A 71,415-nucleotide genomic window follows, 5' to 3' on the forward strand; every position below is an offset into this window, starting at 1 on the left:
TGGGAGTCCCATGGACTGCAAGACGATCAAACCTATCCATTCTTAAGGAAATCAGCCCTGAGTGCTCACTGGAAGGATAGATCGTGAAGCTGAGGCTCCAATACTTTGGCCACCTCATGAGAAGAAAAGAATCCTTGGAAAAGACCCTGATGTTGGGAAAGATGGAGGGCACTAGGAGAAGGGGACGACAGAGGACGAGATGGTTGGACAGCGTTCTCGAAGCTACGAACATGAGTTTGACCAAACTGCGGGAGGCAGTGAAAGACAGGAATGCCTGGCGTGCTCTGGTCCATGGGGTCACGAAGAGTCGGACACGACTAAATGACTAAAAAAACAACACTCATATTAAAATTCTGCCCCTCAATGAGGCCAAACTTTCACCAGTAAAAACACCACACATCCACATTCCACACGGCTTCACACATTAAATGCTCGCTTCCGTCTGAGACTCAGGAAACACCATGATAGGAAATGAGGCTGCCATCGGGGGTAGCAACGGACAATTCACCATGCTAGAGAAGAAACTAACAATTTTAGTTTAGTTTAGTTTCTTCTCCCATTAGATTCACAAAATGTTTAGGGGTACGTGTACCCCTGCATCCCCCCCAGAAAAAAAGCACTGTTTGAATCCATTGTTTCGGGTCCTACCTTCTGGAGCAGCAGAAAGCAATTTTAGCTTACCTGTATATCAGCTAAACCTCCGCATCCCTGAGATCCTTCAGGCTCTCAGAAGACCACCCATTCTGTTGGCTACACTGACTTTTATCCAAGGGAAATCGGAGGATCCCCTGGGCTGTATACAGTATTGACCTAGACCAGAGCTTTCCAAACTGTGTGTTGTGACACGTTAGTGTGTCGGCTGCAGTGTGTATGTAGGTTTTCTGCACAAATGCTCCCCGCGCTCTTCCCGGGACTGAAAAGGGGCCGGTTAAAACTTCCGGTTTGCTAAGTAGTAAAACTGAATTGCTGTGTCGTGAAATGTTGCAAGTCTAAAAAGTCCGCCGCCAACATGAAAAGTTTGGAAAGCTCTGACCCAGACCAATGGTTCTCAAAGGGTGTGGTGGGGCAGGAGAAGGCAGCAACTGTGGGGAGGAGATTCAAGGACAATCAAAGAAACATTTAAACATTTCATAGAATCATAGAGTTGGAAGAGACCACAAGGGCCATCCAGTCCAACCCCCTGCCGAGCAGGAAACACCATTAAAGCATTCCTGACATATGCCTGTCAAGCCTCTGCTTAAAGACCTCCAAAGAAGGAGAGTCCACCACACTCCTTGGCAGCAAATTCCACTGCCGAACAGCTCTTACTCTCAGGAAGTTCTTCCTAATGTTTAGGTGGAATCTTCTTTCTTGTAGCTTGAATCCATTGCTCCGTGTCCGCTTCTCTGGAGCAGCAGAAAACAACCTTTCTCCCTCCTCTATATGACATCCTTTTATATATTTGAACATGGCTATCACATCACCCCTTAACCTTCTCTTCTCCAGGCTAAACATACCCAGCTCCCTAAGCCGTTCCTCATAAGGCATCGTTTCCAGGCCTTTGACCATTTTGGTTGCCCTCTTCTGGACACGTTCCAGCTTGTCAGTATCCTTCCTGAACTGTGGTGCCCAGAACTGGACACAGTACTCCAGGTGAGGTCTGACCAGAGCAGAATACAGTGGTACTTTTACTTCCCTTGATCTAGATCAGGCATCCCCAAACTTTAGCCCTCCAGATGTTTTGGCCTACAACTCCCATGATCCCTAGCTAGTAGGACCAGTGGTCAGGGAAGATGGGAATTATAGTCCAAAACATCTGGAGGGCCGAAGTTTGGGGATGCCTGATCTAGATGCTATACTCCTATTGATGCAGCCCAGAATTGCATTGTCTTTTTGAGCTGCTGCATCACACTGTTGACTCATGTCTCCTAGATCCTTTTCACATGTACTGCTCTCAAGCCAGGTGTCACCCATCCTGTATTTGTGCCTTTCATTTTTTTTATTTTTTATTTTTTGCCCGTGTAGTACTTTACATTTCTCCCTGTTAAAATTCATCTTGTTTGCTTTTCAGTGCAGCGTAGTATAGCATCTAAATTTTTATTATTTGCAGAATATGGATCAATACCTTTTCAAAATACCTTTTCAAAATGAGAGCGAGAGCCTCCAGTGATATCCAATCCTAGCTGCGTTTTCTGATGTATTTCTTATTGGTAGAAAATTCGGTGTGGTGCAAGGAAATTTTTATTCTGAAAGTTTTATACCTACAGAACACACCCTCTATCCTCCAGGCAAGCCGGAGACACTTCTGCATTTTGTGGGGGTTTTCCAACCAGGACAGGAGGAGGGTCTGGGGCAGGGAGGGCTGTGATATGTAGGGAGAGCCCCAAGGGCCCAGTAGATGGGTCAGGGGGACAGACACACAGTTTGTCCCTAGGCGTGAGGTCACTGACCTGATATAATAGAACACAGCCAAGGGAATCCATAGTTTGGATGTTAACGGATCATTATTATTCCTTGATGAGTTCCCTTGCTGAAGAAGCCCATCTTCCCTGCTCCTGTTTTAGCTTGGAGACCAGTTAAAGGTTCGTTTGCAGAAGGCCTTTGGGGCTTGCGGTCTGAGAAGCAGCTCCCAGGCTCAGTTTTTGACTGCAGAAATGCACATTAGCGAAACTAATGGTTGCTGCAAATGGGAAGAAGTGAAGGATTTTGAGTGCTTTGTTTGTTTGGAGGGCTCTGCATGGTGATTAGCAGCCATAAGGATTGGTTCTGCCCTAATCCTGCACACCTTTCCCTCCCCAATAAGCGGAGAATCAAGGATATATTCCTCTGTAATACTAAAACGAAGACGCATCCCTACCTTGGGGAAAGGGCAATTGGTGAGGGAAGTCTCGATAGAGGTGTGTAAAATTGTGCACGATGTAGAGGAGGTGGAGGAACAAAGGTTTTTCTCCCCCATAGAATTGTAGAGTTGGAAGGGACCCCAATGGTCATCTAGTCCAACCCCCTGCAATGCAGGAATCTCCGGTAAAGCATCCATGACAGATGGCCACCTAACCTCTGCTTTAAAACCTCCAAGGAAGGAGAGTCACAACATTAGATCCCATGGACATTCAAGAATGCTGCTGAGTGCCAGGAGAGTTAGGACAGATATAAGGACGTTCTTCTTCAGGCAGCGCACAGTTAAACTATGGAACTCCCTGCCACAGGAAGCAGCGATGGACACCAACTTGGGTGGCTTTCAAAGAGGACTAGACAAATTCATGGCGGAGGAGAGGGCTGTTGATGGCTACTAGCCATGTCTATGCTCTGCCTCCACGGTGGGAGCAGCAATGCTTCTCAACACCAGTTGCTGGAAGCCACAGGAGGGGAGAAGGCTGCTCTTGTGTTCGAATCCTGCTTGCCGGTCTTCAATAGGCATCTGGTTGGCCACTGTGAGAACAGGATACTAGACCACTGGCCTGATCCAGTGGGTCTTCTTGTGTTCTTATGTTCGTACTGCCCTCCCGGCTGAGGTCACACAGTGTTTTTTTGTCAAGTACGTTGTACCCAGGAATTTGCTCTTTTTGCTAACATTGTTAGATCTCTTGGCATCTCTGTAGCTCTTGCTGATATGTCCAACAAGCTGCAGTGCTCAGAATTAAAGTGTTGCTCCAAATTTTGTCAAAACCACCCGCCCTTGGTCTCTACAACACATGTGTAGGTTGGTTGTAGTTTTACCTAACTACAGGATACAACATCCTGATTTTTTGCATTCATTTATATAAGCTACACTCCTGCCAACCTAGCAGTTCGAAAGCACGTCAAAATGCAAGTAAATAAATAGGAACCGCTACAGCGGGAAGGTAAACGGTGTTTCCATGTGCTGCTCTGGTTTGCCAGAAGCGGCTTTGTCATGCTGGCCACATGACCTGGAAGCTGTACGCCGGCTCCCTCGGCCAATAATGCGAGATGAGCGTGCAACCCCAGAGTCGGTCATGACTGGACCTAATGGTCAGGGGTCCCTTTACCTTTACCTTTACCTTATATAAGCTACACTGCAGGACTTGCTGGTTATATCCTGATGGATGTAATATTGGTAGCTGGAATTTTCTTGGCTTTCCTTGGGGTTTTATGGGTTGTTTTCCGTCCTAAAATGGAGCTGTTCTTTTTAAAGTCCAATAAATAGATCACTTAATTTACAACAGACCTTTTGCAGTTCTTCGCTTCTTTAACTATCAACGGCTCAAAGCTTGCGGGTGGGAAGATCTTGTAGCGTGATTAAAACGGTAGTTAAACATTGAAATAGAGGGTGACAGAGTTGCCTGTTTTGCTTTTCTTTTTCTTTTTAAAGGAAAGCAAACCCGTGAAAGGCATATTTCAGGAAGCCAGTTTGAAAACCTGACTAGGTTGTGGATAAAATAAGGGAAACAAGGGTGGAATTTTTCAAATAAAGCCAGGTTTGTGCTTCAATCCACCTTGCAAGATCGAGAGAGGAATGAAATGCAAATGGTTTTCATTGATCCGGGGCCTGTCAACAGGAGAGCTATGGGCAGGGCAGAGCAGGGATCAGCAGTTTGTTGCCCCGGTCATGATGAATTGCACTCAGGGCTAGGCTGAGCTTTGTGGTGGGGGTGAGACAGGGGGACTCCATTGCACTGTGGGGCTGAAGCTCAGCCTACACACCCCACATAGCTGCCAAGTCTCCCGTATTCCCTGGGAAACCCCCGTTTTTCCAGCTGTTCCCAGCCAAAAAAAAAATGGATTTTTTTTGTTTTTTCCCCACCCCAGTTTATTCTGGCGCGGCGGCCATTTTGGAACTGGCCGGAGCATGCTCAGAAGCGACTTTTGATGTTGCTCTGCCCAGTTCCAAAATGGATGCAGCGTCACTTCTGGTGCGGCGGCCCTTTTGGAACTGGGCACAGCAGCATCAAAAGTCGCTTCTGAGCATGCTCCGCCCAGTTCCAAAATGGCGGCAGCACTACTTCCGGTCTGCTACTTCCGGTCCGATCCCTTATTTTTCAGGCAGGAACTTGGCAGGTATGACACCCCACGACCTGCGACAGGATTCCTGAATGTTGGAAGATTCGGGACAGATAAAAGGAAGTGCGGCGCAGCTGAACTACGGAACTCGCTGCTGCAAGATGGCCACCAACCTAGATGGCTTGGACTAGACAAATTCATAGAATCATAGAATCGTAGAGTTGGAAGAGACCACAAGGGCCATCCAGTCCAACCCCCTGCCAAGCAGGAAACACCATCAAAGCATTCTTGACATATGCCTGTCAAGCCTCTGCTTAAAGACCTCCAAAGAAGGAGACTCCACCACACTCCTGCCCTGCCCATTCCACAGCCGAACAGCTCTTACTGCAGGAAGTTCTTTCTAATGTTTAGGTGGAATCTTCTTTCTTGTAGTTTGAATCCATTGCTCTGTGTCCGCTTCTCTGGAGCAGCAGAAAACAATCTCTCCCCCTCCTCTATATGACATCCTTTTATATATTTGAACATGGCTATCATATCACCCCTTAACCTTCTCTTCTCCAGGCTAAACATACCCAGCTCCCTAAGCCGTTCCTCATAAGGCATTGTTTCCAGGCCTTTGACCATTTTGGTTGCCCTCTTCTGGACACGTTCCAGCTTGTCAGTATCCTTCTTGAACTGTGGTGCCCAGAACTGGACACAGTACTCCAGGTGAGGTCTGACCAGAGCAGAATACAGTGGTACTATTACTTCCCTAGATCTAGATGCTATACTCCTATTGATGCAGCCCAGAATTGCATTGGCTTTTTTAGCTGCTGCATCACACTGCTGACTCATGGGGGCTATTGATGGCTACTAGCCGGGGTGACTCTGCTCTGCTTCTCAATCCCAGCTGCTGGAAACCCCAGGAGGGGAGAGATGCTCTTGTGCTTTTTTTCGGACTTGCAGCTTTCCCCTAATGGGCGTCTGGGCAGCCACTGCGAGATCAGGATGCTGGACTAGATGGGCCACTGGCCTGATCCAGCAGGCTCTTCTTACGCCCAGTGGAGCTTGCCTGCTATTTCCAGGGATATTTAAAAACAAACAGGCAGGAATAATGATTGATCTGCGCTGTATGCTTGACATGCCTACCTTGCGACGGAGGCCAGCTCAGCTGTCTGTGGTCTGGGAAGGAAAGAGCTTGCAGCTTCCACTTGGCCTCCTTCCCTCATCCCTCGCGGTGCCTCTTTGCCATTCCCGTCAGGTTCCTCAGCTCACAGGTCAGCGCTGATAATCCTGCTTACTTTGACAGCAACAGGGAGAAGATCTGGCCTCACTGTACACTACTTGGGAGGGGCAAGCTCTTCTGTTTACTGCTTTGGCTTTGCAGTAATTGCATTGTATTTTTAAGCAGGGGGCTCTTTCCATTCTGCTTTTCCCAGTTAAGGATGGAGGAGAAATTGGCTTCAGTTCAGGTTTTCATGGGGACCTGCCTCATTCTCACATTGGGAAGCGATATGCAAACCGACACACAGGCATTCTTTCAAAAGAGCACTTCCCTGAATTTTGTAACGCTGCTCTCCAACCAAATGCAAAAAATTTTTTTTTAAAAAAATGAATGCATTTGTGAAAACATCATATAATGCATGTTATATGTGGAAAAAGCATGGCAAAAATGTGAGGGTTAGGCAAACTGGCATATGAAAATGTGTAGATTAGGTGAAATTTGCACTAGAACGCAGGCGAATGTTCATAAGGCCTTAAAAGTAATTCGCAAGAACTGAACAGAAGATTGGGAAGACCAGAAAGGGAGGAAAAAAAGAAACTTCCAGATTTGTCCAGCTAGCCAGTTCCAGAGTTAAACTACGGAACTCCCTTCTACAAGAGGCAGAGATGGCCACTAACCTAGATGGCTTCAAAGAGAATTAGACACATTCGTGGAAGTAGAGAAGGCTATTGATGCCTACTAGTCAGGAGGGATACGCCCTGCCAACGCTGTCGGAGGCAGCAATATTTCTGGAAACCTCAGGGCGGGAGAGTGTTTCTCATGTTCTCAGGTCCTGTTTGAGGGACTAGGTGGGCCATTGGCTAGGGTTGCCATATTTCAAAAAGCAAAAAAAGCCAAAATCTGCACTTCCAACATGGGTTGCCATACACCCAGATTTTTCCAGACATTTCAGCAATTTCTGCCCGGGCACTGTATCTGATGGTCAAATCCTGGCTATGTCTGGGAAATTCCAGACGTATGGCATGGCAACCCTACCACGGGCCTCATCTAGCAGACTCCCCTGATCTTCCGAGGATCCACCATTGTCAGGCATGGAGAGTCCTCCCCTCCCTTCGGTAACAGACAGATAAGAATTAACAAGAGGTTGATAGATTTCTAGTCCTTTTATTACAGCATCATGTTGTGAGCACAAATACACAGCTCTCCACACGGAGGGCCGTTGGCTACTCTAAATCCTCCTTCTGGCTTCCACAACCTTTTTCGGCACCAATGGGAAGTTCCTCCCTCCCTATGTAGGAATCCTTTGCTCTCTGATATGTTCAGAGCACCGGGTCCAAGAGGAGAGGGGGGTCCCCCATGCTCTCAACTAGCTGCTCCCTCCCATCTGGTTCTGTTGTTATTATCTCATAACTGGGTAACTCCTCCTTAAGCTGTTCAGCATCTCTCTCTCCTTCTGAACATGCTGTGGACAAGGGGGAGTGCGACTCTTCTCCCTCCAGCTCTCCATTGGAGAGAAACTGGTCTGCTATAGAATGGATTCCCCAGTCCTCGTCTTCAGACCATTCCCTGAGAACCATAGATTCACAGGCGGGTGGGGAGAGGGTAGTCTCAGGAGAGTCAGGGGAATAAGGACCCTGATTCCCAGGAAATGCTGACTTTCTTCTCTCTTCCAGTGCTGCCCGCTGTGCCCGATGCTGACCAGACCTCCTGCGGCCTCTCTGGGTCACCCACTGGGATTCTCGCCCTCCACACCTTTGCCAGCCTGCCCCTAACCAGCAATGACCTTGTGGAACTGGCCCACCGCCCCACCACGCCCCCTTCCCTACTGCTACTCCTGCCCCGCTCCTCCTGCTGCCTGCATGCCTGCACCATGACAGGGGCCAGGCAGCTGGATTCCTGCGGAGGAGGGCTGCGTGGCCAGGAGCGTGGCTCGGGCTGAGGGATGGCCTCGCTGGACCTGCCTTACCGCTGTCCGCGTTGCGGGGAACACAAGCGATTCCGGAGCCTGTCCTCCTTGCGGGCTCACCTGGAGTACAACCACACCTACGAGACCCTCTATGTCCTCTCCAAAACCAACAGCATCTGCGATGCCACCGTTTTCCCCCTGGCGTCCGACACCACCCTCCTGACGCCCACCGCCCGCCGGGACATCTTTGAGAGCACCTCCTTCCAGGGCAAGGAGCAGCGCTTCACCTGCGACCTCATCGCCACTGCCACCACCGAGGAGCTGGACCCGTCGTCCTCGCCCATCGCGTCTCGCTACGTCCACGAGATCGAGATCCCCCTGACCGAGATCTTCACCCGCAAGGCTATGACCTCGGCCACCACGCCTCCCGCCGCTGCGGCCGCCGCAGTGGCTGCCGTCGACGCGGCCTACGAGGAAGGACTGACCCGCCTCAAGATCCGGGCCTTTGAGAAGCTGGAGGTGGACAAGCGGCTGGAGAAGCTGACCGAGGAAGTGGAGCAGAAGATCGCCTCCCAAGTCGGCCGGCTCCAGGTGGAGCTGGACCGCAAGAGCTCAGAGCTGGAGAAGGCCAAGCAGGAGAGCATCCGGCTCAGCCGGGAGAAGCAGGAGCTGGAGGAGAGGGCCGTGGAGCTGTCCCGCCAGGTGGACGTCAGCGTGGAGATGCTGGCGTCCCTCAAGCAAGACCTGGTGCAGAAGGAGCAGGAGCTGAGCCGCAAACAACAGTGAGTCATGGTTTCTGTGGGGTCGGGGGGGTCTGCTAAAGCGGGGGGGAGGTGTGAACCTGAGGCCCACGGGTCTGATCCGTCTTCCTTCACACCGTCTTCTGATTTTGCCAATAGTGGCAGAGAAAAATGGAAGTAGCATTGAGGAAGGCAGAGAGGTATAAACACAGGAAGGGAGGGAGGAGTCATGGACTGGTTGAATGCAGAATAGTGGTGGAAAGAAAGAGTTGGGAGACCACCGAGGGAAGAAGGCTCAAAGCCTGGGGAAAGGTGGTGGGATGACAGTGAGTGGTCAGAGGGAGAGGACTGGGAAGAGGAGGTGTCAGAAGCTGAAGAGGTAACAGGGCTTAGTGAGCGGGGAGAGTCTGTGGCAGAGAGAAGTCTGGAATCAGAGGTAGAAGCTGAAGCAGGAGAGGAGGAGGAGACAGGTCAAGAAGCAGAAATGAGTCAGGCTGATGAAGAGTTGCAGGTATTTCCCCCTCCTGCTTTGTCCAGATCCTCTCCCCACCCCACACCGGTCTCCCAGAACCAGAAGAGGCATGGAAACACTGGAAAGGGCAGAGGAGAGATTGGCTGCGCACAGGCACAGTCTCAGATTGCTTGGGGAAAACCCTGGAGCAGAGGAGACTTAGATGGCTGTGGGGAGGTGAGGACCTTCAGTCTCAGCAACTGACTAATGGGTGCAAGACTTTCTGAAGATGAGTTGCTGCGCTCATTATCCTGACACTCGTGTGTAGATCCTGAGGGTACTAGGTAAAAAAAGAGTTAACTCCAACTGGCATGGTGTAATTTACTGCTGGCTCTCTCCCAACAGAAGGAAGGAAGGAAGGAAGGAAGGAAGGAAGGAAGGAAGGAAGGAAGGAAGGAAGGAAGGAAGGAAGGAAGGAGGGAGGGAGGGAGGGAGGGAGGGAGGGAGTAAGGAGGGAGGGAGGGAGGGAAGGAGGGAGGGAGGGAGGGAGGGAGGGAGGGAGGGAGGGGGTGTGTGGACACAGAGTAATAGCAGAAGTTGCTTTGCACCATATTTGTCCAGTCAGCCCAAGATTGTCCCTTCCAGCCTTTCCCAGCCCAGGTGATATGCCCTCCAGATGTTGTTGGACTACTCAAAGGAAACAGAAGAAGCATGGACTAATGGTATAATCCTGCTTCCTAGGCTCTCTCTGAATGTAGAGCCTCGAGCCAATATAAAGGGTTAGCCACCCCTGTGTTAAAGGATGCTGCAAGGCAGAAATGTAACGTTTGACACCACTTTTCAAAATTAATCTGTGTAGCATAAAAGCATGCTTATGGAAGGAAAACCTGTTCAATAGAAGAGTAATACACAATCAATATTAGAATCAGTCAAGCAGAGGGAGGTTTTTTTAATAAAAAATTTTTACATCAAGCAATACAAATATTTGAGAGACACAGATATGAACCAATGGATTGCCTGTTTGGCATCCTGTGGTCCGCAACTTAGAAAATTATGCAGAGCAGAGAAATGGGTTTTTGCAGAGAGAGATAAATCACGCAGCTAGTCAGTCAATAAGTTCATGGCTGGTGCTGAGAGATCTGCCTTGGTTGCCAATCTGCTACCGGGTCAAGTTCAAGGTGTTAGTATTAGTATATCAAGTACTTAATAAGTTGGGGCGAGTTTACCTACGAGTTTCACCTTCAACTGGCGAAATGCCACGTAATACCTGTCCCACATTTGTAAGAAACTAGTCACTTAGCGTGGTAGCTAAGGCACTTTGGAACTCCCTGGCTGTTGATATCAAGCTGGTGTCTTCACTGGATTCTTTTCAGCTGCATTTGCAGAACCAAAATGACTTCTCCAGGGCGTGTCTCTGGCATAGCTGCCAAGTTTTCCCTTTTCTCGCGAGGAAGCCTATTCAGCATAAGGGAATTTCCCTTTAAAAAAGGGAGAACTTGACAGCTATGGTCTCTGGGGGTCCTGGGCTGCCCAGATGGCAAGACCCCTCTCTCGGCCATGCTGATGGGGTCCAAACGAAAGCAGAGCAAGATGTTTGGTTCCAGCTTGGCTGCAGGAGTCGTTGGAGGGAGGCATACAAGGCACCATCCAACTGCCTTAGGGACTCCGCTCCAGATTTATGGAGGGCTTAGCCTTTTTTTTCTCCTGAAGACGTCCCTCAAGGCAGTGGGCACAGATTTCTTGCTCGGGGTTTACTCCCAAAGCCTTTCCCACAAATATTTATAGCCTCGAGGTTGACAAGCCCTCATTTTTACCCCCCTTTTCATCACCTGCTAAAACCATTCTTGTTTTGACAATCCTACCCAGATGCTTAGAAAGTTAATTTGTTTTAGTATGTTGACTTTTCGTATAGTTGTAATTTTTTCATAGTTTTTATATATTTTTTGTAATCCGCTTTGAGGGCTCCTCTTTTTTTTTACAGTCAAGTGGAGTATACATTTTATGAAATAAATAAAATAAATAAATAATGATGTAACAGAAAGAGGTCAATAATAAGTCCTGGCAGTGGCGGAGCTTCATGCTCCGGCACCGGGGGGCGGGGGCGGGGGCGGGGCTGGCGTCCGTTCTGGGGGTGGGGCGTGCATTCCGGGGGTGGGGCATGCCTCCCAGAGGGGCGGGGCACATGTTCCAGGGCCGTGACACACCTCCCGGAGGGGCGTGACATTCGTTCTGGGGGCGGGGCACGTGTTTTGGGGGCGGGGTGGGCACCCGCGATGGCGCCCCTTGGAGCCCGCCGCTCGGGCCGGCCCGCCCCCACTGCCCCTATCTTCCTACACCCCTGAGTCCTGCAATACAATCAGTTCCAGCTAAAAACCATACTTTGCAGAAAATTGCCATCCACAAATTTGTCTTTTGACATAAGTCATGAATGACCGCCATGTAGCCTCACAGTCTATAGGATTGGCTCCACTCACTACATAGAATCATAGAATCATAGAGTTGGAAGAGACCACAAGGGCCATCTAGTCCAACCCCCTGCCAAGCAGGAAACACCATTAAAGCATTCCTGACATATGCCTGTCAAGCCTCTGCTTAAAGACCTCCAAAGAAGGAGACTCCACCACACTTCTTAGCAGCAAATTCCACTGTCGAACAGCTCTTACTGTCAGGAAGTTCTTCCTAATGTTTAGGTGGAATCTTCTTTCTTGTAGTTTGAATCCATTGCTCCGTGTCCGCTTCTCTGGAGCAGCAGAAAACAATCTCTCTCCCTCCTCTATATGACATCCTTTTATACATTTGAACATGGCTATCATATCACCCCTTAACCTTCTCTTCTCCAGGCTAAACATACCAAGCTCCCTAAGTCGTTCCTCATAAGGCATCGTTTCCAGGCCTTTTACCATTTTGGTTGCTCTCCTCTGGACATGATCCAGCTTGTCAGTATCCTTCTTGAACTGTGGTGCCCAGAACTGGACACAATACTCCAGGTGAGGTCTGACCAGAGCAGAATACAGTGGTACTATTACTTCCCTTGATCTAGATGCTATACTCCTATTGATGCAGCCCAGAATTGCATTGTCTTTTTGAGCTGCTGCGTCACACTGTTGACTCATGTCTCCTAGATCCTTTTCACATGTACTGCTCTCAAGCCAGGTGTCACCCATCCTGTATTTGTGCCTTTCATTTTTTATTTTTTATTTGCCCAAGTGTAGTACTTTACATTTCTCCTTGTTGAAATTCATCTTGTTTGCTTTGTTTACTTGTATAGGATGAGTGAGTTTTCTAGATATCACGAGAAACAAGACCTTCTTAAACCAGGTATCAAGGGGGAAAGCCCAGTTAGTCCTCCATCCCTGGGCAATGGTTAGTTGAGTGGTGACAGGCAGCAGTTTTGCTTTTTAAGAAAAGTTTAAAGCAGTCACCAGGGCTGGATTGAGCTTTGATGAGGCCCTAAGCTACTGAAGGTAATGGGGCCCTGTATATGTCCAGCTGTCCTTTGTCAACAACAAATTGCCACTGTTTTTTGAGTTGAATAGATGCTATATGGTAATTTATGGACCTAATAGGTATCTAAAGCCATTTGCACATAACAAAATATGTATTTTATCAAAGTAATTGATATAGCAATGAGCAAACCAGAGATATTTGAAGGAGCAGGCTAGCAGGCGGGGCCCATGACTTACATCATAGGAGCCTACACAACACAAAACAGTTGCTGTATGTGGGTTTTATTCTACTTGTTTTTTATCTTATATTTTGGAAATGTAAATCCAGGTTGTTGTTTTCCTTAGAATTTTTTTTGGGGCCCCAAGAGATTGGGGAACTAAACTATAGCTTGTTTAGCTTATACGTAAATCCGGCACTGGCTGGCCCAGAGGCTAAATGAGGGATTTTGATTTTGATTTCTTCATTTTACTTATTTCATAAAATTTATACACTGCTTGATTGTTGGGGGAGGGAAAGGTCTCCAACAGCTAAAACAGTTTGTAAAAAAAATCTACAAACCTACTTTAAATCAAAGCAGAATATTGAATCATATTGCCATTTTCCCGTGGTGTCAGAATACAGGATGGGGCCAGATTCATAGTCTTCGGAGAGAAATATCTTAGCATCACAAAGCCTGTGCGACGAACCCCCTCGCCGACGCTGCCAATAGATTATGAGACGAAAGGGTACAGGGGTAAAGCAATCCCCACTCAATTCCTTACGCCTTAAAATAAACCCCTCAATTCTGGGCTTCTCAGTAAAGAGAGTCTAATTCCTGCTTTCGTGGCCTGATCTCACAAACACTCAGGGCTATTTGAATGAACAACCTCTTGCCTACAGAACAGGGACTCCCTCAACTCAGATCCCCACTGTATCAGTCTGCCATATCACCCTGGCAAACCTGTGGCACTGCCCTTCCTGTGTGACTCTAGGACACAAACTATCCCCTTTTCCTTAGGTAAGTTTTGCCCTTTTCTGAGTCTCCACCTCGGTGAGTTTTAATACACTGCTGGAATAACCAAGACGATACTCTTTGGCACAAAAAGAAGATGAATTTTATTTTCTTGAGAACATAGGTTTTCCTTTTCTTAACGATGCATAAGTTTACAAGCTTAGTTACAGTTATACCTTAACTCTGTCCGACTTTGACTTCAAGTTATCCTAAGCCTAACCTAAACCACCACTATCCTGCCCCCACAACCTTCTTCTTCCCTCTTCGTCACCACACTCCCCCTTTTCCAACTGCCAAAAATGGTTATTCCCTCCCTTTTAAACCGGACACCATCCTGCCTCCTAAAGATGCGCTGTCAGTTAAACTGGAGGTGGATTAACTCTTTCTAATCCAGGGTGTAATAAATCTTCCATCCTGGGGCTAATCCATTACAGCCTGCACGAAACTCTCTTCCGCTTTCCCTGCCCAGCAAAAGACTGCTCATTCTTTTCAGCTAGCGCCTGCAGTACACCTGCATCAGAGTCCAGAAGGCAACCAGCTTTTCCTGGGGAAATCCTTTCAGGTGGCCGCTCTCTCAGAAATAGGCTGCTTCACGAAGAAAGCAGATAATGTGGGAAGGCACACGGGGGGGGGGGGTGGAATTAATATTTGCATGACCTTAAATAGAAAGATATCTGAGGAAATGGAGAATCAGAGGCAATAATCCCATCTAAGAAAATATGGACTGAAGTGTAATGATCCCAATGCGCTCTGAGTATTGCTCCTCTCTTGGGAATCAGCCAAAACAAACAGTCATTCCACATTCTCTTAGATGGGATTATTGCACCTCGCTCTGAATTTTCTCCGATATTTCCAGTTTGAGATTACTACTCAGATATTCATTCTGGCCCTGTTTGCTTTTTCAGACTTTCTTCTCTTTGTGTGTGTGTGTGTGATTGGCATTGCAAAACTCGTTTTTCTTTCGATCTGCAAAGGGTGAAGTCATTCTCAGATGTGTGCAAAAGACACACACACACACACAAAAATCCTCTGAACAATTCCTTCTGCAATCTTCCTTTGTCTTCATGTCTGTGAGTGTAAACACCCTGACATTTGTGCCTTTTTCTGCCTTCTTTGAAAGCAGGCATTAAATAAGACCAGACATTTCCCAGCCCCTCCCTAACTTTACCATTCCCCCATTCCGGATCTCTTCCTTTGTGGTCTATCAGCCAATATTTCCTCCAAGCAACAGCATGCGCACCCCCAGAGGCTTAAATTAATTTTTCAAGTTGGATTCCATGCGCCGTTTTGCTGCGATCAGAACAGATTAGATCCCCTTTCTTCCCAACCTCCCCATGGATGCGATTGATGCCAGATAGCGAGTCATGCTTAGATAAGCAAGTCCTCCCACCACAGTCACTGGAGCGCAAGAGTTACATAATTGTGTCTATGGCAAAATCCATATTGCCATTTAGCCAACGAAACGGGGGTGGGGTGGGTGGACGGACGACGACCCAAAGTTAGCCCATGCTTATTTAGTGGCAGGTGGTTGGCTGTAGAAAAAGAATTCTGACCCATGGCGGAGGGGTCGATGGGATTTATCTAAAGTCTTTTTTCTTTTTTTGAAATCATTTTTATTTGATTTTACAATACTGTATATTTTTTTTATTAAAAAAAATTCAAATACAGAGATTCCTCTGAATCTCAGGACTTCCCCCGCACCCCCTCCCAGAACTCCTATTTGGAACATTTAAAACTGCATCTTCTTCCAAACTCTAACTGTTATATCAATCCATATTTTCCCTGATAATTGTTACACTACAAGTGAAATCAAAATCCTGGCAATGTTTCCATCTGCTTGCAGTGGTCTCTTAAGTAACTTCTAAATTTCCCCCATTCTTTTGTAAAGTTTTTGTCCTCTTGGTCCCTGAGTTTCCCAGTCATCTTTGCCATTTCGGCATAGTTCATCAGCTTGGTTTTCCATTCTTCTCTGGTAGGGATTTACCTAAAGTCTCGCAACAATGTTGTGTCTCTTGGCATCTTCTTCCAAGCCACGAGCAACAAAATCGAGGCAGCTTGTGGCAAAACGCGGCTTTCTTTATTTCCACTGTGTTTTATGATGTGTTCTTTTTCTGCGAGGGCAGAGGATAAGGCTGTGAATGGCAATTGGCCCCAAATGGCCATGTTCTCCCTCCACTCTTGCAGGCAGAATGTCTCAGAATAGCCATTGCTGGAAACCGCAGGAGGAGAGAGGGCTCTTGGGCTCGGGTCCGGCTTGCGGGCTTCCCAGATCGTAGAATCGTAGAATTGTAGAGTTAGAAGGGACCCCATGTGTCATCTAGTCCAGCCCCCTGCAATGCAGGAATCTCAGCTAAAGCATCCATGACAGATGGCTATTCAAAATCTCCTTAGAAACCTCCAAGGAAGGGGAGTCCGCCACCTCCTGAGGGAGACCATTCCATGGTTAAACAGCTCTTATTGTCAAAAAGGCAGCCATGTGAAGTGTTTCTTCGTGCAACGCAGAGTGAAACTGTGGAACTCTCTGCCACAGGAGGCTATGATGGCCACCAACTTGGACGGCTTTAAAGGAGGACTGAAAAAATACCTGGAGGAGCAGAGGGCTATCAATGGCTACCAGCCATGATGAAGCCTATGCTTTGCCCCTGCAGTTGGAGGCAGTGATTTTTCTGAATGCCAGTATTGCTTGGCTCCTCCTTGCTGGCTTCCCACAGGCATCTGGTTGGCCTCTGTGAGAAAGTGATGGGGAAATTATTGCTGTTTCCCAGTATGTTTCCGAGCACAATTAAAGCCCTCAACGGCCTTGGCCCAGAATACCTGAAGGAGTGTCTCCAACCCCATCGTTCAGCCCGGACACGGAGGTCCAGCTCCGAAGACCTTCTGGTGGTTCCCTCACTGTGAGAAGTGAGGTTACAGGGAACCAGGCAGAGGGCCTTCTCGGTGGTGGCGCCCGCCCTCCCATCAGATGTCAAGGAAACAAACAACTACCTGACTTTTAGAAGACATCTGAAGGCAGCCCTGTTTAGGGAAGTTTTTAATGTTTGATGTTTTATTGTGCTTTTAATATTCTGTTGGGAGCCATCCCGAGTGGCTGGGGAAACCCAGCCAGATGGGCAGGGTGTAAATAAACATTATTATTATTATTATTATTATTATTATTATTATTATTATGTCCTGGAATATGCATATATCTGTAAGATCATCACAGTGAGGCCTTCTTTGGAGAGCGAGATCCCGCAACCATCTTGCCTCATATGCTGTCCTCTACAAGGTTTGCATTTCCTGCTATCTTTTGTGCCACCTGCAAAACTTGTGAAGAACACCCTCCCCAGCTTTCAGGATGGTGAACTCAGGCCCTCCAAGTGCCCCTATTTTCCAGGGACAGTCACAAATTTACAGAAGATGACCCAGTTTCTAATTTGATCCTGGAATGCCCCGTTTTTTCCTTGCGGCATCTCTATTTTCATCGGAGAAATGTTGGAGAGTATGGAGTTATCTGACCCCAGAGGCATCTGAAAGCAGCCCTATATAGTGAAGGGTTTTTTTAAAAAATGTTTTATGTTTTAATGTTTTAGTATATTTTTATATCTGCTGGAAGCCACCCAGAGTGGCTGGGGCAACCCAGTCAGGTGGGTGGAGTAATAATAATAATAATAATAATAATAATAATAATGGAATTGTTGTCGTTACTACCCATATGGTAGTAACTAAGATAAGAACTGGATGTTAATACACAGGAAGATAACTTATCAGTAGTTATAAATGTGACTTGGTTTAGGGTAATTTATATAGAAATAGCTTTGAAATGGTTGGTCGTCAACTAAGTTTAGACCTACATAAATCAATGGACCCTGCTTAGTCCTGTTTGTTATTTTCAGTGGTTGCAAGGCACGGGCATACATTTTGCTCAAAAGGTTTACTAACCCAACCAATTGTGCAGGAAGGAATGAAAACGCCTCTCGGTTTGGGAAGATCTCTAAATGCTCCCTGTGTGAATGCGAGCGATAATACCGGCCCTGCCATCTCCTCTCTGCGCCCTGGTTTCTCAGTGACCCCCTGGCTCTAGCTGACCCACATTCGGTGCCAAAGATCCCCTGACCTTTTCAGAACCCCCTGCAGGCCTGGCAACTGCTGGGATGCCCTAGGGAGGCTGGTCTGTTCTGTGTGTTGGAGAAAGGAAGGAAGGGAGGGAGGGAGGGAGGGAGGGAGGGAGGGAGGAAACTTGGAAACTTGGAAACTTCAGCTGGTGCAGTCTGAGTATATTACACTGATCCTGGTCCGACTGCACTGGCTACCAATTTGTTTCCGGGCCCAATTCAAAGTGCTAGTTTGGACCTATAGAGCCTTAAAAGGCTCAGGACCGCAATACCTCAAGGACCGCCTCTTTCCAAATGAACCTACCCAGACCCTGAGATCATCTTCTGAGGCCCTTCTTCGTGTGCGTCCTGCTCAAGAGGTCCGGAGGGTTGCAACAGGAGAACGAGGCCTTCTCTGCAGTGGCTCCCTGTCTATGGAATGCTCTCTCCCCAGGGAAGTTTGCCTGGCTCCCTTCATTATACACCTTTAGGGCCCAGCAGAAACGTTCCTTTTTAGCCAGGCCTTTGGTTGACTTAGGGACCCAGGTGGCGCTGTGGTTAAACCACTGAGCCTAGGGCTTGCTGATCAGAAGGTCGGCGGTTCGAATCCCTGTGACGGGGTGAGCTCCTGTTGCTTGGTCCCAGCTCCTGCCAACCTAGCAGTTTGAAAGCACGTCAAAGTGCAAGTAGATAAATAGGTACCGCTACAGCGGGATGGTAAACGGTGTTTCCATGTGCTGCTCTGGTTTGCCAGAAGCGGCTTTGTCATGCTGGCCACATGACCTGGAAGCTATACGCCGGCTCCCTCGGCCAATAATGTGAGATGAGCGCGCAACCCCAGAGTCGGTCACGACTGGACCTAATGGTCAGGGGTCCCTTTACCTTTACCTTGGTTGACTTAATCAACATTCCACACCCTTTTAAAATGTGGCTCTTTTTGAGCGGGTATAATTGGGTGATTGCTTTTATTTTTATTTGATATACTGTGATTCTTTTCTGTGAACCGCCCTAAGACTTCCAGCTATAGGGCGGTGTATAAATTCAATAAATAAATAAATAATATTAATGAGAGTATCAGGCTAGGACCAGGGAGACCAGAGTTTGAAGCCCCGCTCGGCCATGAAGCTCACTGGGTTTGACTTCAGGCCAGTCGCTGCCTCTCAGCCTAACCTACCTCACAGGGTTGTTGTAAGGATTCAATGATAAACCGGGGGGGGGGGCGGGAGAGAGAGACCATGTATGCCACCTTGCTCCCCATGGAATGAAAGGTGGGATAGAAATAGAATAAAGAAATACTTGTTGGCATCAATCTGTTCCGAAAGACAATGGAGTGCGCCTCCAAGGGTGAAGTCAAACGGCTGGAGAATCACAGCGTCCGCTGGGGCTGCAGAGACCGATAACTTGTAACTGCTGCCTCCTGCATTGTTTTTGCTGCAATAGCAGCACCGAAGTGACCACCCCTGGGGTGCAAGCCTGGAGGCAGGGCCGGCTCTAGGCCCGCCCCTGGTGGCACGGGCGCCAGGCCACCAGGGGCGCCGCTGTGCCCGCTGAGAGGCGCGGCTGAGGCTGCCCCAGGCACGCCTCCGCTGTTCAGCGGCTTCAGGCCGCTCTCCAGAGGCGCGCATGCCTTGCTCCGCTGCGCGCAGGGGCGTCGCAACCCTACGGCAGGCTGGGTGGCGCAGTGCAGCTGCACGCGGCGCCTGCCGCCCGCCGCACTGGAAAATGGGGCGGGGGGCGCCGGAGGGATCCGTCGCCCCACGGCGCCAGGGCATGCTTACGATGGCCCTGCCTGGAGGTCCTGGGTTGTCCAGACGGCAAGACCACCCTCTCGGCCTCGCTGATGCTGTCCAAAGGAGAGAGAGGTTGGAGAGAAATTGAATTCAAAATATGCATACATACTGTACCAATTATGTAGCAGCTTTTATTTATACATGCATACATACATACATACATACATACATACGCGGGTGGCGCTGTGGGTTAAACCACAGAGCCTCTTGGGCTTGCCAATCAGAAGGTCGGCGGTTCGAATCCCCGTGACGAAGTGAGCTCCCATTGCTCGGTCCCAGCTCCTGCCAACCTAGCAGTTCGAAAGCACGTCAAAGTGCAAGTAGATAAATGGGTACTGCTCCGGCAGGAAGGTAAACGGCGTTTCCATGCGCTGCTCTGGTTCGCCAGAAGCGGCTTAGTTACGCTGGCCACATGACCCGGAAGCTGTACCCGGAAGTTCCCTCGGCCAGTAAAGCAAGATGAGTGCAGCAACCCCAGAGTCAGTCACAACTGGACCTAATGGTCAGGGGTCCCTTTACCTTTACATACGGTACATACATACATACCCCACCTATCTGGCTGGGTTTCCCCAGCACTCCGGGCAGCTGCCATTTTTAAAACACAATAAAACTTCAAACATTAAAAACTTCCCTAAACAGGGTTGCCTTCAGATGTCTTCTAAAAGTCAAGTAGTTGTTTATTTCCTTGACATCTGGTGGGAGGGCGTTCCACAGGGCAGGTGCCACTACCGAGAAGGTCCTCTGCCTGGTTCCCTGTAACCTCACTTCTCTCAGTGAGGGAACCGCCAGAAGGCCCTCGGAGCTGGACCTCCGTGTCCGGGCTGAACGATGGGGCTGGAGACGCTCCTTCAGGTATTCCGGGCCAAAGCCGTTTAGGGCTTGAAAGGTCAGCACCAACACTTTTAACTGTGCTCGGAAACGAACTGCATGTTGAACAACTGCAACAAAGTTTTGCAGCGTAGGATGCCGCTGTTTACAGTCCATCAGATACACAAACCATATACCAGGATGTTCCGTCCCATTTCTCTTGCTACAGCTTCTCCTGTACAGTCATACCTTGTGCTGCGTTAGGTTCATGTTGCGTCTTTCTGGCTCGCGAACATGGCAAACCCGGAAGTGTATACCACTTCTGGGTTTCGCCACACGTGCGCAGAAGCATTCTGCACACTTCGCGCATGCGCAGAAGCGCTCTGTCACGTTCCACGCTTGTGCAGGAGCCCCACTCTGGTTGCGGACTTTTGGGGCTGCGAACGGCACGCCGGAATGGAGCGTGTCCGCAACTAGAGACACCACTGTATGCCAATAAAGGAGATAGATAGATGAAGATGATAGATGATAGATAGATAGATAGATAGATAGATAGATAGATAGATAGATAGATAGATAGATAGATAGATAGATGAGAGAGGGAGAGAGAGAGAGAGAGAGAGAGAGAGAGAGAGAGAGAGAGAGAGAGAGAGAGAGAGAGAGAGAGAGAGATTAAAGGAATCCTAACCAATAATAATAATAATAATAATAATAATAATAATAATTTTATTTATACCCCGCCCTTCCCAGTCAAGACCGGGCTCAGGGCGGCTAACAGCAAAAATATCAACGCAAGTATAAAAGAAACAATTCAATTAAAATGCAGATTAATACAATGTTAAAATTCAATTTTAAAATTAAAAATCTTCAAGTAAGATAAAACCATTATAAGATAAAACCTTAGGGGAGGGTAACCCCGGGGTCAGACTGCGTCAGTCCAAAGGCCAAGCGGAACAGCTCTGTCTTGCAAGCCCTAGGAAAGATGACAAATCCCGCAGGGCCCTAGTCTCCTGAGACAGAGCGTTCCACCAGGTCGGGGCCAGTACTGAGAAGGCCCTGGTCCTGGTCGTGGCCGGCCTAACCACCTTGTGACTCGGGATCTCCAGTATGTTATTATTTGTGGACCTTAATGTCCTCTGCGGGGCATACCGGGAGAGTTTGGTTCAAGTTTGCTTTCTAAAAGCTACGTGTTCCTTTGCGTCTTTCTGTGTACTGTATTATAAACGACTGTCCAGCGAAGGTCCTTTAACTCTTCCAGCCAGCTGTTACAGTTTTCCTGTCTCTCACCTTCCTCCCCGCAGGGAAGTTATCCAGATCGACCAGTTCCTGAAGGAGACGGCGGCCCGCGAGGCCAACGCTAAAGTCCGCCTCCAGCAGTTCATCGAGGAGCTCCTGGATCGGGCCGACCGAGCCGAGAAGCAGCTGCAGATCATCAGTAGCAGCTGCGGGACGACCCCCAACTGTAGCCTAGGGAGGTGCAGCGTGTCTGGATCCAAAAGCACAGGAAGACCGGTACCCGAGCGACGCCTGTTCTAAGCGTATAGGAAACTGCTCTATACTGAGTCAGACACAGCGGTCCCTCCAGCTCAGTGAGATCCTGGGGGTTGAACCTGGGACACCTTGACGTACGAGGCCGGTGCTGTCCCACTGAGCCGCCCCTTAGCAAGGGGGCAATTCTGCCTAGCAAATGGCTCTGGAAGGGGCAGGGAAGCAGAGCCAATAGGGGATTGACTGGGCGTGGGTGGGGTATGCCAGGGGCAGGTAGAGAGCCTTGCGAGCCACATTTGGCCCCTGCACCTGAGGTTCCCCACCCTTAAATTATATTTAATACTTCAAGGACCGCCTCTTCCCATACAAACCTACCCAGACCCTGAGATCATCTTCCGGGGCTCTCCTTCGTGTGTCTCCTCCTCGAGAGGTCTGCAACACGAGAACAGGGCCTTTTCTGCAGTGGCTCCCCATCTGTGGAATGCTCTCCCCAGGGAAGTTTGCCTGGCGCCTTCATTATACACCTTTAGGCGCCAGGCAAAAAAACGTGTGTTTTTTTTAAACCAGGCCTTTGGCTGTTCTGATTTATATCCTATGCCCTTTTAAAATGTGGTTTTGGGGGGATGGGGGGCTATTGGGTTGTTGTTTTTATTTTCATTATGTATTTTGTGGTTTTATATCTTGATTTTATTCTGTGAACCACCCTGAGACCTCCGGGTATAGGGCAGTACATGAAATACATAAATAAATAAATTTCCTGCATTGCAGGGGGTTGGACTAGATGACCCTTGGGGGGCCCTACCAACTCTGCAATTCCACGATTCTATGGTTTAAAAGGTGGTGGTGCTGCTGTTCCAAAGCATGTGATTCATTCACTTTATAATTCAATCTATTGCCTGCCCTCTACCCTAAATTCCTTGGGCAGGCCACAACAATAATAAAAGGCAGAGTTAAAAACAGTTTAAAGCAAATTATGATCACAATAATAGGGCGGGCCCCGGTATCAGCCATGGATGGTTCTTGGGGATTTATTTCACAGAGATCCAGCATGATATTGAAGGTAGTCTCATCCTGGATATATATTGTTTTAATTTTGGGGGGGGGGACACACAAATGTGATAAAATGGTATTAAAACAATCCTCTCCAAAGCACCCCCACTGCTGTTTTGCAAGCATTTAGAGCAGACGTCGGCAACCTAAGGCCCATGGGCCAGAAGCGGCCCTTGAGGGTCGCCTAACCGGCCCATGAGCTGCCCCCGAACCAAAGCGAATCGCCCGCTCGGCAAGTCCCCACGCACTGCGCTAAACCGGCGCAGCACAGAGCAGGGACTCTCTTCCGCGGCTCTGGAAATCACTTCTGCGCATGCCTAGATGCCGGAAATTGCTTCTACACAGGCACGATTTTCAGCGTCTAGGCATGCGCAGAAGCGATTTCCGGCATTGCGCTGTGCCGGCCCGGCCCACGGAGGATCTGCGTGGGAGTGATCCAGCCCATGCCCGGTAAGCCTTGCCGATCCCTGATTGAGAGGCAGGAATCATGTATCGCCAGGGTCTCTTCTGTGATGCTCATGTGGGGGGTGCAAAAGGCGTGTGTGGTTCTGCTCAAGCACACTGTCATCTCCTCCATTGGGGGGGGGGGTGAAGGAGTCTTCTGATCCCCAGTTTCTTGTCTCCGCAGAGAGACAGGCACTCGGTTCCCGGAGCAACAGCACACAGTTCATATGCGGTTTCCAACCAAAGATCATCTTCCAGCACCGGGTGAGGAATTGTTTGTTTGTTTCATAAAATTTAAACCAGGGGTCCCCAAACTAAGGCCCGGGGGCCGGATGCGGCCCAATTGCCTTCTACATCCGGCCCTCGGATGGTCCAGGAATCAGCATGTTTTTACATGAGTAGAATGTGTTCTTTTATTTAAAATGCATCTCTGGGTTATTTGTGGGGCCTGCCTGGTGTTTTTACATGAGTAGAATGTGTCCTTTTATTTAAAATGCATCTCTGGGTTATTTGTGGGGCATAGGAATTCATTCATTTTTTCCCCAAAATATAGTCCGGCCCCCCACAAGGTCTGAGGGACAGTGGGCCGGCCCCCTGCTGAAAATGTTTGCAGACCCCTGAAACACTGCTTGACTGGGAAAACAAAAAAACCATTCTCAAAAATGGTAAAACAATAAAATTACAGAGAAAAAATAATTTAAGTGAAAATAAAAACAGGCTAAAAATGGATGAAAACTCGCATCAACTTACAAATCGTCTGGGTAGCCATGTCTAAACAGGAGTGGTTTTATCAGGTGCCAGGAAAAGTGACATGATGCTGCTTGCCTGATATCAATAGGCAGGGAGTTCCAAAGTATAGTTCTTACAAATACAAAATAGGTATTACATACCCGTCAACTGGCCCGGAACAGGAATGGGACAGCCAAAGGTCTGGTCTGGATGGCCTTTGGGTACCCCTTCCTGCTAGCGCTTCCCTTCTGTGCTTCCAGAGCCTCTAGCCGTGCCAAAGCCGTCTCCCAGAGCTCTGGCTGCTACGACAGCGACAGCCCCGAGCTGTACCAGGGGGACGAGAACGCCGACGGGCAGTCCTACCAGGGCGGACAGAACCGAGGTTCGGACAGTGCTTTTGACAGGCCTGGTGGAGTGAGGGCTTCGGGTCTCCGCAGGCAGGCCATCCAGAACTGGCACCGCCGTCCTTACCGCAACAGCACCGAGGGCGAGGAAGGAGACATCTCTGACGTGGGCTCCAGGACCACCGAGTCGGAGGCTGAGATGTGGGAGACCGAGCCCCCGGCAGAGGCTCAGCAAGAGAATTTCTCCAGGTCCAGAAACAGCTCGAGGCTGCAAGGTGAGTCTCCTCTCCTGCGGAGAGCAGGGCGCGTTGGGTTTTTCTTCCATAAAACATGTTTATTGCAACATTTAAGGCAGCTTCATTTCGGTCAGAGCAACAGCGGTCATTGGGAACCCCCAAAAGCGAAGTCCGTGGGCCTAGAAATTCTGCTGCTGTTGGCGTACATCTGTCTCGAGAGAGCAGAGTTGAATTCCTGACGCCCAGAAATGTATTTTTAAGACCCCTCGCTGAAGAAACTTGCAAAAATTAAGTCTCACTCCTTAAGACTTGCTGATGTTTTTGAGAGATAATTTCATTGTGTAATATTATATTCTAATAGATTGTTGACTATTGCTTTATTTGATATAAGTCATTCATTTTAAAGTTATGTTTGATAAGACTTCCTGTATTGGATCAGATTGTTGTATATGTTGTTGCCGCAAACCGCCTTGTGTATCGTAATATACAGTGGTACCTTGGTTTCCGGACGTCTCTGTTGCCGGACATTTCGGCTTTCGAATGCCGAAAACCCGGAAGTAAATGCTTCCATTTTTGAACGCGCCTTGGAAGTTGAATGGCTTCCACTGCGTGTATCTGTTGTTTTTTACGATTTCCTCAATTGAATTGGCAGGCCGCCTGGCTTTCTAACATTTCGGAAGTTGAATGGTCTTCCGGAACGGATTACGTTCGAAAACCGAGGTACCACTGTACCTACCAATTAAAAAGTTGAAGGAAATGGAAAATGAAAACAAAATGACACGCCCTAAGAACTTTGTGGATCTCTTATGTCACAGCCAGGTCTGAAGGAGGGAAGGCAGTCCGGCCGGAGAGAGGCAGCCCAGCTCGCTCAAACGAGGTCATCAGCCCCGAGATCCTCAAGATGCGAGCCGCTCTCTTCTGCATTTTCACGTACCTCGACACCAAGACGCTGCTGAGGGCAGCTGAGGTCTGCAAGGACTGGAAGTTTGTGGCACGGCACCCTGCCGTGTGGACCCGGGTGCTGCTGGAGAACGCCAGGGTGTCGTCTAAGGTGAGCCAAAGTCTTGAGATTGCTGTGGCTTACTGGCGTGTGTGTGTGTGTGTGTGTGTGTGTGTGTGTGTGTGTGTGTTAAAATAATTTTTATTTGATTTTACAAGTAAAAAGTTGTAACAATACCAAATACATATCCATATAGAGAGATTTTTCTGAATTCCCTCCTTCCTCTCCATGGGTCCTATTGTCAACATTTTCAACTGCGTATTATTACATAATCCATATTTTGTATCTTTCCATCTTGTCCATCATATTAGTTACATTACAAGTGTTGTTAAAATCCTGCTGGTGTTTTCATCTGCTTACAGTGGTCTCCCAAGGGTTTTGAAGTTACGCCTGAATCCAAATGGGAGATAAGCAGAATGTCAGGGCCTGGCAGGGTGCGGGTGAGTGGCGCTTGCTTGGCATTTAATGTCCCTTGTCCTTCCACAGTTCCTGGTCATGCTGTCACAGTGGTGCACCCAAACACACTCCCTCACCCTCCAGAATCTCAAGCCCCGGCAGAGGGGGAAGAAGGAGACCAAGGAGGACTACATGAAAAGCACACGGTGAGTCAGACCCTCCTGGCAAGCCGGTCAAGGAGATTGACAAGCCGGAAGGTGTGTGCAGAGGTGGGCAACCAATATGTTCAAGGGTCTGGAAACCAAGCCTGATGGTCAGGGAATGGTCAAGGGAACTGGGTATGTTTAGCCTGGAAAAGAGGAGGAGACTGAGAGGAGATATGAGAGCCATCTTCAAATATCTGAAGGGCTGTTGCATGGAAGATGGAGCAAGGTGGTTTCTTCATGCTCTGGAGTGTTATTGGGTTATTGTTCTTATTTTGATTTTATATATTGTGAACCGCCCTGAGACCTCCGGGTATGTTGTTGTTTAGTCGTGTCCGACTCTTTGTGACCCCATGGACCAGAGCACGCCAGGCACTCCTGTCTTGCACTGCCTCCCGCAGTTTGGTCAGACTCATGTTCGTAGCTTCGAGAACACTGTCCAACCATCTCGTCCTCTGTCGTCCCCTTCTCCTAGTGTCCTCAATCTTTCCCAAAATCAGGGTCTTTTCCAGGGAGTCTTCTCTTCTCATGAGGTGGCCAAAGTACTGGAGCCTCAGCTTCAGGATCTGTCCTTCCAGTGAGCACTCAGGGCTGATTTCCTTCAGAATGGATAGGTTTGATCTTCTTGCAGTCCATGGGACTCTCAAGACTCAGAGTCTCCTCCAGCACCATAATAAATACCTCCGGGTATAGGGCGGTACAGTGGAACCTCGGTTTATGAACACCTCGCTTTACGAATTGTCGGTTTCAATGGGAAAGTTCGCTTCAGTTTATGAACAGACTTCCGGAACCAATTGTGTTCATAAACCGATGTACCACTGTACTGCAGTCACACAATCCATCGATCAGTAGCTGAACTGGGTTCCACGCGGTCACAAAAACAACCAAAAATCGAGTATTAAAACAATACAGCATTAAATATTAAAAACTTCCCTAAACAGGGCTGCCTTCAGATGTCTTCTAAAAGTCAGGTACATTAGTTTATTTCCTTGACATCTGCTGGGAGGGCGTTCCACAGGGCGGGTGCCACTACCGAGAAGGCCCTCTGTCTGGTTCCCTATAACCTCACTTCTCACAATGAGGGAACCACCAGAAGGCCCTCGGCGCTGGACCTCAGTGTCTGGGCAGAATGATGGGGGTGGAGATGCTCCTTCAGGTCTACTGGGCCTAGGCCGTTTAGGGCTTTCAAGGTCAGCACCAACACTTTGAATTGTGCTAGGAAACGTACTGGGAGCCAATGTAGATCTCTCAGGACTGGTGTTATGTGGTCCCGGCGGCCGCTCCCAAGCATTATCCATAACATTACAAGGGTTTTTTTTTTAAAAAAAATTCCTGCTAATGTATTGACTTCCTTACATTGCTCTTGTATATATGCAATAAACATTTCCCATTTTCTTAAATATATTTGTTGTCGTCTTGATTTCTAAGTTTCCCAGTTAATTTAGCCATTTCCACATATTCCATCAACTTAATTTGCCAATCTTCTCTAGTAGGGACTTCAATAAATAAATTATGTTCTTAATGTTGGACGCCGCCCTGGGATCTTTGGATAAAGGGATCTCCGAATAAATAAAGTTAGTGCATTATTAAGTGAGTAGCTGGTGAGAAGAGCCATCCTTCCCCTGCTCCAGGGAAATCTGGGAACTGTAGTTCAGGCCAGGAGCTGGCAAGGTCTAGTTTCACCCAGCGATTCTCTGAAGGAAGCCGTGGCAGTTAAAGACGTATAAAACTGCCCTGTGTTTTGTGCTGCAAAGATCTGCCTCGACTGCCTTCTTGCCCTTCGCCATTTGGAACAACTCAAGGGTAGAGCACGAGACTCTTAATCTCAGAGTTGTGGGTTCGAGCCCCACGTTGGGCGACATTGCAGGGGGTTGGGCTAGATGACCCTCATGGCCCCTTCCAACTCTAGAATTCTGATGATCGGGCTCCAATATTATCAGATCAATGAAGTATTTAAATTGGATAGGAAAATTGGCTTTCAATCAGAGAAGTCAAAGTTGGAAACAGAATTGTTAGAACCAAAAACAAAAATACTTTCCAGAATGTATAAGTTACTGCTTGAGTGGCATACGAAAGATGAACAAACAACGAATGTTATGATATTGTGGGCAAAGGATGTGGGACATAATATTTTGATGGAAGATTGGGAAAGATTATGGAAACAGAATTTGAAATTTACTGCGTGTAATCTTTTAAGAGAAAATATAATGAAGATGATGTATAGATGGTATCTTACACCAGATAAATTAGCTAAGATCTGTCATAATCATGATAACAAATGTTGGAAATGTAAGAAAGAGAATGGATCTTTTTATCATATGTGGTGGACTTGCCCACTAGTAAGGGATTTCTGGGAGAAGATTTATAATGAATTAAAGAGAGTGTTGAAAAGCACATTTAATAAGAAACCAGAATCCTTTCTACTGGGTATAGTTGGAAAAGAGATTCCCAAGAAAGACGTAAATTTCTTTCTGTATGCTACAACGGCGGCAAGAGTACTATTAGCTAAGATCTAGAAGACTCAAGAACTACCAACAGTGGATGATTGGCAAATGAAAATGATGGAGTATTTTAAAGTTTATTTTAAAAAATATGCTAAATTTGTATATTGAGATTAGATTTAGAAGTTCACAGAAACTGCGGGTTTCAGAATTATGTTAATAAATTGATGTATGAGAGATTTGAAATTGGAAGGAGTTTTAAATAATGAATTGGAAATTGCTAAAGATGAATGAGAAATGAACCGCAGACAGGGGGAACTCGAGGAAGTCCCCCTTTACAATGTTAATGGAAAAGGATTATGGTATTTTGATTTTTGTGTTTTTATTGTTATTTTTGTAATGTTATTTTTTCTGGTTATTTTTGTATTTGTTGTGTTTAAATTGTTGTGTTTATTTGTTGTTGTTGTTTGTTGTTGTTTAGTCGTTTAGTCGTGTCCGACTCTTCGTGACCCCATGGACCAGAGCACGCCAGGCACTCCTGTCTTGCACTGCCTCCCGCAATTTGGTCAAACTCATGTTCGTAGCTTCGAGAACACTGTCCAACCATCTTGTCCTCTGTCGTCCCCTTCTCCTAGTGCCCTCAATCTTTCCCAACATCAGGGTCTTTTCCAAGGATTCTTCTCTTCTCATGAGGTGGCCAAAGTATTGGAGCCTGAGCTTCATGATCTGTCCTTCCTTCTGTCCTTTGTGTTTATATTGTTATTTTTGTAATGTTATTTTTTCTTGTTATTTTTGTATTTGTTGTGTTTAAATTGTTGTGTTTATTTGTAAGAACCAATAAAAATTATTATTTTTTAAAAAATAGAATTCTGATGATCTGGACCTTTCCTTTGCAGGGGCTGCCTCGAAGCTGGCCTGGAGTCGCTGTTGAAGGCCACCGGAAGCAACCTCTTGATTCTCCGGATTTCGCACTGCCCCAACATCTTGACAGATCGCTCCCTCTGGCTGGCCAGCTGCTACTGTCGAGCACTCCAAGCCGTCACCTACCGGTAGGCGGACCCAATGCGGTTTTCAACCAATTCAGAAATGTGGCAGTGTGGTGCAGTGGTTAGAGTGCCGACTGGGAGAGAGCAGGGTTCAAGTCCCAGCTCGGCCAGGGATGAAGCTCTCCGGTGTGACCTTGGGCCAATCGCTGCCTCTCAGCCTAGCCTACCTCACAGGCCTGTTGTGGGGATGAAATGAGGAGGGGGAGAAACAGAAAGAAAGGCAACGAATCTGATAAAATAAATAAGAAGAACCTAATCTTGTTTTCTGTTGGCAAAACTGGGACCTAGGCCAGTGATGGGCAACCTTTTGAGCTTGGTGTGTCAAAATTCGCCAAAAAAACCCGAGCATAATTCAGTGTGTCACTTCGAGGAAAAAACCATAATTTCACGATATTTATAGTTTAAATAACAAACATGTATAATTGTAATATATAACTGTATTTAATAAACGAAAAACTAATTATTTAACCAAACCAAACCAAAAACCCCTTATTTATCTCAAAGTGCCCAGAGTTGTTGAGCTTTTTGGGGGGAGCTACTGATCAAAGTTTTGGAGGTTTTTTGGGGGGGGTGTGCAAAAGTTGCTTTGCTTTTGGGGGGGGATGCCCCAAAGCTGCTGCGCTTTTGGGGGGGGGAAGAGAACAGAAATAAATGATGAATAATACCTTCGCTGGAACTAACACGCAGCACTGACATAGTCTGCCAAAATGCCAGAAAAAACAGCACAGAAAGGGTTAAAAACCAATCTCTGGCTACCAGCAGCAACAACAACAAAAAGGATCCTGGTTTTAACAGTGGAGACAAGCTCTAGTGGAGACAAGCTGTAGGAGGAGTGGGAGAACAAATGGGGGGGGGGACAACAACAACAGCGTGAATGGGCCGATGGGGCGCGTGCCAGCAGTGAGGGCTCTACGTGTCACGTCTGACACGCGTGTCATAGGTTCGCCATCACTGACCTAGGCAGATTCTCAAAGACCTTCCTGGGTGGGAGGTCTTCAGCCAAAGATTTTTCTCGCTGTCGAACGGCATACAGTATATGAAAAGCCACTTAATTACCGCCGTTTAAGCAAGCTGGGTGCGAGGCCTGCAGCCAACAATCGGGCCAGCCCTTCAATCGGCATATGCAAAATTACTTAATTACTGTAATTTATGCAAGCTGCAGAATTATTCTTTTTCTTCCCTGTCTTGGCATCAAACGCTGTCGCCTGGCCACAGAATTCTGTGCTGCGAATGGAAGAAAAACACAATTGGAAAGAAAAAAACCTAGTATGGCTAGGGATCGCACCTTTTTAGGTACAATTTTTAAAAAAATAGTCCTGCCCTGTAGTAGCATCTGGAGAGGCACGGAGTGTTTTCCTGGCATCAAGAGGAGGGTGTGTGTGCTTTGCCAGCCGATCTTCTGTGTGTCTAGTTGAGCTGTTGTTTTGGGAGAAATGCAGCTGTGAGGTTTGGTGGGTGAAAGGGAGCAGAGTTTTAAAAAAGGAATAAATAATTTTTTAAAATAGGAAATGGAATGAATGGGAGGGAGGGAGGCAGTGGCCAATTTTACTGACCTTTTCTGAGGACATAAGTCATCAGACTGTTGCTGTTTGAACTCCCCATCTCCAGACAGGGCTGGGGAAAACTGATTTTGAACGAAAACTGAAACAAAAGGACTCCCTTTGCTCCAATTGTTCATTCATTTGGAAACGAATCCATATCCCACCCACCCCATGTGCCAGGAGACAGACAAGGGCCACGCTTAGCTGATCGGGGAGAAGGAGGCCTTTGCCCTCCATCCCAGGCCGACAGCTAAGAGCCACTGAGAACATCACAGACCGCCCAGGAGCAGCGAAAAGACAGCAGAGGTGTGAAATAATAAGGAACCTTTTCTTCGCTTCAAGTCTGGGGGTGTGTGACAGGTGAACAGGAGGGAGGGAGGCTTGGCGAGCACCACGGCTGGGCTTTATCCTCGGCAAGATTGCCACGGCGAAGCGGCGAAGCGTGCTGAAATATACTCGGAGTCGAGAGTGAATTTCATGCTCTTTATTCAGCTCATAGTCATCAAGGAGGAGAAGAGAAGACGAGTCTCTTTTCCCAAAACCATCTGCTTATATACATTATTTACACAATGGGCCTTGCGTGATTGGCTACTTCAGGGCTACACCTGTGGGCCAATTATATTGTGGATTGACTTCTGCCTGCAGCCTGATTGGCTGCTCCTACAGGCCAATCAGGTAGCAGATTCACTTCTGCCAGCCGCCTGATTGGCTGCTCCAGCAGGCCAATCAGGTTGCGGATTCACTTCCACCTGGAGTTGGATTGGGTAGCTCCCGCTGATTCTGAATCCTATTGTTCTAGGATTCAGCTCAGTACATAACACCCCTCCCCTCTAAGTTCCAGTCCTGCCCGGGAAGTTGCATTCGTAGTCCCCAAGGTCTGCTGGCCGCCTCCGTGTGCGTTGTGGCCTGGGGTGTTCCTTGGTCAGGGGTTCTGGTTCTGGCTCGTGTTCCGAGGCTGCTGGCTGTGCCGGGGCTGTCTGGTCTGGCGCCACTGAACCACTAGGTTGTAGCTCTGGTTCCGGTGTCCTTCCAGCCTCGGGGCGCCCCTCTGTGCCTACTGCTTCTGCTTCCCCTGCCCACCCCTCTCGCTCTACGGGCCTCACTGCCCTGCTGTCCCCTTGGGACCCCTCTGTCCCGCTCTCCTCCCGGGTTCCTCCTGGGAATCGTCGCCGTAGCTGGTCGCAGTGGCGGCGCCAACATTGCCCCCCTTCCGTTAGTACCTCGTACGACACGGGACCGGTCACCTTGGTGACTGTGGCGGGTACCCATGCTGGGCCTGCCCCAAAATTCTTTGCATACACTGGGTCCTGGGCCACAAATGTCCGGGGGTTCCTGCCTTTCCCCACCACTACCTCATCCTGAGCTCTGTCGGGGTGAAGTCGGTCCAGTCTAGTTGCAAGGCGCCGGCCCATTAGTAATTCAGCTGGGCTCCGGCCCGTCGTTGTGCTTGGGGTGCTGTGCTGTGCTAGAAGAAATGCGGCAAGGCGGTATTCCCAGTCCCCTTGTGTCATGCGGCGGAGGCTGTCCTTGGTGGTCCGCACCATGCGCTCCGCTTGGCCATTGGTGGCAGGGTGGAATGGTGCTGAGCGGATGTGGCGGATGGCGTTCTGCGCTGTGAAGGTCTGGAACTCCTCTGACGTGAATGCGGTTCCATTGTCCGAGACGAGGGTGTCAGGGAGCCCGTGGGTCGCAAACAGCTTACGTAGTACCCGGATGGCTGCCACCGTAGAAGTGGATGGTACCAGTGCAACCTCCAGCCATTTGGTGTAGGAATCCACCACTATGAAGAATGTTTTTCCCTGGAAGGGGCCAGCGAAGTCCACGTGCAAGCGTGACCATGGATGTCGGGCGGACTCCCAGGGCTGGACTGGGGCCCTAGGGGGATCCGGGCGGGATTCTTGGCAGGTCTGGCAGTGTTGGACCCAGGCCTCTATCTCTCTGTCAATCCCCGGCCACCACACATAACTCCTGGCAAGGGCCTTCATCCTCACTACCCCTGGGTGTGTCTCGTGTAGGGCTGTGAGGACCCTTTTGCGGAGGGGCTGGGGAACAACAACCCTGCTTCCCCATAACAGGCACCCCTTGTGGGCCGACAGTTCATGTTTGCGGTTTGTGTAGCCAGCGAATTCTGGCCCGGGGCTGCTGCTGGGCCATCCTCGCCACACCCAGTCCAGGACCCGGGAGATGACCCTATCTTTTGTGGAATGGTGCGCAACTTCTTGTGCCTGAATGGGTCGGTCGGGAAGCAGCTCCAGGGTCATAACCTCTTGCGCAGGCGCTGGGTCGGGGCCTGTTTCTGGTAGTGGTAGCCTGCTGAGGGCGTCTGCGTGGCCCATCGCCTTCCCAGGGCGGTGGATTAGTGCATACTGGTAGCCGGCAAGGAAAATTGACCACCTGAGGACACGTGGAGACAACACTTGGGGGGTCTGCTTCTCAGGGGCAAACAGGCCAAGCAACGGCTTGTGGTCAGTCACTATGGTAAAGGGCCGCCCGTACCAGAAATCATGGAATTTTTTTACGCCCTTCACGATTGCCAGACCCTCCTTGTCAATCTGTGAGTAGTTTCGTTCGGCTGCAGCAAGCGTCTGGGAGAAGTATGCCACCGGCACCTCTCTTCCATCCGGGAGTTGGTGTCCCAGGACAGCGCCGATGCCATAGGGAGAGGCGTCGCATGCCAGCACCACTGGCAGCCTCTCGTCGAAGTGTGCTAAGACCGAGTTCGAGACGAGCAAGTCCTTGACTGCCTGGAATGCGGCCCTTTGTCGCTGGCCCCACACCCAAGGGGCCCTTTTATCTAGGAGTCTGTGTAGGGGCTCCGCTACCGCTGCCTTATGGGGAAGGAAGGCATGGTAAAAGTTCAATAGTCCCAAGAATGACTGAAGTTCGGGCTTGCTCTTGGGCGCTGGGGCCTCACAAATGGCCCGTACCTTGTCACCGGTTGGATGGACCCCTTCTGCGTCCACCTTAAATCCCAGAAAGTCCACCTGCGGCACTCCCAGTAAACACTTTTCCCGCTTCACCTTGAGGCCCGCCGACTGGAAACGGTGCAGGACGGAGCGGAGGCGGTCCTCAAATTCCTCTGGTGTGGGCCCGGCGATCAGTACATCATCGAAGAAGGGGGTGACGCCAGGAATCCCTTTAAGGAGAGAGTCCATTAGATTCTGGAATATGCCTGGTGCCACGCTAACGCCAAATTGCAGCCGCTTTACTCTGAATGCCCCTCTGTGCGTCACAATCGTCTGGGCCTCTGCTGTGGCTTCGTCCACAGGCAACTGTTGATACGCTTGGGCCAAGTCCACTTTGCCAAAGATTTTTGACCCAGCCAGGGTGGCGAGGACATGGCTGACCACTGGCACTGGGTATGCATGGGCTGTGAGAGCCTTGTTTATGGTGCATTTGTAGTCTGCACAGATGCGGACCGAACCGTTAGGCTTGACGGGTGTGACAATTGGAGTTTCCCAGGTGGCGTTGGGCACCGGCTCCAGCACTCCTTGCTCCACGAGCCGGTCCAATTCCTCGTCTATGCGGGGTTTCAGGGCGAACGGGACCCGGCGGGCCTTGTGCCTGATGGGTCGTACAGCGGGGTCTAGCTGTAGGGCAATGGGGGGTCCTGTATATCGTCCCAATGCCCCATCGAAAACCCCTGGAAACTCTTTGCATATGGCGTCCACGTCCACTTGTAAGCTAGTGCGGTTCACCCCGGTAACGGCTAGCCCCAGAGGTCCAAACCATGCCAGTCCCAGTAAGCTAACGTAGGGGCCCTTAACTACCAGCAAGTCCAATTGTTGCTTTCGCCCTCGATATTGCACCCTGAAGGTTCCCACCCCCATAGTAGGGACCTTACGTTTCTGGAAGTCCCGGAGGGTGAATGGGGCCGGCCTTAGTTTGGGACCCCCATTAGGGCACAGTTCCCTTAATGTTCGGGCCGAGATTATGGATAGAGTTGAACCCGTGTCCAGCTCCATGCGGCATGGGGCTCCCTCTATCTGTACCTCTATATAAATTTTCTCTGTGCTGGGATGGGGCAACTGGAATACCTGATAGTCCGTGATCTCCGTCGAGTTGCCTTGGTGCATGGTGCCGTGTGACCTGGGGCTCCTGGGTCGGTCATCTGATGCTTGTCGACGTGTGAGTCGAGCCCGACACACCCGGGCGATGTGTCCTAATTTTCTGCACTGCCTGCACTCTGCGTTGCGGAAACGACAGGTCCTCCTCTCGTGGTTCTCCCCGCAGCTTGCACAGTTCCCTCCTTCTCGTCGAGGCTGCTGTGGTGTGTGTGCTGCTTGAGTGCGCCGCTGTACTCTGTTTACTTCCTCCCTGTCAGATTCGGATTCGTCGGTGAGGTCTTCGTGGTAGACCCTCGGTTGGGATGGCGGGGCCGGTCGTGCCTCTTGCGTTGACCTCTCGGCGGCTTCGGTTGCCAGGGCTTCCTCCAGAGCAATCTGGAACGTGAGGTCTTTTTTGGCGTAGAGGCGTCGTTGCAACATCTCGTCCCTCAGGCCACCGACGAGGCGGTCACGAAGCATGTTCTCCAATTCTGAGAAGTTGCATAACCGGGCGGCTTGGCGGAGGGAGGTCACAAACCCCGTTATGGTTTCCCCCGGGGCTTGCCGCTTTGCGTAGAAGGCATTTCGGCAAGCTACCACCGAGGGCTGTGGTGAGAAGTGCTCCTTCAGCCGTTCCATTATTGTTTTGTAAGAGACGGTAGCGACATCTCTAGGTGCAAGGAGAGCCCGGGCGATTTCAAACGTCTCCTCTCCACAGACGCTGAAGAATGTCGCCCTCTTCATGGCATCGTTGGTGACTTCTTTCGCTTGCAGGAGGAAGTTGAAACGGGCGGCGTACCCTTCCCAGTCTCCTGATGCTGGTTTGAATGGCGAGAAGCTGCTGTCGGTTGCCATTCTGGGTTCCTTGGGTCCTGGAGCAGAAGCCTGGATGCACGGTGCGATGCAGCGGTGCAGAAGGTGGCGGTGCTGCGGTGCAGTGCGTGGTGGCGGTCAGCTCAGCAGGATCCCATCCCCGTCGCCAGTGAAATATACTCGGAGTCGAGAGTGAATTTCATGCTCTTTATTCAGCTCATAGTCATCAAGGAGGAGAAGAGAAGACGAGTCTCTTTTCCCAAAACCATCTGCTTATATACATTATTTACACAATGGGCCTTGCGTGATTGGCTACTTCAGGGCTACACCTGTGGGCCAATTATATTGTGGATTGACTTCTGCCTGCAGCCTGATTGGCTGCTCCTACAGGCCAATCAGGTAGCAGATTCACTTCTGCCAGCCGCCTGATTGGCTGCTCCAGCAGGCCAATCAGGTTGCGGATTCACTTCCACCTGGAGTTGGATTGGGTAGCTCCCGCTGATTCTGAATCCTATTGTTCTAGGATTCAGCTCAGTACATAACACGTGCCAACGGGGGAGTGTGCAACTGTCCCCATGTCAGGACGTCTGGGAGAAACAGTGCAATTAGCCCAGCTTGAATGGGCTGGTGAGATTGTCTTAGATTAGGAGGCTGTGTGGCGTGGAGAACACATCTGGGATCTGCAGAGGAACTGTGGGTGGCTCTTTGCAAAACAAGCGGTTGGTGTGGGCTCGCTCTGTGAGCCTGAACATCTCTGAGCATCTCCCGGTGAGCAAAAAGTCACAGCGTTCCCACTGTTATAAGAAAAACTGCTCCCTTTCCCTTATGGGGTATTCCGGAGCCCACATTTAGTCCTTACGTGGGTTCCCTATTGGTAGGAGAAAACAGAGGCCAGCCAGAGTATATTGAGAAGCAAAGCGGCTAGTAAGCCTGATCTTTATTAAAGGAAATAAACTGTTGCAACAGGGTCCCCCTTCACCACACGCAGGAGGGAGGAGAACCCTGAACAATGGTGCGCAAGCCCTTATATAGATTTTTGAGACTGCCCACCCTGTAGCCCAAGACCACCCCCTCAAAACATCATACATACATCACAGAAGGAACAAAATAAAAAAATTCCTTCCAGTAGCACCAACTAAGTTTGTCATTGTTCTGAGCTTTCGTGTGCATGCACACTTCTTCAGATATGAAGGTGCTACTAGAAGGATATTTTTTTATTTTGTTCCTTCTGTGATGCATGCATGATGCCTAATAAAACTGCTGCCAAATCAAATCAAATCAATAACCTTTATTAGGCATGACAAATTCAAAAGCTTCAGAACAAAATTATGAATAAAACATTCGCATTATAAACTTCATGAAATAAAATACATATTAATTGAATTTGTATTTTAGAACAATATATCAATTTTCAATTAGCATCCCCTGGTCCTCTCCACAGTGGCCCAATCTCTCTGCGTGAACCGAGCACAAAAACTCAGCCACCACTAAAGTAACTCCATCATTATTATCTGACAATAACCCCTGAATAGTTGGCATTGCTGCGATCGATCCATCCACCTGCAAAGCAACTGCTGCCACATTTGCCAAGCTAAGCGGGGTCCGGGTTCAAATTGGATGGGGGACTGAGTGTTGTGATACCTACATTGCAGGGGGGTTGGTCCAGCAGGCACAATCAGCAACAAGTCTCTTGTGAATGGGGCAGGGGATGCAGTGAAACAAAATCAGTTTTAAAAGGTGCTAGACTTTAATCATGAAAGACATTCAAGGCAGGTGGACTCACACAGACGATCGTGGGTTCTTTCTCCTCTCCTTCATTTGGATGGTTTTCTGCGGCAGATTGCACGGGCACAGAAAAAGTGCTCGCCTGACATTTGCTCTGCCTGCTTCTCCATGCATAATCCTTCCCAGATGAGACAATGCTGCTGAACCCAATCTGGCTTTAGCTGCTGGCAACGAATCCTGCAAAACCACCAGCGGTCATTTCTTGCCATCCACTTTATTGCTCCAGGAAGAGCAGCTTTTGCTGTGACTTTTCCTTCTAGTCAGCCCCAGTAGTCCACCTCCCTAGGAGCCAAGACTGCTGCTACTCAGCCTGTACGAGGCTACTCAGTCTAGTTTAGAGAAAAGGCAGGCGTACGAGCTGGCAGGATAAAAAGAAAGCTGATAGAAAACCGTTTTCCTCCCTCTCGTAATGCTAGAATGCCAATGAACATCCAGCGGAGGCGAATGCGGGAAGATTCAGGTCAGAAAAAGGAAAGTACTAACTGCCACAGTTAAGCTGTGGAACTCCCTCCCACAAGAGGCTGTGATGGCGACCAGCCTGGATTCATTTAAAAGGGGATCGGACAAATGCATGGAGGAGAGGGCTGTTGATGGCTGTTAGTATTATGGCTACGCTCTGCCCTTCACAGTCGGAGGTTTCTGAATCCCACTTGCTGGAAACCACAGGAGGGGAGATTGCTCTTGTGTTCGAATTCTGCTTTGGGGCTTCCCATTGAGGCATCGGGTTGGCCGTTATGAAAGCAGGACGCTGGGCTGGAGGGCAGTGGCAAAGGAACCCTCACTGGCACCCGGGGTGGGGCAGCGGCTGCCCGTATGGACTACGCATGTGTGGCAGCCAGTTTGGAGTGCGCATGCGCAGCAGCCTGTACGGTCGCCATGCGAGAGGAAGCCCATATGGACACCCGCATGGGCAGCGCATGAGAGCGGCAGCCCGTACAGACACCCCATGAGTGGCGCCCATACGGACTGCACGCGCCCTTGGCCGCTCTACAGCTGGGGGGAGGGAGGAACCATCTTGTTATCCCCCCCTGTTATGTACTGAGCTGGTATATTTCACCCCCCCCCCAGAGTGGCACCCGGGGAGACCCGCCCCCTCCGCCCCCCACTTCGTATGCCCCTGCTGGAGGGGCCCTTGGCATAAGGCAGCTCTTGCTATTTCTCTGTCTCCAGGTTCTATCTCTCATTCCTGTTGCATCCTTACTTCCCTTCTTGCCTCGTTCATCCCCATCCACCCGGCATGATCAGGGTCACCTGGGCAGCTCCTCCCCCTCCTGCCTGGCAACATCCTGCCCCCCATGACTCATGTGTTTTAATTAACGGCAAGCCAAGCCGGGCGCCTTGGCAGGCGGCTTCCTGGGAGATGTATGAGCGTTCTAGATAATATGATTCTGCTTATTTTTAGGCTCATCCGAAGCAGAGAAGTAGGTCATTTCACAAATTAGACAACAGCAAAGCTTACCTTTAAGGCAGAGCGATGGCACCAGGTAATTCTCACCTGGGGGCCTGGACCTGCCCCTTTGCCCCTTCCACACAAAAGAGGGACGTTTTAGCGCTTCAGATCGGAAATAATAATAATAATAATAATAATAATAATAATAATTTATTTATACCCCGCCCATCTGGCCGGGTTCCCCCAGCCACTCTGGGTGGCTTCCAACAAAATATTAAAATACAGAAATCCATCAAACATTAAAAGCTTCCCTAAACAGGGCTGCCTTGAGATGCCGTCTAAAGGTCTGGTAATTGTTGTTCTCTTTGACCTCTGGTGGGAGGGCATTCCACAGGGTGGGTGCCACTACCGAGAAGGCCCTCTGCCTGGTTCCCTGTAACTTGGCTTCTCGTAGCGAGGGAACCGCCAGAAGGCCCTCGGCGCTGGACCTCAGTGTCCGGGTAGAACGATGGGGGAGGAGACGCTCCTTCAGGTATACTGGACCAAGGCCATTTAGGGCTTTAAAGGTCAGCACCAACACTTTGAATTGTGCTCGGAAACGTACTGGGAGCCAATATAGGTCTTTCAGGACCAGTGTTATGTGGTCTCGGCGGCTGCTCCCAGTCACTAGTCTAGCTGCCGCATTCTGGATTAATTGTAGTTTCCGGGTCATCTTCAAAGGTAGCCCCACGTAGAGCGCATTGCAGTAGTCCAAGCGGGAGATAACTAGAGCATGCACCACTCTTGCTAGACAGTCTGCAGGCAGGTAGGGTCTCAGCCTGCGTACCAGGTGGAGCTGATAGACAGCTGCCCTGGACACAGAATTGACCTGTGCCTCCATAGACAGCTGTGAGTCCAGATTGACTCCCAGGCTGCGCACCTAGTCCTTCAGGGGCACAGTTACCCCATTCAGGACCAGGGAGTCCTCCACACCTGCCCGCCTCCTGTCCCCCACAAACAGTACTTCTCTCTTGTCGGGATTCAACCTCAATCTCTTAGCCGCCATCCATCCTCCAACCGCCTCCAAGCACTCACATCCAAATGGCACCTTCACCCCAGGTCAGGGTTGCCATATTTTGAAGAGCAAAAAAGAGGACACATTTGCCAGCGCTTGGGAGGGAAGGAGTGCGGGAGCAGGCGCACGCTACAATGTCCCTTCAAAATGTACAAAAACGACGACCTGTTCCTCTCCTGCATCGTGCAAAACTATCTGTATGTTTGTCACTTGGTTGTCTAGTACTGCATATGCAACATAAAAAGTAGCCCACTTCCACACACACACACACACCCCCGCTGACATTTTGGTAAATTCAAAAAATCCTCCTGCACCGAAATTTTACCCCTGAAAAAGAAGGCATGTCCTGGAAAAAGAGGGAGTATGGGCCCAGGTCCTTTTTTTTTTTTTACCGCTTTGGGTTTGTTTTTGTTTTTTTAACAATCAAGTGGTGTATGAATTTCATGAAATTGGGTTTGTTTTTAATTACATTTTTAACCACATGTAACAGCTACATAAAATTAAAATCGAAAATAAAACAACAACCGAGAATCAGAGAGTCGTCTCCGAGTACACCAACAGAACTTTGTTAAAGTTTGTGCTAAAACCATCACAATCTTAACAAACGTGGAATAATATGTGGCAACAGCCGTTGCTTGGACTGTTGGCCACAAAGAAAAAGGCATATCTTATTAGCAGCAGTTCTGGCCTGCAGGGTTTTATACAAAGGCAGGAAAGAATGGAAGGGGGGAAATCTGATTTAAAATATCTGCTTCCTGTTCGCCAAACTGAGCTGAAGACCGTAGGCACTGTTCTAGCATATGCTTCATTGTTTGTATAATCTATAAAGTCGCCCCAGACTATGTAAAGCAGGCATAGGCAACCTTGGCTCTCCAGATGTTTTGGAACTACAACTTCCATGATCCCTGACCACTGGCCCTGTTAGCTAGGGATCATGGGAGTTGTAGTTCCAAAACATCTGGAGAGCCAAGCTTGCCTTTGCCTGATGTAAAGTTCTAATATTTCTTGCTACCTTCAATTTCCATGTCAGCTTTCCCCCAATAATGCTACCTGTGGGATTGCACCATGCTCAAGAATTGAAATGATTTCCATGTCCTGGCAATGGTCATTATTGGTGCAATATAACAACAACAACAACAACAACAACAACAACAACAACAACAACAACAACAACAACAATTTATCATTTATACCCCACCCATCTGGCTGGATTTCCCCAGCCACTCTGGTCGGCTCCCAACAGAATATTAAAAACACAACAAAACATCAAACATTAAAAACTTCCCTGAACAGGGCTGCTTTCAGATGTCTTCTAAAAGTCAGATAGTTGTTTATTTCCTTGACATCTGGTGGGAGGCCGTTCCACAGGGCGGGTGCCACCACCAAGAAGGCCCTCTGCCTGGTTCCCTGTAACCTCACATCTCACAGGGAGGGAACCACCAGAAGGCCCTCAGAGCTGGACCTCAGTTTCCGGGCTGAATGATTGTGGGGGGGGGAGACACTCCACATCAATCAATCAATCAATCAATCAATCAATAATCTTCACTCGCCCTGCTAAATCCTAAATCTAAATCCTCTTTCTGCTGATTCTCATGAAACACAACCCACGCTCTCCAGTACTTCTTTGTTTGGCTATGCTTCCATTTTCCAACAACACCCCATTGCAGAATTCACCTGCCAAAGGATGCCATTTTGGAGAAATCTAAAGAACACCTGAGTTGTGGGAAAGGGTGGATCAGATGCAATTTGACGCTCATCTGCTCCTATGGAGTTGTTCATCTCTTTCCCCCTTCCCATCTCTTTGTTGCAGGAGTTCCACGGACCCCGTTGGCCATGAGGTTATCTGGGCGCTGGGAGCAGGCTGCAGAGACATCATCTCCCTACAGGTGGCGCCGCTGCACCCTTGGTAAGAATGCCGGTATTTTCCTCTCTTTCCTCCATGCATACACATACACACACACACACATGGGAAATAGCAACACCAGCAGGGCAATTTTCATTGGAGGAATTGTGTGTGCAGGAAGGGTTAAGCCCTGCTCTTCCCAGCATTGCGGCAGCAGTCACACTCACACACAGACCCCACTGTTGCTAATGTGAAACGTTTCAAAAACACCTCTCAGAGTGCAACTGGGATGGATCTAGACACAGAGGGGAAACCACTATGAATAAGTCAGAAATTAGATTGTACCAAGGGGGGGGGGGGAAATCTCTATGGAAAATCGTGCTTTAAAATTTCCTGCTCTCTGTCGCCATCTGGTGTTGCATGTTTATAGCACATTCAAATCGCTGTTTCTTCACTACCGTAATGTAGCTGCATCCCTAGATGCGGCAAAGAATTTTGTTTTCAGATCTTGCAATGGCGTGCTTAGTTGCAGGGCTCTGTGGTTTCTTTATTTAAAGCTAAAGTCAGGCTGAGCAGGCAGCAGTCCCTTCTCCTCCCACCATTTTGCAGCTCAGAATCACCCTCCCCTAAGAGATTTTCCATTCACAGACAGAACCATGTAGGGCAGGGGTCAGCAAACTTTTTCAGCAGGAGGCCGGTCCTCTGTCCTTCAGACCTTGGGGGGCAGACTATTTGGGGGGGGGATGATGCAAGAGCACCTTGAGCTCCAGTGGCTGCTTAACTGTGTCTTGCAAGTGGTAGGGGCTGGCAGCGGCGGTGGAGGGACGATGAGCGGTGCGCAAATGGGCTCCAGAGAGGGGCTGCTTAAAATGGTGGCTGCCTTCCTCCTCGAGGCAGGGCAGGGAGAAGGCAGGAGGAGGGAGGGAGGAGGCGCCGTTTCTGCCGTGGGAGGGAGAGGGAAAGAATGTGCGTGCTGGCGATCCACGCAGTGTTTCCCAGCAGGGGCGTAGCCAGGATCAAAACTAGGGGGGGGCAAGCCATGGTCGTTCAGGGGCGGGGCCAAGGCACGGGAGGGGAGGGGCCATGAAGTGGGAATGTGGGCGGGGCTACAGGGCCAGCGGGCCCGATGACATCGTGGCGGCGGTGGCCACCTTGTGCTTCTGGGGCTGGCGAGAGGGGGTTGCTACCCTGCTTGGCTGGAGAGGACGGGAGGGTTGGGCAGGCGAGAGGGGGTGGCAGGGCAGGCGAGGGCGAGGCGAGGCACGGCACGGAAGCAGCGTTGCTGCATATCAGCATAATATTTCAACCATGTCGTGGGTTCAAGCCCCACCTTAGGAAAAAATTCCTGCATTGCAGGGGGTTGGACTAGATGACCCTTGTGGTCCCTTCAGACTACAATTCTATGATTCTATTGATATATTACCATAGCATATGCATCATTCTGCTTTCTTGAATTGTCCTACTCCTAGACATAGCAGCCAACTCCTAGAGGCCTAGGTGCCTCTCCCACCCCCAATTACTGGTAAATACCATATTTGAAAGAGTCATCGCCCCATGTTGATGGGCTTTCTATGTGGGGCTTATCTGCCCCCCCCCCAGTATTTTATTAAGGATGGAAGAGGGAGGGAAGGAAGGAAGAAATAGAGAGAGGGATAACTCATATTTGTGGGTGCCTCTGGGTGACGCTGTGATGCTGGAACTCTGCAGCAAAAGGAAGATACCGGTACGCCTGTACAGGAGCCTTGTAAGCAGCTTTCTCTCTGCTTGATTTACAGCAGGCACGTCCAACAGGTAGATTGTGATCTACCAGTAGATCACTGGATGTCTGTGGTAGATCACTGGTAGGTCACTGGCACCCCTAAAAAAAGCTCACCCAAAATTTTCCTCCTCCCTAAAAAAAAGTTGAACTATGACCTGAAGCCCTAAACAAAAATGGGCCTCCCTCCCTCCTAAAAGAAGCTCAACAAGTTTGACCTAAACCCCCCAAAACAGGGCTTCCCTTCCTTAAAAAAACTCAACAGCTTTGACCTGAACCCCCCAAAAGGGGGTAGATCACTCCCAGTTTTAAACTCTGTGAGTAGATCAGAGTCTCTTGGGAGGTGGCCACCCCTGATTTACAGTATACAGATGCAGGAGGAGGGGCAGACTGGAATACCACTGCTTTTTATATACATCACTGTGTCTGTCAAAGCTACAGCCCCCCCTTTCTTATTCACTTCCTTTTAGCCTTGCAGAGCCACCTTAGTCAAATTGAATCCTCTGCACCCTCATTAAATCGTCAATAGTCTTAATGCGATTCCTGAATGCTCATTAACAACTTCCACTGAAGAACAATAGGGTGAAGTGGTCAGCTATCGTAACTTGCCTGGAGATATCTGCTCCATTGTCTTAACTGCTTAACTACTGGTAGCCACTTTGCTTTATTTATTTGATGTGTTTTTGTTACAGCTGTTCCCCCCCCCCAGCAAGCGGAGACTTAGCTACTCTTGCTAAAGCAAAGCCCTTTCCACTTCAGTTTTTGGAGGGGAAAAGTGCTGGTTATGGTCTGTAAAATACATTAATTTTTTGCTTCTAGGGGGGGCAACTGCCCCCTCCTGCCCCCCCTGTCTACACCCATGTTTCCCAGACTGTCCGCGGGCTGGATCCAGAAGGCAATGGGGCCTGATCCAGCCCGTGGGCCTTAGTTTGTCGACCCATGATGTAGGGCAGGCATGTCCAACAGGTAGATAGGTAGATCACTGGTAGATCACTGACTCCCCCCAAAGATGCTCAACAACTTTGGCTCCCCTAAAATAAGCTAAAAAAAATGGGACTTTCCTTCCAAAAAAAAGCTCATCGACATTGACCTGAAACCCCCCCCCCCAAAGGGAGTAGATCACTGCCAGTTTTTATCTCTGTGACTAGATCGCAGTTTCTTGGGAATTGGCCACCCCTGATGTAGGGCAACAATGGAGCCCACAGGCCTTCTATAAATAAGTAAAATAGATATATTTCACCGCAAGGGTGAGAATTAATTTGGTACCTCCGCTGTCAGAGGCAAGATATGCCCCTGCTTACTAGGAGCTGGGAACCACAGTGCAGGAGCAAAAAGTGGAAATAAAACTTGTCCCTGCACATCGCCACTAGAAGCAGCGCTGGCTTCCAGAAGTACATATGGGATGTGGCGGGGTTGGAGTTGGAGACAGAGGCGGCGGAAGCTGCAGCCACTAACTTGACAGTGGGCAAAAGTGCAAGGGAGGGAGGGAGCCAGAGGGAGGGAGGCATGAGTGAGAGGGTGCATGGTCTCTTTTGAGGTCATGTCCCAATTTCCCTCCTTCCGGTGTAGGAGGGTCTGTGCCACTTCCCCCCTGGGAAACCCAAAGTTTGGTGCTTTATCGGAGCAGAAGGCAATCGGGTGTTCTATGGACTGCTGTTTGTTCCAATTTATCACCAAAGAATTGGTTTTTTCCAGAGGGGGGGGGGAGTGTTGACAAGCTCCACATTACCTTTTAAACACCCATTGAAGACCCTCCTTTCCCAACAAACCTTTTAAGTGGAGATCTGTATCCACACGGGACTTGAAATTGTCCTTACATACGAAATGTATTTTTAATATGCAAGCTGTCCTTAATCGCTTGCGTGGACGGAATGGTTTGACGCATGAAGTTGTTGTTGTTGTTATTGTTCTTATTGCTGATGTTTCCACTGCAAAATTGCTTAGAGATCTTTAATGGGGAGCGGTTCCTGAATGGGTTTTAGGACGAACAAAGGTGCCCTGGTGTCGTTGTTGCGTTTTAGTTGCGATTCCTGGACTAGATGGCCCCTGGGATCCCTTACAGCTCCGCGGTTCCACGAGGGTAAAGAATGGAGAGGCAGCAACGGAATGATATGTGACAAAAAGAAAGGAGCGAGGTCTCAAGACCAGTGCCAGTTTGGGATTTATTTTTATTTGTTATGCAAAGGAAAAATCCAGCACAATCCGAGATATGAATTTGCATCCTCTGCCTTTAGTTCTCTCCCTCCGACATGCGATAAAACAGGTTTCTAAAAATGTCTCCTCTCTTTGCTTGTTACTCAGGGGGGGTGGGAAACAACTGGAGCTAAATTACATCTATTTTCACTGCACAGAACTCCCCTAAGCCAAGGCAGATGACACATTCTTCTCCTAATTTGTGCCTGTTAATGACATTATGCAAATTGGAATGCTTTGATCAGCTTCTCGTCTGCATTTTTCTTCTTCTCCTTCTTTTTTTCCTCCCCAAAAATAAAAAATTCCCTTCCAGCCAGCAACCAACCCGCTTCAGTAACCGCTGCCTGCAGATGATTGGGCGGTGTTGGCCACATTTGAGGGCGCTGGGCGTCGGCGGAGCAGGTTGCGGAGTGCAAGGATTGGCTTCCTTAGGTAAATCTAGCCTCAGGCTCTCCATCTGTGAAATGGGCTTCTAGGGGGCAGAAAGCCGGGGGCAGAACAACGGACGCTTTGCATTCTGGGAATGCGGTGGCGATGCCAGGAGGGCGTGTTTGCTTTCTTTCAGGCACCACCAGAATAAGGAACCAAAATGATAAAAGATGTAAGGAGGACTGGATGTTATTTATTGATTATATGAAGAATTACTATAAGTGGACAATTAGCCTAGCTGGGTGGTCATACTGTATTTTCAGCTGTGTAAGTTAGAATGAGAGTTAACAGGAGGAACAGGGAAAGATTGGGGAAACTAAGAAAATGTGAGAGGAAGTGGAAGATAAAAGGAACCGTGGGTTGAGAGCAAGGGAAGTCTGTCAGTGGCTGGGGTTTTTTTTTCTTGTGTTGAAATGTATCAGAATAATTTTTTTAAAATAAAAAAAACATTAAATGATGAGGACTTTAACAATAACCAGGGCAGTTCGCTTGGTACCTAAATAATACATCTTTCGGTACCAGGTGAAAACATTCCTTTTTAACCAGGCCTTTGGCTGATAAATATTCTAGGTAATGGTAAAGGACCCCTGACAGTTAAGTCCAGTTGTGAACAACTCTGGGATTGCAGCGCTCATCTTGCTTTACTGGCCAAGGGAGCCGACGTTTGTCTGCAGACAGTTTTTCCGGGTCATGTGGCCAGCATGACTAAGCTGCTTCTGGCAAACCAGAGCAGCGCACGGAAACACCATTTACCTTCCCTCCAGGGCGGTACCTATTTATCTACTTGCACTTTTTATTGTGCTTTCGAACTGATAGGTTGGCAGGAGCAGGGACCAAGCAACGGGAGTTCACCCCATCATGGGGATTCAAACTGCCGACCTTCTGATCGGCAAGCCCAAGGCTCAGTGGTTTACACCACAGCACCACCCGCATCCCTCACCCTTTTAAATGTGCTGGGGGGGGCGATATTGTTTTGTTTTGTTTCTGTTTTGAGTATTTATTTTGTGCTTCTATCCTGTGTTTTTACCTTGCAAACCACCCTGAGACCTTCTGATGAAGGGCCAGTACGGTATATAAATGCAATGCATGATAAATAAATAGCAAATTGATGGAGAAACCAAAGTCGGCAGATTTCCCCATTCTTAATCGGAGGAGCTGGTGAACGCAGCCCTCATATTCTGGCAGCACCCACACTTGGGAACTCCCTGCTGCTTGACGCCAAGCAGGCGTCTTCACTGTGCTCTTTTTGGCAGCCGCTAAAAGCAGTTTAGTTTAGCCAAGCCTGCCTGGATAGGCAGAACATTGATCCGTGTCGTAATCTAGGTTTGAGCTGATTCTAATTATTTTTTGCATGCCTTAAAATAGCTGCTTTGGTGGGCGAGTTTTTAGTTTCATCCTTTTCGTGAACCACTTTGAGGTTTTTCTCTTGCAATCAAGTGGTATAGATAGACACGGGTGGTGCTGTGGTCTAAACCACTGGGCCTCTTGGACTTGTGAATTGGAAGGTCGGCAGTTTGAATCCCCGCAACAGGGTGAGCTCCTGTTGTTTTGTCCCAGCTCCTGCCAACCTGGCACTTTGAAAGCACCCCAGCACAAGTAGATAAATAGGTACCGCTGCGGTGGGAAGGTAAACGGTGTTTCCATGCACTCTGATTTCCATCATGGTGTCCCTTTGCACCAGAAGCGGTTTGGTCATGCTGGCCACATGACCCGGAAAGCTGTTGGTGGACAAACGCCGGCTCCCTCAGCCTGAAAGCGAGATGAGTGCTACAACCCCATAGTTGCCTTTGACTGGACTTAACCGTCCAGGGGTCCTTTACCTTTATATCCATCTATCTATCATCTATCTATCTATCTATCTATCTATCTATCTATCTATCTATCTATCATCTATCTATCTTCCATCTATCTGTCTACCTATCTATCCATCTATTTATCATCTATCTACAGTGGTGCCTCGCAAGAAGTAATTCATTCCACAAGTCGCTTTGTCTTGCGGTAATTTCATCTTGCGAAGCGTGGTTTGCCGCGGCAAAAAAAAAAACCGCTGCAAAACTTCGTCTTTCGAAGCGCGACCATAGAAAACTTTGTCTTGCGAGTCACCAAAAACATCACAAAACGCTTTCGTCTTGTGAGTTTTTCGTTGCGTGAGGCATTCATCTTGCGAGGTACCACTGTATCTATCTATCTATCTATCTATCTATCTATCTATCTATCTATCATCTATCTATCTATCTATCTATCTATCTATCTATCTATCTATCTAATCTAATCTATTTCTATCTATCTATCTATCTATCTATCTATCTATCTATCTATCTATCTATCTATCTATCTATCTAATATATAGAATATGATGGTTGTGCAAATCCTGGCTGACCCCCCAAACACCTGTCTTTCTCCTCAGCCCGGAACTGCATGCGCCTGCAAGTGTTGGAGCTGGACCATGTGACGGAGGTGAACCAGGAAGTGGCGGCCGAGGTGTGTCGGGAAGGCCTGAAGGGGCTGGAGATGCTGGTCTTGACATCCACCCCGGTCACACCCAAAGCCTTGCTGCATTTCAACAGTGAGTGGGAACCACCACCCCCACCACCCCAAAAAAAGAAGCCACGGGGCAGGTGGGCTGCAGGAGGGTTCCTGCCACGTTCCTGGATCTAGGATGGCACCTAGGAAGTGGGGGGGACAGCCAACAAAAGATGGGATGGGACGTCTGGAAGGTTCTGGTCACGGTGAGAAGAGGATCCTGGACCAGAGGGGCCTGATCCTGCAAGACCTTCATATTTTGGGGCCCGGTGATAAGATCCCTGGAAACCCAACTGGCCGGTAATCGTTGGGGCAGCAAAGGTTCTTCTGTGTTTTGGGGGGTAGCTGGAAGAGATTCAGAAGAACCATCTCAACCAGGTGTCAGCAACCTTTTCTGCCCGTGGGCCGGAGGATTCACAGGCCGCACAGGTGCAGAAGCCATTTCCGGTGGTGCTGCGGACATTTTGGAAATGGGCAGCGCAGCACCAGAAATCGCTTCTGCGCATGTCCGCGGCTGCGCAGAAGCGATTTCCGGTGCTGACTGCCCATTTCCAAAATGTCCGCAGCGCCAGAAATCGCTTCTGGGGCTGCGTAGATGCGATTTCCGGCGCTGCTCGGCGAGTCTCCGTGCCACGTTGCGCCGGTTACCGCAGCGTGTGGGGGACTCGCCAAGCAGGCAGCTGGGTTCACAGGCGGGTTCACATGGGCCATGGGCCGGAGGTTGCCAATGCCTGTTCTCAACCATGAGGCCATATCAGTTCTGTAGTGGCTTAACTGTCATGGCTTCCTCCAAACTTTTTGGGGGGGAGGGGGGATGCCAGGAAACAGGGAATTATGTTCACATGTGTTGGGGGTTTTATTGGCAGCTGCATGAATTATTATAGCTAGGAAGTGGAAGGGGCAAGCAGAATATAAAATGGAAGAATGGGATAAAGAGGTGTGGGATATAGCTACCGTAGTAATGATAAATTAACATGTGCCATTAAGGTAAGACAAGGAATATGCAGGAGGAATGGTTTTGAGGAGATATGGAGGGTGTTCGTAGAATTTGTACTGTTAAAATGGAAAGTGATCAAGAGGTGTTGAAATTTTGGGAGGCTGGATAGTTACGATGGAATGGTCTCGGTGGTGGGGGTGCACATTTTTTTTTATTCTTATTTATTTACGATTATTACTTTGTCAAAAATTTAAAAAATAAATAAAAAAGAGAAATAAATGCACTTTCATTTTAAAAAAACCCTTTTTGTGGGGAGGGGATTCATGGGTACGCTGCAGAGGGTCCTAATCTGGATTGGGGCCCATGCATCTCCTTTGTACTTCTTAGAAGTTATCCATACAGTTCCTTAACTCAGATGGCTTTAGGAGAGGATGAGACAAATGCATGGAGGACGAGGAGATCGGGTGGCAATGAGCCATAATAGCTATGTTCTGACTCCATTGCCGGAAGTCTCTCAGTACCAGTAGCTGGTTTTGTGGGGAAATCTCCCACCATGGGGAATGGCAGGCAGGGCCAGCGGCGTTGTGCTCAGGTCTGGCTTGTGGGCTTCCCAAAAGAGGCATCCACTGGATTAGGTGGGCCATTAGCAGTGGGACTTCCAGGGGGGAAAGGTGCCGGAATTCACCAGGAAAGCCTCCCTTGTTCTCTTGTATAAGGGCAATGGCATCCACCTGAGAGGGGCCGGAACGGAGTTCCAGTGAGTTCAGCCAGGGAAATAAAGGCCCTGGCCATTAGCCTTTTTTATGATTTTATCACTTAAGTTGCCAACATGGCACCCATGGGTACCAGTGTGCCAGCCAGTATGGCACCCACAAAATATCTCAGTAGAATCCCCTCAAAAATCCACGGTGTGTGGTTCTATTTGGTCTTCCTGCTTATTTTGGGTTATACCACACACCCCATGGCAGCCATTTTGTATTATGCCACACACACGCACCATGGTAGCCATTTTGTATTATGCCACACACCCCAAGGCAGCCATTTTGTATTATGCCACACACACACACACCATGGTAGCCATTTTGTATTATGCCACACACCCCATGGCAGCCATTTTGTATTATGCCACACACCCCAAGGCAGCCATTTTGTATTATGCCACACACCCACACACCATGGTAGCCATTTTGTATTATGCCACACACCCCATGGCAGCCATTTTGTATTATGCCACACACACACACACACACACACACACACACACACCATGGTAGCCATTTTGTATTATGCCACACACCCCATGGCAGCCATTTTGTATTATGCCACACACACACCCCATGGCAGCCATTTTGTATTATGCCACACACCCCATGGTGGCCACTTTGAGTTATGCCACACACCCCACGGCAGCCATTTTTTATTGGTACCCATAGCACTAAGTCAAAATAAAAAATGGTACAGTACTATTGACCCGCCAATAAAGGCCTTGCAACCCCAGATCCTATGTCTATTTTGGCTGCTGACTCTGCATATGTGGGAAAGAAGCAAAATCTACTTTCCTCACACACCTTTTCTCCCATCAAGAGGTACAAAGCTTCAGACTTGGCTGTGAAGGAACAAGCGTCAAGTAGAGTATTTATAGAGAATTTCACTGTTAAAAATACCAGAGGTCGGCTTTCTGCCAGAGCTGCTGCTTCGTTGCAGATATCCAGGAAGTTTGCTAGGCGACACGCCCTACTGTTTTTTACACAAATAATCAATTAGCATCGCTGCCCATCAATTAATGACTTTTTAGTTGATTGACCTGTTAGGTAAATTTAAATGCAGTGCGAATGTTACCAGACCTCAATAAGCCTATTCTTTTTGTTTTATTTCATGTGGGAATTTATAAGCATTGTCAGAAGGAATGTCCACCTATAACAGGACTTTATTTCTCCTTTCCCTAGGAAAGAGCCAGGGCACATGCAAAATTTAGCAAGCATCCCCTTAACTCTGAGCCCCACTGATTACATCTACTAATTCGGGGATCTATTAATTGATCTACTTTGTGGATTTATCTGCTAATTGAAAGGCCGCGGCCCGATTTATTAAATTAAAAGAAGAGGAAGCATGGTTAGAGATATGAGCGGCTCAAGCAAACTTCGCCTCTCACACAGCCATGTCAGCTGCTGCTAGCAATTTTCCAAAATAGTGATTACTAGCTCATATCACAGATGATTATTAGCATTTAATTTAGCAGAATTCTGGCAGCTGGTACCCACAATTAATGACACAAGCGATGCCTTAAATGGATTTATGCAGAGGGCTTTTCCTCTAGTTTTTGCTGAGGTGGGGAAAGAACAACCAAGGATTTTCCTTCAAATAATAAGGGTGCTGGATTACTCAGTCTTCTTTGGGTTGTTGTTTTTTGTACGGTCATGAGGACTAGAACCCTGACGTTTCATGAGCATACAAAGTGGAGATCATCAGGGTTCAAGGTGAAATAACAGCTTCTCTCCTGCAGGGGTCGCCAGTGTGGCAAAATAACACCCTTAAGGTCCCCCCCTGGTAGCCATGAAGTCCCCCCTCTACCCGCCTTGGTCATGAAGCAGAAACGGGGGTTGCGGGGTTGCCTTTTGCTTCACCTCTTCTCCCCCCCCCAAAAAAGAGAAGAGGGAATCTCCCAATCCAGATTTCATGCTGAAGACATTTCTCTTTCCTTAAAGGTGTTTGCCGGAACCTGAAGTCCATCGTGGTCCAGGTTGGGATCTCGGACTACTTTAAGGAACCAAACAGTTCTGAGGCCAGGAAGATGTTTGAGGAAATGGTGACCAAACTCCAGGTAATGAGATTCCCAAGTGGTCTAATCCTTATTAGTCTTGTTCTGCTTCTCTTCCTTTTTAGCAATGGGCTTGCTTCGAGAAAGAAGTGGCAAGAGCTCATCCTCAAAGATCACAACTTCAGTCTTTTTATACAGTGCTTTTTTTCCTGGGGGGACGCAGGGGTACGCATACCCCTATATATATTATATACCTTTATTAGGTAAGTATGTATGGAATTAGGGACCCAGGTGGCGCTATGGTTAAACCACTGAGCCTAGGGCTTGCTGATCAGAAGGTCAGTGGTTCGAATCCCTGTGATGGGGTGAGCTCCCGTTGCTTGGTCCCAGCTCCTGCCAACCTAGCAGTTCGAAAGCACGTCAAAATGCAAGTAGATAAATAGGAACCGCTACAGTGGGAAGGCAAACGGCGTTTCCATGTGCTGCTCTGGTTTGCCAGAAGCGGCTTTGTCATGCTGGCCACATGACCTGGAAGCTATACGCCAGCTCCCTCGGCCAATAATGCGAGATGAGCGTCGCAACCCCAGAGTCGGTCACGACTGGACCTAATGGTCAGGGGTCCCTTTACCTTTACCTATGTATGGAATTGCAATTGTTATTTCTTATAGGGTTATAGTTTATCCTTTCACATTATCCCTTTTTATTTTTTTATTCTTTGTTGTTTATTTTAATTGTTGTTAAAAAGAATTAAGAAGAAGAAGAGGAGGAGGAGGAGGCAACAACAGCAGCAACTCTGGCCCAACTGGAGCAGCCTGTTTCCTCCCGCACACCACTTCCCCTGAAATTTATTGCTGTCTCTCTCATCTCTATCTCTTCCAGGCCCTGAAGAAGAGGCCGGGCTTTTCAAAGATTTTGCACATTAAGGTGGAAGCTGGCTGTTAACCTTTGCAAGGGGAGAGACCAACGCGCACCCCAGATTAACATCTCCTGCCCGTCTGTTAGTGAAGACATCCTGGAGCCAACACCAGCAGCCTGCCAGCCTCAGTTCTCCGGACTGGCGCTTTCAGAAGCACCCAGCCGAGCACACGCATCTTTGAGCAGGCCTTCCGGACTGGGCGCTACAAGCTCCTTTTCCGTGCAGTGAAGGGTCAGCTGTATCGCTGAGATGATGGTGCTATATGAAAACACACACACACACACACAAAATGCCCGGCAAAGGAATTTCTCCAGACTGCCAGCGGGAACATCCCTTTTCCTTCTCCTCCTCCTTTCATCTCGCGGAGGCAGCTGTGCAAGGCAAGCTTGGTCCTTCTTTGCAAATCCTTCCTTTGTCGTTGACACTCTCTCTTTCTTTTCACCCTTCAACAACTTCTAGGCCAAGGGTGACAAATCAACGGGGCTCGATTCGCCCTCCTCCTTTGTGGAAATGACTGGTCGTTCCTTCAGTCTGAAACGCCATCGCCTCGGAGCCTCATTTCATCTCTTTCCTTTCGGGCTCTTTCTCTCGCTTGCTCTCACTCTTGGTTTTTTTTTAATGGGGGGGCAGTTCCTATTATGGGGAGAAGCAGGGATTCCTGTTCTTTTTGATATATTTTTTCTCTCCTATGAAAGAAAAGGCAAAGCCGAATTTCCCTGCAGCCAGAGACCGCTACAATCCTAAGAAAACAAATCTCCTACCTTGTAGAGGAACCCTGGAATGTGCTCCCCTCTGGCCAATTTCTCTCTTGGAGCCAGGAACATAGGAAGTTGCCTTATACTGAGTCATTCCCCTGATCCATCTAGCTCAGTATTGTCTATATGGACCGGTAACTGCTCTCCATAATTTCAGGCACGGAGATGCTGAGGATTGAACCCAGAACCTGGGCCACTGAGCCAGGGCCCTTGTTCTCTCTCCTGTACAGGCCATAAAGCATCTTTGCCTGCAACGTCCTCTTTTCATCTCTTGCCACCAACTTTTCCCTGATTCATGGAAAGCCTCCGCCTTCCTCTTCTGGCGGGTGGCTTCGCTGAGTGATTAATCGCTTGGCAATCGGCACAGTGGAAAGGAGATGTTTCTACTTTGAATGTAAGCCTCCTCCATCCATCATCCCTAGCTTGCTTGCTTGCTTTCCAGGAGGCAGGGAAATCCAGCTTCCCCCCACGATTTACAGATCTGCAGGTGCCCTCCAGGTATTAACTGCCCCCCCCCCCGACATCAACCAGTTCCAAATCGCTTCCGTTTATGCCAAGATTTAGGGAGCACACAGCTACCAGAAATGAGAGGAGCCAGCTCTGCCGAAATTTCTCAGGCAGATGGCTTTGCTTCAGTTGGATTTCTTGGGGAAGCAGAAGGATGGAGTTTGCAATGGCATCCTGCTGTGGCGATGGATCCACAGGAAAAATGGCACAGCTAGCAAGTGCAGGTTCCGCATCCTGCAAGGAGGAGCCTGGCTTATAAGCTCACAGCCAAAACATTTGATCAACCTGAGGAAATCCTTTCTTGCATAGCGTCTATGCTGAATCCCCAGGGGCAGTCGAGGGCTGGCCTTGAGAGAGAACTCGCAGGAAGCATTTTCTAGTCTAAGCCAAGGGTCGCTACGCTGTGCCTTTATCAGCTGGAATTATCTGAAGCTGTTTTTATTCCATCAGAGCATCTCCATTCTTTTTGGGGGGGTGGGGGGGCTGACCTGTTGGGTTTCTGCCTGGTGTGCAGCTGACGAAGGCACAAGCTCCATGTCAGAATAAACAAAGCAACCCCCGTCTCAGAGCCAACACTTATCAAGTAGCTGTTGGACTCCCGGTTCAATACAGTAAGCCTGCAACTTATACACATTTAACTTATATTCAGCTTTATGCACTTTGCAAAATAAAAAATAAAAATAAATAAATTTAAAAGGGGGCAGGCATCCAGGAAAAAAGTCTTTGGCAATCCTATCCACCATTCCACCCTACGTTTCCGAGCACAATTCAAAGTGTTGGTGCTGACCTTTAAAGCCCTAAATGGCCTCGGTCCAGTATACCTGAAGGAGCATCTCCACCTCCATCAGTCTGCCCGGACACTGAGGTCTAGCACCGAGGGCCTTCTGGTGGTTCCCTCATTGCGAGAAGCCAAGTTGCAGGGAACCAGGCAGAGGGTGCTCTCGGTAGTGGCACCCGCCCTGTGGAACGCCCTCCCACCAGATGTCAAAGAGGAAAACAACTACCAGACTTTTAGAAGACATCTGAAGGCAGCCCTGTTCAGGGAGGCTTTTAATGTCTAATAGATTACTTTTTTTCTGTTGGAAGCCGCCCAGAGTGGCTGGGGAAACCCAGCCAGATGGGCGGGGTATAAATAAGAAATTATTATTATTATTATTATTATTATTATTATTATTATTATTATTTGTTTTGATTATATACAATTTTGGATTCATGCACAGTGCCCAGAATGCAATGTAAGTTGCGGGCTTAACTGTATTTACAAAGATAAGTTATTTAAAAAAGACAGATAGGACTATATATGATGGGTTCTAAAGCTTCTATTACTTGAGTGGTCTTTCCAGGGAAAATTGATAATCAATCTCCCCCCCCCCCAAAGGAGGGAGGATCCTTATTCGTTATGTTGCACAAAAACCCCCAAGAATTCTGTGGCAAGAATAAGTTGTGCAAAGCACATTTGATGGTGACACCATGTTGATTGTGGGGGTTCTTGAACACAGAACCCTCAGTGAGCAGGGAGGCTGCAGAAACTGCAAATTAGTTTGGGCTGCAGCTGAGCTTCTTCTATGCACCATTCAAAGTGAAAAGGTTAATCCTTCTTAGGGCTGTGTTATCATTTGCCACTGAATTGGAGCAAACGTTAAGTTGGGTTTTCTCCAATGGACAGTTGCTCAGATTTATCGCTAAGGAATAGGTGTTCCACCATGCTTTCTAGGCACGAGACAAGTGGAAGTCTGAATGGGCCCTGAATCAGAATGTTTCAGGACCCTGGACAGAGCCCCATGGAAGGTGCTCCCTGGACGCACACAGGGGAGAGAGTAATTGCCTGAACAAGATGCTGAGGACTTTTTAGGGCCAAGTGGTAGGTGTGCCTTTAATATAGATATTTAAAATAATTAAGAAGACTGTGTGGGCACGTTGCAAGCTTCAACCCAGCAGGAGCTGGCTGCAAATTAGAGAACAGACAGTCCGCAGGGTCTGTCCTCCTCTACTCACCCCTCCCAATTAACCTCCATCTCCAAGACATTGCAAAGGCCAAACTCTAGGCATTTAGGCCCTGAAATCTTAGGTATGGGATGCTGCTGATTCTAGCATTAGGAGACATTCACACTCAAAAGCGGGTGGATTTTCATGAGGACTTTAAAAAAATGTCTACTTGCAGCTCCCGGCCAAGTGACACATTGGGTGGAAATCCCAAGTTTGGTGCCAAGTGAAGTGCTAAATTGCCCTAAGAAGATCTCTTAGCTTGGGCAGGCAATAAATAGTCTCTAAGAATTCATATAGCAACACTGGGGAGAGTGAGAATTCAGAGAAAAGGAGGGTTTTGGATCTGCAAAAATCCAGTTCTGCTTTGCCGAATTATTGCCTTTTCCAGCAACCAACTCTCACAGGGAGTGATTTTTATTTTATTTTAATCCTGTTTCCGAAAGACTTGCACAACCTTTGGTTTTTTTGTTTTTGTTTTCCTGTCGTGGGGGCACAAAGGCCACAAATCCTGGAATAAATTGAGAGCTTTTACAGGAAGGAGGCCCCAGGATGCATTGCTCCACCCGCAGCTTGAAATGCACTGCATTCTGAGAAATGCAGTCTTCAAGGAGCAGGGCACCCTCGTGTTTACAAGGAAGTGGGCCATTTTGCCAAAGTTTCTTTTTTCATCGTGGCCCTGGAGGTGACAATGAAGGAACAAGAGGAGGAAGGGAGCAAAGTGTTTGGTGTGGCTGGCTTAACGGTCCGAAATGTCTAAAAGGATGGCTAAACAAACCAGCAAAAATTAAAAATAACCATCCGATGAGAAGGAATGAAACAAAAAGCAACAAGGATGGAGGAGAAAGTGAACACGAGCCTCCTAAATTCCACATTTTGATACTTTTTAAATACAAGAGTTTTCTGGCAGTGGCGATAAACCATGAGCTTGAACAGTCGCCTTTGACACAGTGCAGAAACTTGAACAAATGTTACCTTAAATGCAAGAAAAGTCAGTATTTATTTCTATAAAGAATTAAAAAAAAAGATGAAGAGAGATTTTAAAGTTATTTACTCAGCATGTGTCGCTATGCTCTGTTCTTAGTGAGGGATTGCTTTAACTGAGAGTTGTTTCGGGGACTGATTCATTTATTTTGGTTCCTCCTCGTTCATCAAGGGCAGAGAAGGTCGGCTCACGAGGATGTTTGCTGCTGCTATGACTACAATTTCCATTACTTTCTGCCCCCTCTCGCCTTCTTTTCCTTTTTGAAAGAGAGTGCCAGAGAGGAAACCAGCCCATCGGATGTGAGGAGGACTCGAGAGCCAATTCTAGCCTGATACTATCGTTCTTGCCCTCGTTCTCATGCGTCCTTCTGCAGAGTCTCTGGTAGTGGAAGAATCTAAGGTTCGGGTCCCCCTGATTAATCCAGGGATGTGCCCTCAGGGCTGTGGATTTAGCTGGAACATTCTTTCATTTTTGGAAGCGGGGGGCAGCTGTGACAGCACCCACCTACGGCAAGTCCTCCAGGCAACGGCATTCGACTGGATAGAGTGGCTACTGGGGGCGGGAAAGCTTTCCCTCCTTTTCCTCTTGTTGCCCCCGAGAAGATCACATTCCAAGGGATGTGGGAACAGAAGGCAGCGGTCAAGCACTGCGCATGGTGCGCAGCGATTCGCCTGGGAAGCCACGATTTCATGTCACCAGGACATATAACTTGGAGGGAGGGTGGAAGAGCAGGATTAAAAGGTGCGACTCAGAGGAACAGAGACCAAAGTGTCTTTTAAGAGATATTTCATCTCTTGGTTTAGAGGGTTGTTGGGGGAGGGCGAGGAGAGCAAGATGTTTATTTATTTATTTATTTATTTACTTGCGTACTTATGTGTTTGTTTATTTATTTATTGGGTGGAATGATGTCGCTATTTATTTTCTCTTTTTTTAAGAAAATAAGAATGATGATGATGATGATGATGATGATGATGATGATAATTGTGAGATTCTCTGCGGGAGTTTCTGCTTGTGAACTTTGGTCAAAATTGAGCTATGGGTGTATGGTTTCCCTCCCATTATTATTATTACCATAAATCCCTGACTGGTTCATGGCCTTCCCTTCTTCCCTGTCCCCTCCCCAATCAGTCCCACAGCTGACTGTGCTGCGAGGGCAGGAAAAAAGATGTTTATAAGTGGATGATGATGTGATGTTCGCTGGAACTTATTCCCCTCCCCCCATCTCTGCAGTGTTAACCTTTGCAGCCTTTGAACAGGACCTGAGCACTTTTGATATATGTTTTCTTCCCTGTTTAAAACAAATCTTTATTATTCTTATTCTTATTACAGTGGTGCCTCGGGTTACAAACAGTGCCAACAGGTTACAAATGCTTTAGGTTACAGACTCCGCTAACCCAGAAATTAAGAATTTTGCTTCAGGATGAGAACAGAAATCGCGCTCCGGTGGCGCAGCGGCAGCAGCAGGAGGCCCCATTAGCTAAAGTGATGCTTCAGGTTAAGAACAGTTTTAGGTTAAGAACGGACCTCTGGAACAAATTAAGTTCTTAACCAGAGGACCACTGTATTAACAATCCAGAAATCAGATAGTTGGGGCCACGATCCAGTTAGCACCTGCAAACCCCATAGATTCCAATGGGAAACCACAGAGACTAGGCTTAACTTTCTCCTATGGGCGTCAATAAGACTTAAAAGTGTTTTACAGTGGTACCTCTGGTTAAGAACTTAATTCGTTCCGGAGGTCCGTTCTTAACCTGAAACTGTTCTTAACCTGAAGCACCACTTTAGCTAATGGGGGCTCCTGCTGCCGCTGCGCCACCAGAGCATGATTTCTGTTCTCATCCTGAAGCAAAGTTCTTAACCTGAGGTACTATTTCTGGATTAGCGGAGTCTGTAACCTGAAGTGTTTGTAACCCGAGGTACCACTGTACTTTGTTCTGCCACTTATCTACTCGGAAGTAAGTCTGAATTCAATGGGAAGCCTGTTGAGAACTGCAGACTAACAGGAGTTTGATCCATAGCTGCCAAGTTATCCCTTTTTTTAAGGGATTTTCCCTTATGCTGAATAGGCTTCCTCGCAAGAAAAGGGAAAACTTGGCAGCTATGGTTTGATCAAGCTTCCTGACCTTCTGGGTGTCATAATGTAAATTTGAGCCAAAAACTTGTTTTGAGTTCTTTTTTTTAAAAAAAGCTGGGTGGGAGGCAGGAAATGTCTCTGCAATGCTTTAAAGGCAAATGAATTTTTCTTAATGTGATCATTTGTATTACTGGGTTCCGTGCATACCTGCCAAGGTCCTGCCTGAAAAATAAGGGAGCGGACCGGAAGTAGCAGGCCGGAAGTAGCGCTGCCGCCATTTTGGAACTGGGCGGAGCATGCTCAGAAGCAACTTCTGATGCTGCTGTGCCCTGTTCCAAAATGGCCACCGCACCAGAAGTCGCACTGCAGCCATTTTGGAACTGGACAGAGCAGCATCAAAAGTCGCTTCTGAGCATGCTCCGCCCAGTTCCAAAATGGCCACCGCGCCAGAATAAACCGGGGGAGGAACAAAAAAATCCATTTTTTCGGCTGGGAACAGCTGGAAAAACGGGGGTTTCCCAGGGAATACGGGAGACTTGGCAGCTATGGTTCCATGAGGATGTTCTAAAGGGCTTTGGGGAATATAAACATTAATTGAACGGATAATTCAGGAAATGGTATGCTCTGGTTGAAGAGCTGCTTCACACATCAGCGTGCATCAACCGATCGCTCCACCCTCAACGGCTCACAACTAAAGCCCTGCTCAAAGGATTGGGTTGCCCTCCATGCATTCAATGGGTACAGAGGGTGGGGCAACAGACTCTGTTCTCCCTACCCACATCTGCTAAATAGATGGAGAAGAACCCAGATTTATGAAAGGGCTTGAATGTGTGAGCAGTTTTCCCTTAAAAAGCAAGGGGGCAAACAAATATCATTTTCTATGGGGATTGCACTATGACGGCAAGTTCATACACACAGGCTATGACAGGCATCCCCAAACTGCGGCCCTCCAGATGTTTTGGCCTACAACTCCCATGATCCCTAGCTAACAGGACCAGTGGTTGGGGAAGATGGGAATTGTAGTCCAAAACATCTGGAGGGCCGAAGTTTGGGGATGCCTGGCCTATGACTTCATGGTGCACTCATTGAGAAATTTGCATGCTAGTGGAAGTTGAGCCACAGTGTATTTGGGGGGGCATTTCCCAACAACAGTTCACCTTCTGCAAATTTGGGGTGGCTATTTTTGCGCAGAGAGGCTGTACTATGCAGTTGCTACCTGTATAGTAGCAAGGAGTGGGGGAGAAATTCGGTTCAGATTGCATTCAAATTTGAATTTCCCAGATTCACGCTTTTCCAAAGCAACACAGGAGCTTTGAAATCCACATATCCCTGAATATTGCAATGCACTTCTCCAGACAAGTAATGTGTGCCCCCCAAAAGAGAATATTGTTAAATGTGCATATAAATGCATATATCAGTGAAAATAACACCGTCGGGTGAAACGCTGCGCAAAAATTTCCTTGGTCGGCAAAATTGCATACAAATATGTGTTTATTAGGAGATATTTGCATGAAAATGTGATGGATTTTCATGAGCGCTTTTTAAAAAGAAAAAAAGGAAAAATTGCAAGTTGCTGCAAAATGTGGAGAACTGATTAAGATTGGAACACTGAGAAACTGGAAGAAATCAAAATTGACAGATTCCCCCACCCCCTAAAAGTACCTGCTGCCCCTTTGAAGGAGACTGCCCAACACTGACCCTGCTTTGGAGGGAGACGGGGACAGATGGCAGAGTCGCCACAAAAGACAGTGATTTATCTGAGCAAACTTCACACCTCCATTGCAATGTCACCTTCCGGTGAGAAAAATGAACCCGAGGAAAATCTGTCACAGCTGGTGCACGAAGCGTCTCTGCTGCCGAGCGGGTTAGTTTTAACGTGGTTTGCAAAGTGGAGACGCCTCTTTGCGTTTTGCGAAGGTCGAAGCCCATTTCGGGCGGCGGCCATACCTGCCAAGTTCCTCTCTGAAAAATAAGGGACCGGACCGAAAGTAGCATACCGGAAGTAGCGCGGCGGCCATTTTGGAACTGGGCGCAGCATGCTCAGAAGTGACTTTCGATGCTGCTGTGCCCAGTTCCAAAATGACTGCCGCACCAGAAGTCGCGCTGCAGCCATTTTGGAACTGGGCAGAACAGCATCAAAAGTCGCTTCTGAGCATGCTCTGCCCAGTTCCAAAATGGCCGTCGCGCCAGAATAAACCGGGGGGAAACAAAAAAAATCTGTTTTTTCGGCTGGGGACAGCTGGAAAAATGGGGGTTTCCCGGGGAAAGCGGGAGACTTGGCAGCTATGGCGGCGGCTGCCCGGTTTGTTGGTACTGTTGGTGCTCTGATGCACTTTTGTAAAACTGTCAGATGTTGAAGCTTTGTGGTGTCAAACTTCGTGGGGACAGGGAAACTTTGAGCGTGAATCCTTCTGGGTCATGTCATTTAGCACGTGGCGCTATCCGAACGAAGTGAAACGTACGCCTCTGACATTTGCGGCATGGGATCTGCTTCTAAGATCCAGGGCTGGCTCAAGCGTTGGCCAGTGGGAGCACATGGCTCAAGCACCAACACCAGACGAAGAGGAGAAGAAGGAGGGAGCAGTTTATGGGCAAGGATAATAGACTGGCGGTAGAGCATCTTGCTTGCATGCGGAAGGTCGCAACGTCTCTAGGTAGATCTGGAAGAGACCCCTGCCTGAGACTCTGCAAAGTCACTGCCAGTCAGAGTAGACAGTATTGAGCTGCATTGAACCTTGGGCAAGTCCTACGTAACTAGCTGGATTTTGAGTATAGGTAGAAGAAAGTGTGCTGAATGCCACAGCCAGCTACTAAGGGGCAGAGTGTCAGACCAGATCCATGATGAAAGTTTACGCAGCCAGTGCAGGATATGGGAAATGCCAGAGGGATTAGCTGCTGTCCCAGAAAAAAAGAAAACTGTCTACTGATCAAGATCATGGCCATAGAGGAGCCCACGAGCAGGGCATGAGGGTAGCAGCCATTCTCGCTGTTGCTTCTCCCATTAACTGATATTCAGAGGTAGACTGCTTCTGCTCACAGGTGCTCCATTCTGTTGTCAGGTCTGTTCCTCGATGCATTTGCCCATGCTTCTTTTAAAGCCAGCAGGCCAAGCTTTCTTTCCTTCCTTCACCTGCAAATGTCATCACCCCTTGGGCCAATTTCAAGTCATCTGTAAAGCTGCCATCTGCTCTCCTTTCATCTTTCTGCAGCTTCTTTGCTTGTTTCATAAAATGTATATGCCACTACTTGATTGTAGGGGGGAAAGCTCGACGCGGTTTATACCTCCCAAGTGGGCCCTGACTGCCGAGAGCAAGGTTGTCTTTCTGCAGATTCCCAAAGTGTAGGGAATATTGCAGTTCTGTTGAGCAGGGCTGGAAAATTATCCAGAGCTTTCTCGGCTTCCTTGCTCTTTCCGGAGTCGAGGGTGCGCGCTTGTCTGCATTCCAATCCAGTAACGGCAATTCATAGAATCATAGAATCGTAGAGTTGGAAGAGACCACAAGGGCCACCCAGTCCAACCCCCTGCCAAGCAGGAAACACCATCAAAGCATTCTTGACATATGACTGTCAAGCCTCTGCTTAAAGACCTCCAAAGAAGGAGACTCCACCACACTCCTTGGGAGCAAATTCCACTGCCGAACAGCTCTTACTGTCAGGAAGTTCTTCCTAATGTTTAGGTGGAATCTTCTTTCTTGTAGTTTGAATCCATTGCTCCGTGTCCGCTTCTCTGGAGCAGCAGAAAACAACCTTTCTCCCTCCTCTATATGACATCCTTTTATATATTTGAACATGGCTATCATATCACCCCTTAACCTTCTCTTCTCCAGGCTAAACATACCCAGCTCCCTAAGCCGTTCCTCATAAGGCATCGTTTCCAGGCCTTTGACCATTTTCGTTGCCCTCTTCTGGAATTGACCATCAATATTCCCATGTTACCTTTCTTTCCACCTTAGAGATCTAATACCGCAGGGTATGTTCTGAAAAGAGATGTTCTGAAAAGATGCTGTGATTTGAGTTAGGCACCCAGGCAGCGCATGTGTGATGCTGTTGGATTCTGGAGTTGATGATTTAACGGTGCTGATCCGACAAGTTGTGGGGGGCTGTTTCTGTTCCCCACACACACAGAGAGAGAGACGCAGCATCTCTTTAGGGAAGGAGAGTTTTCCCTGCACAGCTGCACGCAGGACTCTCTGGAGAGTGGCGTCCCTTTCATTGCTGCCATGGAGACATTTATTAAAAGATATGAAATCTTGTCAGCGGCAAGATCAATTGGTTCGGGTTGTCAAATCTTCTGCAGGCTTTGAGAGGCCTTTCTTCCTTAACAAAAAGGGGTGGGGTAGGAAATGGATTTGCCTGTCAGCATCAGATAATTGGTAGCAAAGGTGCAGAAAGAGAAACCCAGGTATGTAAAGAAGGCCCCTTTACAGAACCTCCGCTTCAGTTGAGCGTTTGGCAACCGACGTCTCAGATAAAGCAGAGACAAACTGTGAGAAACCGAGGCTTGGAAAGTTAACATTCTGCACTTTGGCAATCTCTAATCCTGCCAACAGGGTTCTGTGAGCGGCATAAATTATGCAAATCAGCAACTGAGCCTCACGTTCCCATCCTGTGGACTTAATTCTGCAGTGTTTACTATTATGCATCTTTTATTCTGGTTCCAATTATCTTGTGCAAAGAACAGAAAGAGGTATTGTAAGGGGTTTGAGCCCAGGTGTTGACATTTTCTTCTAGCTTCTGAGAATTCACCCCAAATAATTTCCAGGGGGCTAGAAAAATTTTGCTTTCAAATTTTTTAAAAAAAGCTGAAAGTTTCAGGAAGTTAAATTCTGCACTCACTTCTGTGCTTTCCTTTGCTCCTGCAAAAAATAAAATAAATCACAGCGTATGCACATAAACTCTGTCCCCAAATAGACGTCTATTTGCTCTGTCGGTTCATCTTCCCTGCATTTGGGGGGTTGCGTTGTGAATTAGGGTTTCTACAAGGCCACATTTGTTAAAGCTTATCTGTTTTTTTGGCTTGACTTGATGCCACCTTGTAGCCTTTTATTGTCATGACAACAGGTTAAAAGAGCCTACTTGCAGGAATCGCCTCAGGATCAGGCTTTCTCAACCTTTGGTCCTCAGATGTTGTTGGACTACAAGTCCCATCATCCCTAACTAGCAGGACCAGCAGTTAGGGATGATGGGGTTTGTAGTCCAACAACATCTGAGAACCCAGGGTTGAGGAAGGCTACTCTGAAAGGACACAGTTGGTAGACAGCCTGTTAGACAAGATGGGCCATTGATCTGGCCCCGATCATCTTCCTCACAAAGCGGGGCATCCAGAGGAGGTCCAGAAAATCTCTTCACACCAGAAGTCACACCAGATCCTCCAAACATTCATCCTGATCCGCTTTGCAAAACGCCTGTGCAGAGGTAATATTGCATCCCGTCTTTATTGTGCATTCATTCTGATTTGTTTGCAGAGAGGTTACACCATTATAACACAGTTATATAATTGATCCTGCATTGATCCTGCTTTGCTCGCTGGGTGTTTATACGTCTTCCCATTCATCATTCGTTCATCCTTTTCTTAACCGCATTTCTTCATCGCTTTCCCAACCACAAAAAGCTTCTTTTTAAACATGGATTTGGTGCGCTGGGGCAAGAGGGTGCTTGAATCCATTTTTAGCTGTGCAAAGCTAAATTCCTGGTGGCATGAATCCATGGCACTCTGGAGGCACCTCTGCGCTCTCTTTAATCTGGAATAAATCCATTATGGCAAAGGGCACCTCCATCCTAGGGATTTGGGCCACTTTAACAGTCATGGCTTCCCTGTAAAGCAGTAGTGAGATATTGGTCAGAAAACTCCCATCAGCCCTTCAAGGGAGACAGATGAAGTGACAATAATCCAAAGGATAACATTACCTTTAAAATATGACTAGGAGATGCCTCAGATGAAGTGGAAAGGGATTTTTGGGGAGCGGGACACTATTAGTGGTTGAATATTGGAGCGCTAAGGAGAAATAATCCAGTTTGTTGGTGGAACAGGATCTTGAATCATAGAGTTGGAAGAGACCACAAGGGCCATCCAGTCCAACCCCCTGCCAAGCAGGAAACACCATCAAAGCATTCTTGACATATGCGTGTCAAGCCTCTGCTTAAAGACCTCCAAAGAAGGAGACTCCACCACACTCCTTGGCAGCAAATTCCACTGCCGAACAGCTCTTACTGTCAGGAAGTTCTTCCTAATGTTTAGGTGGAATCTTCTTTCTTGTAGTTTGAATCCATTGCTCCGTGTCCGCTTCTCTGGAGCAGCAGAAAACAACCTTTCACCCTCCTCTATATGACATCCTTTTATATATTTGAACATGGCTATCATATCACCCCTTAACCTTCTCTTCTCCAGGCTAAACATACCCAGCTCCCTAAGCCGTTCCTCATAAGGCATTGTTTCCAGGCCTTTGACCATTTTGGTTGCCCTCCTCTGGACACGTTCCAGCTTGTTAGTATCCTCCTTGAGCTGTGGTGCCCAGAACTGGACACAGTACTCCAGGTGAGGTCTGGCCAGAGTAGAATACAGTGGTACTATTACTTCCCTTGATCTAGACCCAACTTAGATGAGATCTTTGGCAGATTCCCAAGACAGGGGGTACGTAACAGGTGGAGACCCTGGTACTCCAGTCATTGTTGAATGCCAACTCCCCATCCTCATCCCTGACCATTGGACATGCTGGCTGGGGCCACTGGGAGCTGGAATTCAACAACCTTTTCAGGGCCACAGAGATCCCCATCCCTGATATAGGTGCAAAAGTGTTGTCAGAATGGCAGAGAAGCCGCCTTGACTCCGCCAGTGCCTCGTGAGCTTTTGGACAATCTTTGTTCACAAAATAGCTAGGAGATAAGGAGGTCTTTCCCTCCGCATGCAAAAATTAAGAAGAGCCTGCTGGATCAGGCCAGTGGCCCATCTAGACCAGCATCCTGTTCTCACAGTGGCCCACCAGATGCTTGTTGGAAACCAGCAAGCAGGATCCGAGCACAAGAGCATTCATTCTTCACCTTGTGGTTTCCAGGAACTGGCCTTGAGAAGCATTGCTGCCTCAAGCTGTGGAAGCAGAGCAGAGCCATTCTGGCTCGCAATCACTGATAACCCTCTCCTCCTCCATGAATTTATACAATCCTTTTTTAAAAAGCCACCCAAGTTGGTGGCCATGACAGCCTCCTGTGGGAGAGAGTTCCATAGTTTAATGATGTTTTGCATGAAGCAGGGCTTGCTTTACTGCGTTATTTTGGGACACAGAACTAACCTCATGGTGGTCGTGGTTATGCTTTCTAGACATCCTGTTTGCGTTGTTTGGTGCAGAGCACAGCAAAAGAAGAAAAAATGGGATTCGGAAGCTAGCCTAGCATCTTGTTCCGACCCCAATTGTCCACCCAGAACTGGTATTACACCAGAATTAATTGCAACCCATCATGGGGGTCGAGAGCAAGGCATGAGGGACCCGAAAATAACCGAGGTGGCCGTGCGGGGGACGGACTCATTTCTCAAAGCACTTATGACTTTCTGCATCAATCATTATAAATAACTGAAAATGTGTTAGTGTGCCAGAAAGAAAGAAAGAAAGAAAGAAAGAAAGAAAGAAAGAAAGAAAGAAAGAAAGAATCCAGCAATTAAGCTATTTTTTTAATTATATAAATATATGTATATTTTAGTCTTTAGAGGAAATGTGCCAGTGTTCTGAGAACCAAAACGTTTGTCCCCCCTGTATCTCGAGACAGATCCCAAATACCAAGCGGGAAAATGGCTTTATGGGAGGGGGAAAGCTGTGAAGGGGTGGGGGAGAGGAGGGTGCGGGGTGGGGTGGGGTGGGGAGACACGACATGGCAATCAACAGGCTAAATCTCAGCCAGTTCCCTGAATGGCTGGTGGTTCTCAAACGCTAGAGTCTTTCCCTTGCAATCAAATTTTGAGCCTCGCTCAGCTAGATGCTGTCAGGATTGCGATAGGATGCTGAGGTGTGTGTCATTTGAGGAAGCAGGGTGTAGTTTGTTTCTGTGGACCTCAAATTTCGGGCACCCTGCAAAATGCTGAATTTGGTCTCCAAAAATCCAGAATTTGAAAATTTCTGTTTGATTTCAGGAATCTGAAATTTCGCTCCGCCGCCATCAGGATTTTCGCAATGGCGTCCTGGACACCTGTACTCAGAGCCATCTCTGGGCCATATTTCCCAAACTTGGGTCTCCAGCTGTTTTCGGACTACAACTCCCATCATCCCTAGCTAGCAAGGCCAGCGGTCAGGGATATTGGGAATTGTAGTCTGAAAACAGCTGGAGAAGTTTGGGAAACACCAGGCCACAGCCGAGCTACTGCATTAGATTCCTTTGCTTAACTAATGCAGAACATGCTCAGGCCATGGGATGTGGCATTTGCATGTAGCAGAGGAAAAGGGAGAGAGCTTTGCTATAGCTCAACCGGATTTTAACTTCCACATTTGGCCAGGTGTGCAGCCATAGAATCACAGAACAGTAGACTTGGAAGAGACTCCAGAGTTTATCTAGTCCACCCCCCTGCAATGCTAAAGAATCCTGCAATGTCGTTCGGAAGTGTGTGTGTGTGTGTGTGTGTGTGTGTGTGTGTGTCGCACAATCAAAATGAGGCAAAGGTTCACAAGATGTCAAGGGGATGAGCCGATGGTTATCTCAAACTACATCAGGGACAATATCCAGGGAATCGTAGCAGCCACAAAAGCATCGTCTGGGGAAAGCAAATCCTCCCCCTAAAAAAGAAGAAGTAGAAAGTTCACACTTTCTTTTGTATCTTCTCCAAGAGGTGGAGGAGAGGACACATGCAGAGTTATTGTCAAAAAGAAAGATCCTTGTTTGAGAACCACCACAATTCAGGATCCTGGAGATTTGCCTGTGTGGGACTGGGAGGAAAAACCTTTGCACTGCAGACGGGAAGTAAGTTTTCTTTCATTATCAGCCTTGGCTCAGTTGGGGCCCTTTGGGACGTCTAGGACTACAAATCCCATCAGCCACAGCCAGCGCGAGCTCATGCTATGGCTGATGGGTTTTGTAGTTCAAAATGTCTGGAGGGCCTTAGCTGGGCCAAGCCTGCACTAGAGGGTGAATTGGCAAAGGACAAAGCAAGAACGGTGAAGCTTTAAGGTGCAGCAAGAAGATGGGAGCTGAGACTGGCTGAGAGAGAGACTTGCAAACCTGCCGCCTTTACGTTAATCCTGGTGACTCTCTTGAGGCCCGCCTCCCATCAAGAGACCTTCATACTACTTTTTTTTTTACATTTGGGGGGCAGAACTGTCATCTGTAAAACGCACTTTGATGTTGTTGCTTTGAAACTTTGCCGAATGTAAACAATGCGTATTTAAAATTAAAAAACCAACAAAAACCAACTCTGTGTTCTAAGAGCTATTTTATGATTCATTGGTGAATAAAGGTTCTTGAAATGAACAGGGCGTGCTCCCCCCCCCCCCCCCGTTCAAGGTGCCCAGTTAACAGAGAGAGCCATTTCAGCTGAAAGGGGGAAAGATGCCCTCGCTTTTTTCCAACAGGATTCATGGCTTAAATAACATTTTCACACATTAAAAAAAGGAAAGGGTCCTTTCAAACCTTGAGACCTCCTTCCTTCCCTCCATGGGTTCCAGTTCTAAATTTTATTCCTGCATCTTTCACTGTAGTCTATCTGTTATATAATCATAGTATCCAAAATCCATGTTACATTACAAGTGGCATTGTATTCCTGACAATGTTATTCCAGTCTTTTAAAAAAAATACCTGGTCTTCCTGATTTCTGACCTTTCCCGTCAGTCTTGCCATTTCTGCATATTCCATCAGCTTGGTCTGCCACTCCTCTCTGGTCGGTACTTCTTTCCATCTCTGGGCAAGAAGGATCCTTGCTGTTGTTGTTACACACAGGTTACAATTCTGGCCATCATGCATATAAGCAAAATCACTTGGAGCCATATCCCCTAGAAAACCATTTTTTAATAAAAAAAAAAGCAAATCCCTTCCAGCCTCCTTTGGTGACCCTCCAAACTCCTCCACAGCTCTCTGCCTGGCCTCCTCCAATCTCTTTCCAAACTCCTCCGAAACTCTTCACATCATCCTTCACACTCTCTTCCTCCCCTCCGCCATCTTTCCAACTGCACCAAGACACTCTCCCAACGGCTGGTGGATCGCAAGCCATTTCCACACAACACCCACGGCACACCCACTCTCTAGTTTATACCTTTTTTAAAAACTGAGATTGTATAAGTGAAATCTGCTGAGAAGGTGATGTCTGTTGGGTTGGGCTGGATGACCCTTGGGGTCCCTTCCAACTCTACAACTCGGTGGTTTTTTATGCTTACTCATATTTGCCACATCAGGCACACTGCATTGGCTCCAAAGGTTGCATTTTTGTACTGTGGCGCCTTCCTTTCACCAAAGGAGCTGGAAAAGGGTTGTGACACATCACTCCAATCTCTGAGGGGCAACAGGCTCCAGGGGTCCCAAGAGCTTTCCCCAGAATACATATCCCTTGGGACGGAGGCCAGCCGCTAAATAAATGAACCAATAACTGATAAATGGATGCAGCAATGATGCACAATGGTTTGGGGGGGGGTGATGTTGCAGCTGGAACAAAATGTAGGTCATGGGAGGTTGAAGGCGCTGATATGCCTCCCTCCGAATCCAGGATGCAAATAATATTTCTAGGGAACTCCAGTGAACGCCTTGGGGCAGCCTCCATTTTTAATCAACAGACCCACAAACGGGATTAAAAACAACGCATGTCAAAATCTGGACCGAATCCCTGCTATTCACCAGACTGTTTTATGTCTAATAATAGTTCTGATTCTCTAGAGGCGCTCTACCAGCATCAAGTAACTTGAGAGATTTCCCCGATATCCCATGTGCTGTGCATAGGATTAAGCTTGGGGTCCCCCAATGCAGCCCCCATGGGGGCCAACCCCCCTTGACCCTCCCAATTATTATTATTATTATTATTATTATTATTATTATTATTATTATTATGCAATGAATATTTGGGCAGGGGCTCATGGCATTTGGCATAAGCACTAGTCTTTAGCTGCTGGGTTACAGCTTGATCCAGAGCAGGTCTCAACAGGAATGTAAAAGGAGCTTTCAACCTGTTGTCAACAGTAGTCTTCCACATGCCGACATGCCTCGAGCAGGATCCAAACCCAAGAGCAAGTCCCCGCTCCTGCCAGGATTCTCTGGGAGAATCCCATCCTCACTGGGCTTGTGGGGCAAAGCCTTAGGATTGCAGACCCTCCGAGCGCCCCTGTTTTCCAGGGACAGTCCTGGATATACAGAAGCCGCCTCAGTTTCTGATTTGAGCCCAGAATGTCCCGCTTCTCCTTAGGACGCCCCTATTTTCATCAGAGAAATTTTGGAGAGTTTACA

At 48.1% G+C, this 71,415-nt stretch overlaps 1 protein-coding gene across 1 annotated transcript; it reads left to right on the forward strand.

The window, feature by feature from the left end:
* Window positions 1–8,084: 8,084 nt before the first annotated feature.
* Window positions 8,085–55,628, forward strand: FBXO41 (F-box protein 41). The gene is made up of 12 exons (XM_035101179.3): window positions 8,085–8,830; window positions 21,649–21,859; window positions 23,514–23,593; window positions 24,319–24,677; window positions 25,454–25,689; window positions 26,125–26,240; window positions 29,575–29,727; window positions 42,164–42,259; window positions 46,459–46,577; window positions 48,982–49,140; window positions 52,740–52,855; window positions 53,672–55,628. The coding sequence occupies exons 1-12, from the start codon at window positions 8,085–8,087 to the stop codon at window positions 53,732–53,734; spliced, it is 2,454 nt and encodes an 817-aa protein (XP_034957070.2). The 3' UTR covers window positions 53,735–55,628.
* Window positions 55,629–71,415: the final 15,787 nt, after the last annotated feature.

The sequence above is a fragment of the Zootoca vivipara genome, chromosome Z1 (assembly GCF_965207765.1).
Source record: "Zootoca vivipara chromosome Z1, rZooViv2.hap1.1, whole genome shotgun sequence".
Classification (NCBI taxonomy): domain Eukaryota; kingdom Metazoa; phylum Chordata; class Lepidosauria; order Squamata; family Lacertidae; genus Zootoca; species Zootoca vivipara.

Excerpts from the sequence above, each read along its gene's own strand:
- FBXO41 (XM_035101179.3), top strand. The coding sequence starts at position 8,085 with ATGGCCTCGCTGGACCTGCCTTACCGCTGTCCGCGTTGCGGGGAACAC. Across the intron at positions 21,860-23,513 it reads CCAAAAGCACAGGAAGACCG|AGAGACAGGCACTCGGTTCC; the intron begins GTACCCGAGCGA and ends TTGTCTCCGCAG. Across the intron at positions 46,578-48,981 it reads GCAAGGATTGGCTTCCTTAG|CCCGGAACTGCATGCGCCTG; the intron begins GTAAATCTAGCC and ends CTTTCTCCTCAG.